Raw genomic sequence first — 55,986 nt, forward strand, 5'->3', positions numbered from 1 at the left:
TTAATTATAATATAAAAAAAAAAAAAAAAAACAATAAATAATAACGGAAAGAATTACATATACTACGATCTCTGTCACTGATAATTGAAGTAAAGATACTGAAGACTGCACAGTGCTTTCAAAGTTGAGATACAAGGATCAACCAACTTAGCAGAAAAAGGAGAAGATATAAGGGCACAGTACATGATCACTCAAAAGTCAAACTCAGAGCTACAATGAGGATACTACCTACAACTTACCAAGAAAAAGAAGAGGGTGGGGGAGACTACCTGCCAGGGATCTTGAAAGTTGCTCCATTAGTTGATGTACCAACAGCAATGTGACCAGTCTACATAAGGAACATGAGTTTAATTATGAAAACGACAAAATTACAAAAAGGCAAAAAGGCAGAAAGGATTCCAGTAAACAGCAAGTTACCTTATCTATTGTTGCCATGGAGATTGTATCATGGTTATGTAGACTTGTATGATGTGAGTTTGATGGAGGAGCTTCCAAATGATTTCTCATCGAACATGTTCCCTTAGCGAGTTCCACCACAGAAGAAACATCCTTTGGTTGGTAAGGGCCACAGCTATTTACAGGCACAACATTCTTCCAGAAATTTGGTTGGCAGCCATTCATTTTCCACTTATTCCATTTCTCCACAGAATCCGGTGAACTAAGGTTTGTGGGCCCCGGAAGACCCATAGAAATGGCAAAGTCTGAGGCCTTCTCTCCAACAAGCAGAGTGTGCTGAGTATGTTGCATCACTAATTTTGCAGCCCTAATGCCATCTTTCACATATCTCATTGCAGCAACAGCTCCAACCTCCATTGTTGTCTACTCAGAGACCGTTGGCAAAACACATTGACTGTCATTTTCAATAGACGCAGGGCAACAAATAACAATAAAGAAGAAAAATAAATAAAAAAAACAAAACAACAGACAGAAAATCAAAGTAAAAATGAAATAAGCATGAATAGTGTTACCCCATCCATGACCAGAGCATCAATTGTTGTTTCACCATTTTCATCTGGACTCCCACCAGGCCCAACTGACCAAAATCATAGCAGTACAATGGTTATTATGAATGATTTATGGATATCCAGGTGGTTACTGGTTATCCCACCCACAACACTACATTTTTTTACCATGACAGTGATAAAAACCAAAAATCAGTTAGTGGTACGTTCAAGTTGCTTCCTCTTTTTCACTGTAATAATGATGGAGTAAATCAGCGGTCAGAAACTAACCGCAATCTATTGTTGTTTCTGGATGAGTTCACAGCTCAGAATCCTTCAGGGGGATATCAAAATTCTAGTGGTTCCAAATGTTCAACAGTACCAGTAAATTAAAAAATCCAAACTCTCCCTGGATAAAATGGGAGTCTAAAACCTCAGTCATAGCTTGGGCAAAACAAAGAGAAGTGATTGCTATTTACAAACCCATATCTATCATTAGTCAAATAAACAATACTCATCACAATGAGAGCCACCACATCAGAACTAATATAGAAAACCAATTCTTTAGTCTTTACTAGATAAATCAAACATATTACACCATACTCAAATTTTATCCAACTAGGTCTCAGATTCCCACCTGTACCATCACATCTCAGATTTTCACAGGCAGAACAACCTTCCACTACGGCATCAACGGCAGAGAACCCACTGTCGACAGCCCTCCAAGCGGCTCTAACTGCCTCTAAGAAGGGCCAGGTGCTCACGACCAAAGGGTACTGCACTGAGTCTAGGGATTCATGCCCTAAGACCTGCACTAGAGATGAAAGTATTACTGACACTAAATCAACAATATATATAAAGAAAATGGATGAAAATCCATCAAGTCGACGAAGCACTGAGAGCAACTGAAGGATGAATGAGAAATCGATTATATAAGATTACGAAATTGAATTAAATTATATCAACCGAGTGCATGTCAAATGGATGAAAACCCAGCCGCAGAGACAGAAGAAAGACGATTATTTTACCAAATGTGCAATTTCAATAAAGATGATAAAAACCCAGTTGCCGACTAACTAGATTGCAGGAATTGCAGGATCAAAAAACAAGGTCGAGATTTATGAGACCCAATTGAGGAAATTGAATTTTGAGCCACTTTACCTTGGATGAAACAAAGAGCAGGAGAACTGTGATATACAAATTCTTTTGAGCCATGTGGCAAGAGAGGAACACCAGAGCGTTCCTATGCTACCATTACTGCTTCTTAGCTTTTAGTCTCTACGATCTACTGGTCTTTACTCGCAAGCTCATAGCTAACGCGTGAGCTACCCATTCATGATTCAACAGGTACAGTCACAACCAGGGTGATTGTTCCTCAAAATCAAATAATATAGATCAGAAGATGGGAATCAACAATCCGATCAATGATAAGTTTTCTGATGAGCACTTGGCTGGCGCCCAAAATTCAGTTTTCTCGGGACTTTGATCGGTTTCCTGGAAATAAGGATTGGTTGTCCGATCGATTTTGGTTGGGTAGAGGATTGGCAAATCCTGGCAAATGACGATGGTGAATGGCAATGGCAGGGGCAGGGGCAGGTGCAGGGCAAACGTTGGGTTCAGTCGAACGCAAACATGTGCATACCAGTGTGGTATGGACTCGGCCTGGCACATGCCCGACCAAGTTACCTAAACAAAAGTTAGAACTCACAAGGGAAGGAAAGAAAAGAAAAAAATAATTTAAATTTTTTTTAATTTGATGAGACATACAAACACATAAAAATTATTATGTAATTTTTTTTTTTTTTTTTTGACTTCCAAACATAGTCTAAAAACCTGATTCAAAAATCGAAAATTGGGATTAGTGAATCGGCTTCCATGACCATTCTTGATTCCGGTTAATCTGATACATTCTACCCAAAAATTGATGAGTTTTCAGATCTGAAGGCAATTGATGGTGATCAATTTGATTTTCAATTCTGTATTTTAAAGTATTGCTTAAAGTGAGACTCGTCATTAGTTTTTCATCTTTTAAAAATCTCATTCGTAATCTTTGATATTAAGGCCTTGTGATTTAGAGGACAATTTTCCTTCAGCCATGGTCGAGGAAGACCCAAACATCCGATTTAGGCAATTATCAATTTTTTTTTTGGTAAAGGGTACTATCAAGTATCAACCATGTATTATAAGAGGAGAAGGGTGCCTCTGATTTCAAATATGGTAGGCTTGTAGCCTACAAACTACACTGTTGCAATATGGTTGTCTGAAAAGGGCTCCAAAGTCAACTACTTGTTTTATTTTTTGGGGGGTGATGCATATGATGTCATCTTGGAAAGTCAAAAGATGACACTTCAAACGTGAAAATTTTTTTTGGAAAAATTACATGATTATCCACTTATGAGTTTCCTTTTACAAAATTACTCAATCTATGTTTTAGTTAACAAAAATGCATTGTTCTAGGTTTGGGCTTACAAAATTACTCAAAACAGTATTCATTTCTCAAATGTGGTGATTTTTTGAGAGTTTTAACCCCCACCTCCCTTCTTCCACCTTCTCCAATCCCCCCTTCTTCTTCTTCTTCTTCTTTCTACCCCTATTTCTGGAATGCGGGTGACTCCTTGCACTTATAAAAGAATCTCTACGAATGGGAGAGGAGCAGGTGGGAGAGTGAAGCAATTAATGACCTCTGGTTTTCTTCTATGATTGACGTCCATATGCCCAGACCATTTGATTTCAAATTCCGCAAAATTGCAGTCGAGGGAACTTTTGTTTGGGATTTGGTGGGAACTAAATCAATTCAAAGAAGAAATGCTATTGGGGAAGTTCGAAAAGTTCCTTTTGCTATGGTAGGAATGGAGGAAGAAGATGAGCCAAGGAATACATTCGATGTATTAGGGTCCTAGTTGGAGACTTGGGACTGAATATGTTGGCTTGGGATACCATTTCCAAAATCAAGGATACCCAAGGAAACTCTGGCAGAGGCAGAAATGGGATGCAAGAACTAGACATGGTGAGCGATGCCAGTTCAGGCTTGTTCGACATCAAGTCTTTTTTAGGGAAAGTTCATCTGTGTCTCACACTCTCACTCGACAGGCATCAGATGGCAAGTCAAGCTACGTGACACCAAGTGAAGCGAGCTGGAGTGTTATCACTGCTAATTAATGCTGCCAATTTCTCAACAGTATCGGATCACGAGGAGAGAAGATCAGTTTCATCATCAACTCTTAGAAGTAACAAAACCACCATGAGCAAGACAAGAACAAACTCAACCACATAAAAGCGGTTGGGAGAAGGGAGGTGGGGGTAAAACTGTCAAAAAATCTCCTCAATTGAGGGTTGAACATTGTTTTGGGTAATTTTGTAAACCCAAACTCAAAATAATGTATTTTTGCTAACTAAAACATAGATTGGGTAATTATGAAAAGGAAAACTCAAAAGTGGGTAATCATGTAATTTTCCTAATTTTTTTTTGCTGTTACCAATTTCCTGTTAACCCTGGTAGAAAATATCCTTCTAAGGTAAAAGTTTCAACCTACTTTCGAGATTCTATTTCTTTGATTGCTACTGGGGGTAGTAGGAACTTGGCTACTATCAGGATAGTAGTTGAGTTGCTTTCCCTAAGATGGGGATTGGGTCCTATATATTGTGAAGTTTCGAGACAAGAATAGGTAAATTCAAGTTTCAAGACAAGAATAGGTAAATGAAGAAAAGTTATGTTTATCCTTTCTTAGCATGTTTGATTAGCTTTTGAAGAAGGTTAGATGGGAAAGTTCCAACTTCCCCTTGGACTTCCCTCGAAATCCCATCAAATTAGATGGAATTATGAAAGACAATGTGAGAAGAATTAAAAAGAAGGATTTTGTTGGATAAAGAGTTTTTTTTTCACTTTTAAAAACCGATTCTAGGTTCATTTACCCACGTGGGAAGAGGAGTTACTCTCCTCACATGGGGATCCACCCACTATCCATGGGATCAAACCCTTCTTTGACTTGTGGTTAAAAGGAATGAATGGTGGATATAAACCCTCTTTTATATCCACTATGAATGCTCTTAATAGTTATTCTTTATAATTTTCTTTATTTTATGGAGTAAAATAGCCTAAACGCTTACAGTTAATAGTAGAAAATAAATTATCATATAGCAAAACAACAGAAAAAATAATGATATTTTATCTCTTATAACTAGATCTTATAAGTCTTCAAATAAAAAACTCATATATATATATATGTGTGTGTGTGTGGAATTCTTCGTGGCATCTTCCCGATTTTAATTAATTTCTTGGGTTATGATTAATTATAGCTGATTCTAACTAGTTCCAATCCAATTTGAATCAAAATCAATAGATTCAAATAACCCCGAGTCCAAATATTAATTTAGCTAAAAGATGTAGATATGAAGACTTGGACGACAAGCCTGTTGCCAACAATTTTTCAGACATGGTTGTAATATTTTTTTTTCTTTTTCTTTTTAAATAGTTAGCCTTAGAGAGAGTTGAATTCATGACCTTAAAATTCTTGAGGTGTTGGTCTTTCTTTGCCAACTGAGCAACCCCTTTAGGTTATCATGGTTGTAATACTTGCATAACAAGTAAAATATATTGCTTAATGTAGATTCATAATTATATTTAGAAAATATGTAGATTCTTCCATGTATTATCTTCTATTATGTATTGATATTTTTTAATTAAAAATGGGTGCTAGACAAGGAACCACAAGAGGCCAAACAAAGACCACAAGGGGCTGGCAAGGTGCCCATTTGGGCAACTTATTGCTACACTACTATTATCTATTACTATCACTTTAGGGAGAGTTGTCGCTTGTGGGGTAGGAGGGTTGAATGCACACCTCTCCTTGGACTTTCGTTAGATTTCCACCAGTTACTTGCTGCCACTACTCTTGAAATGCAGCCCCAACCCTTTACATCAATCAATCCATAAAGGGTGAAATAGCAAATGTTAACAATAAATTCATTGCTATATGATGCTTTCTAACTTTTTTTTTTTTCTAAATGTATAAACAAATTTACAAAGAGAAAAAGATCCTATCATAATATTAAATGCTTACACATACCTTCAAAATGCATTAAATAAGTACATATACGGGGTGGGGTTTCAAAATACATGGTATAAAAAAATGAGTGGATATATGTTTTTCATGCCTTCTTGAGTTTTGAAAGGCAATCATGAGCATGAAATCAACACTAGGATAGTAATCTTTTTCTTTCATATGGACCTTCCAAAGAAAAGAATTACAAAAACAAATGATAATTATTAGTAGAGAGAGGTTCCACACAAATTCAAGTGTGGAAAAGAATTTGCAAGCCACATCAATGGTCATCTTGAAAAAAAATATATATATGACATGAGGTTCTCACTTATTCAAACTAGGAAAGAAAAAATAAGAAAAAATCTTGTGAGATAAATTACACTATTACATAGTCTGAAAACTTTCTTCTTCTTCTTCTTTCTAATATCATTATTATTATTATTATTATTATTATTATTATTATTATTATTAGAAGAACTATCACTCTTTTCCCCTGAACTTTGAGGAAATATCAAGTTCCCCACGGTTTTTTCCATTAATTCACTCTTCCCCCCCCCCCCCAAAAAAATCAAAAGGTTCTATCAACAGTGACCAGGGGTTAAAAAGAGTTGTTAAGTGACTGTTCTATTTTTTTTTATTCCCAAAATACCCCCATCAATTCCAATCCCTCTTGCTGGATAGAGAAGTGGGCTCACCATATTCATTTCCTCTTCTATCCCAAAGCTAAGCTCTTCCTCCACAATCAAACCCATGTTATTGTTCTTCTCAAAAGAGACTTCACCACCTCCCGCCGCAGCCGCGATGAAGTCTCCAATCGTGACAGTCCTCCCAAGTAAACCATCTCTCTGAACCATATCTTCTTCTTCTTCAGACCCCTCTCTTGAACTGTAAACAGAGAAGCTTGGGATTGTTTCCAAAAAAGACATACTTGGCCTTCGTGAAGCTCTGCTCAGTTGCTTCGTTGTGTAATCGTCTAAATCGCAGGAGGCAGTAGCAAGTCCTTCTCAGTTGCCATCGGATCAGGCCCTTTCAAAAGCCTCTTGAGCTAGTACAATTGGGTTCATGTTCGGAGTCAGAGAAGGTCACAACAGTGTGAAATTGGAGATGAGTTGCAGGAGAAGGCACTGAAATGAGGGCACCCACCATGAGAGAACGAGATTTTCTTCAGAGTATTATCAGAGCTAGATGTGTGTTTGTTGTTGTTGTTGTTGTTGTTACTGGAGCTATTCTCAAAATCCCTGTTTGGGGTCTTGGAGGAGCAGAGCAGGGACCCAAGAATAGGGGTAGAAGAGCTTCTCAGCAACATTTTTTATAGCTTTAATGGCCGTCTCCTAGAAAATTAACCCAAATCAGAATGCTTGTAGACGTTCCTTTTAAGGAAAAACCTCTCTCTGTTGATTTGATTTCTAGAATTTTACAATTTCTGTGGTAGAGAGAGAGAGAGAGAGAGAGTTCCCATATCATGGAAGATGAAATATCTCCATCACCATCTCTAGCAACAAAGGTGACCAGCCCTCCACTATCTAGACTTGTTGACGCTTCCCTCGCCATCTCCACCAAATCCGATACCAATCCATCTAACAGATTCGCCCCTCTCATCGATCCCTCCAAGAAGAAACAACTTTCGATTTCCTCTACTACCAAGAGATCATCAAAAGATAGGCACACGAAGGTCAATGGAAGGGGCCGCTGCATCCTTATGCCCGCAATTTGTGCGGCTAGGGTTTTCCAATTGACACATGAATTGGGTCATAAATCTGATGGTGAGACCATTGAGTGGCTCTTACAGCTAGCAGAACCTTCTATCATCGCTGCCACCGGTCCGGTACAATCCCTGCTAATTTTTCAACCCTTAAAGTTTCTCTCTAAAGCAATGGCTCTACCCTTTCAGCCCCACCTTCCAAATCTGCTCCTCATTCCTGCACATTACTGCATTAGCCTTTGCCCACCATTCCCAATACTACGATGAAGGCGATGCCGGTCAGAGACTCTCACTGGCGGCGAGATGTTAGGTTTCATCATCAACAACAACATATCTTTGACTAGGGATCAGACTAGTGATGCTCTGCCTGATGTTTGAAATGATTGACTAAAGGGAAGGAGGTATTTCGGGAATTTAAAAGAAAAAAAAAAAGTCAATTAACAGATTTTTTTAACCCATAATCCCGGTAGAATCTTTTGATTTAGGAGGAGGGGAGTGAATTAATTAAAAAATCGTGGGGGAACTTGATATTTTCTGAAAGTTCAGGGAGGAGAGTGATAATTCCTCTTATTATTATTTGGAGGGATTTATTTGAATCACTGTGGTAGGAGAGCCAGCCAATACAGAGTGCAAGACTTAATACAATACGATACGATAATAGAGAGACAAAATGGAGAGAGTGCCAAGAGGAGACAAATAGGGATAAAAATCCTTTGCAATTCTGTGCAATACCCCCTCCAGAGGTTGAAAAGTGGACATTTTGGATTGAACGGCTCAAATTAGTCCTCTAGTGAAACAACCCAAAACTGTGGCTCTCCAACTTAAATCAAACCGAGTCGACTATTCCAACCCAACGGTTTGAAAATTGCCCTGCCTCTCTTCTTGATCTTCTTGATGTGTACTTCTTGAAACAATCTTCTCTTCTTGAGAAAGAGCGATGAATTCCTCACTTTTCTTCTTGAGAGAGAGAGAGAGAGAGAGAGAGAGAGAGAGCAAGGAATTGCTCTGCCTTTCTTGTTGTTACAATGTTATAAAGTTTCAAAGTATTGGAGGGGAGCTTAAGCACAAAGTTTAAAATGCCAAAACATTGGCTTCTTTGTTTGCATTGGGGTGGAAATCTTTAATCTGACAACTTAGAGATTAATCAGTTCTTGTTTGCTTCTTTGAGAGGAAAGAGGGAAAATGTTTGGCTCTCAAGATGAAGGTAACACTAATTCGTCGGACTAAAGAAGTAGCTTAGTTCCAAATAGCAACACTGGCAGATAGATCTCCAATTAGATGAAAAGGAGCCATGGTCTCTTCCACTTGAGCTTTGATTCCTTGATACTTATAGCAAAATATTACATGGTTTCAAAACCTGCAAATCAGGTTGTTTCAAAACCATCACCATTACCCTATCTCTCGGCTTCCATCTCAATTCCTTCACAATATCATATCAGAAATTAGGTATATTCAGATCTAAGATTTTCTAGGTTAGGGTTGATTTGGGTTATACAAGAAAAGCAAGATCTTCCCTTTCTTCCAGAACCCTACTTCAACCTCTCTCATTCCTTCCCCAGCCAAAAGGTATAAAAGAAAACAAAACGAAACCTCCATTAAGACGGAGCTTGTTGCTTATCGATTTTGCAAGGGTTCCAATGTTTCCCCTTCTTTGCAAACATTTCTGATTCGCTCTCTTCCTAGTTAATGTCCAAGTAATTTTCCAACTTCTGGAGACCACTATTATGGGAAAATGTTTAAAAACCCTAAACGGGAACCGATCTGTTTCTTCTTCTTCCTCTCAATCCTTTCCTTCTTGGGGTGAGTCCTAACCCCAGGAAAATGTGAGTTAGGGCAGAGAGGGAGAGACATAACAGAGAGAAGAGAGTCAAGAGAGGGAATGGATAGAAATCTCTTAGGTTTTGACTTAAAACCTGAACCGGTTGGGTTTGTATAGTCAACTCGGTTCGGTTTAAGCTGGAGAACCACGGTTTTGGGTTGTTTCACTGGAGGGTTAATTTGGGCCGTTCAATCCAGAATGTCCACGTGTCGACCTCTAGAGGAGGTATTGCACAGAATTGCATGAGATGGGAATCGCAGAGGATTTTTATCCGACAAATAGAGATAGAAAACACTAGCATAACTTACAATGCTTGCCCCAATTGACACCCCTCCCCACCCCACCCCACCCCACCCCACCTCACCTCACCTCACCTCACCTCACCATTTTTTAAAGTAATGAACTAATAATGAATTTATGTCTTACTTTGTTTCCCCCCCACCCCCCTTTTTTTTTTTTTTTTTTTTTTTTTTTTAATTTATACCAAGCAAAAATAGCCTAAAGGGACATATGTTAACAAAGAGGCAGATGGGGAAACAAGCATAAGATTTGGCATTGGCACTAAGGCACTAAGGCACTAAGGCACTAATTCACTAATTCTACCTTTCTTATTATTCTGAGAAATTTGAGATGTGAGACTATCATTTTTTTCTAGACCTTTGAACAGTATCTATTCTTCTTTGAATAAAATGAGTTACCTTATTTCTACCAAGAAAAAAAACGTGAGTTACCTTATTTTACCACATAGAGCGAATGACTGTACACATCGAAATACCTGTTACGATACCAACTTAGCATCTAAATATGAAAAATCCTTAAACGACTTTTCCTTTGAGTTATGCTAGACCTCTATTGGCTAGTTACCACCACTATATTAGAAGTGCATCTCCAATCCCTTACATCAATCCGTAAAGGGAAATAGCAAATGTTAACAATAAATTCAATTTTATACAATCTTTTCAACTTTCCTCTTTTTCGCATATGCAAATGTAGAAAGAGAGAAAGATCCCGTTGTAATATAAAATGCTTACACGTGCCCTCAAAATGCATTAAATGAGTATGTATAGGGTGGGGTTTCAAATACATGGTATAAGGTGAGTACATATGTTAACCCCCACCACCCCCCCCCCCCCCCAAAAAAAAAAAAGTGGCTACATATATGTTGTTCAGGCCTTTATGAATTTTGAAAGACAAACATCAAACCAACACTTAATTGGATAAGATCCTCTTTTGTTTTTTTTTTTGGTCATATGGTGCTTCCAAACAAAAGAATTAGCCACATGGACAAATGGTAATAATCACTAGGGAGAGGGTTCCCCACAAAAGCAAGTGTGGGGAGGAATTTGCACACGACATCAGTAATTGTCTTGAAAAAATGTGTCATCCACATTGGATTCACTTATTCAAAGTAAGAAAGAGAAAATAATAAATAATTTGTATCAGAGAGAATCACAACCTAGCATCCACCGTCTTCTTATTATAAGAAGGATTCTTTGAACGGACTTAATAGGACAGCAAGCCAATGGGGAGTGCAAAACAAAGTACTTGAACGACAATAGAGGCAAAAATGAGGGTGCCAAGAGGAGAGACATAAAGAGCACCAGTGTAACTTTGCTTCTTGTGAGAGAACCCCCTTCCCTTTTTAAAGTAACAATGAAACTAATAATGAATTTATGTGTTTTATTTTTATTTTTTATTTTTTATTTTCTCTTCTTTTCTTCTCTTTTCTTGTGCAAATATATCCGAAAGGAAGATACCCTCACAAAGTACTTTGGGAAACATACTTATGATTGGCATTGGCATTAATTTCAATTTTCCTATTATTCTTAGAAATTTGAGATGTGCTCTATCATATTTTTTTTTTCTTTTATAGAGGTTTGAATATTATCTATTTTTATTTGAATAAAATGAGTTACTTATTGTGGTACCATTAGATCTATTATCCCCCATGGAATCGAGAACAAAAGAAAGAGGAAATGAAAGGAAAGGTGTCGGTAAGGCAATCTTGAAGAATGAGACTGAAGTGATTGTCCACCCATCTGATGAAATTTAGGAAAATCAGGCTTATTCGATTAGAGATCAAAAGCTGTTCATAAGAGGTCGTCTATTGCCCGTAGTAACCGGTAGTATCAGATCAGAGTCAATCCCACATTTTGTCAATTACCAAAAAAATGGATAGTCCGTCAACATTGAATGTATCAATCATATAGTCAAACATAATGAAAAAGAGTCCCTTCAATGTTATATATATATATATATATATATAAGAGTCCTTTCTATGTTATTAGTAAAGCACTAATGCACCCCATTAAAAACAGCCTAGCTAAGTCAAAACTACGAACTCAACATCTAAATATGATTTTTTACTACGGTCTATATATGAAAAATGCAATGAACAATTACCAAAAGAAAAGGGGGGGGGGGAATCCAACCCTTTGCCGAGGCTTAGTTTAATTGTTAAGAAACGAATAAATTTTTTTTTTTTTTAATCAAACAAAACTTAGAGTGATCATTTGGAAGCGAAAGAGAAATAATATCGGATAACGAAAATTTGTTATGTAAAAAGTCATAAGGAAATCAATTTAACAATCATAATGGATAAAAGAACACTAATTGATCGTGTGGCCTTGCACATAGACATGTTGGGGATGAAATGTTAACCCCACCCTCATAAAATACGATATTACCCTGTACGTCCCCTCATTAGCCCCCATGTTAGTGCAGGCCTAACATCAGAAAAAGCCCATTTCAGGCGATCGCCAACAGATCTCTTCTGATTCCAGCTTTCTGAACCACACGATCAATGTCCGTACGAAAGTTCTCATACATTATATGCCACGTGTCGAAAATATTAGAATGAGCAAAGGAAATGCAGTACAGGAAACCGTAGGATTTAAGATACCAGAGACTGTACAGACGATCTTTCTTTAGGAAAATCCATTTTTCAAAAAAAAGGTTTTCTTGGGAAAGTCAATTTTGCCTTATTTTCTTGTTGTTTTGTTATACTTGTGAGAAAAGTCGACAGTAGACACTGCAGCTAAAAGCCATCCGGTGACCTAACGGTTAACAACTCTCCGCGAAATTCCATCACAACTGAAAAAGGAAGCTCCACAACCCAAGAAACCATCAGAGGCTTAAAACCTCCAGGGAAGCGAGGACTACATTGGGAAATAAAATATTGTTTAAGGGCAAAAACGGTAGAAAACAAAAATATACACGTAAAAGAACTACTCCCGCTGTTCCGCTTCTATAACATAAGTGTGCGTATATGCAAACAGATACACACTGCACTTTCCTCCGGCGCTACTCTGAGCTCTTCCTCTAAGCCTCCGTGCTCGCTTCGCTTCGTTCTCCTCACATTCCTCGCCGTTCACGCGGTTAGGGTTTTTGTTTCCGCTGCTGCAACTCCGAGACAGATTGGAGAGAGAAGAGACTAATTATTCTCTCTCGATCGGTCTCTCGGTGACTTAACATTAGATGGTATTTCAAGAAATCTCGGCGGCCGAAGAAGAATTACTGAGTAAAGTTATGGCTACTGCACCTGTGAAATCTCAGCCTCTGCACAATTTTCCTCTGCCGTTTTTGAAATGGGGGAAGAATCAGATGAACAATCACCGCTGCCGTAAACTCGTTGATTCTTCGCGAGATTCTCCGCCGCCGGACCACCGATCTTCGCCCTCCGAAGTGGAATCTGAAGGTGCTTCTGCTTCTATCTGCATAAAGGATTCCGAGGCCGAGAATCGGAAGTATCAGATTGGATCACGCAGTTCGAAGAATCGTTTCAGTTTCTCCTCTTGTTCTTCTGCTGCCTTAACGACGGAGAAGTCATTGAAGAATCAGACGGCGTCCGAAGCCGACGCTGCCGGAATGGAGGATTCTAAGAAAAAGCTCCTCATCCGTATCCGCACGAGTAGTAAAGAAGAGTCCCTATCGAAGAATAAAGCTGCTGCTGTTCCTGCTGAAGGTGGAGAAGTAGAGGAATCGGCGCCGATGCCGTGGAATCTGAGACCAAGGAGAGCTGTCTTTAGGGCTCCGGTTGATAACGGAGGGTCTTCGAAGAACGGAGATTCGCTAGATGACCTTCCTCCGATGCAACAGCCCGAGAATCAACCAAAATCTCTTCGTTTAAGAGGTTTTGCTGAAGCTCAGAATGTAGAGAAGAAGGAGAAGCGGCAGTTCTCGATCTCGCTTTCTCGCGAGGAGATTGAAGAGGATTTCTTCTCGTTGACTGGATCCAAGCCATCTCGGAGGCCGAGGAAGAGACCAAGGAATGTACAGAAACAAGTGGATGTAAGAAACCTCTGTTATGTCTCCCGTTTTCTTTTAGCGGATTTTCTGGCTTGATGTGCTTCATGTTGTTTTCTTTTACACTTCTGTAGATTCTTATGATTATGATTTCTCACTCAGTGCTATTGTTTTTCTGCAGAACGTTTTCCCCGGTATTTGGTTGGCTGGGATTACTGCAGATTCGTACAGAGTTCCTGATGCTACCCCTAAGGTCTGTTCTTTTCTTCCCTTTTTTGGATCATATGTTCGGTGTAGTCTGTTTGGTTAGTGTAACTGATATATGATCATCTTTCTTGCAGAGGTAGATAAGATCACTAGAGGCGAAACAGTTTTTGATTCTTGGAGTCTCCAGAAGTTGGAGGCTGATCACCTCTCTACCTTGAGACCTCTAGTGGAGGTATAATACCATATATCTGTAAAGAAGATGGAAATTCATGAAACAGCATATAAATATTGTGGTTTTTGTTTAGTTTGTAATCAGTTTGCTGAGGAGCATAGCTGTTTTCCATTTTGCTAGTAGCGTCAGATGTAAGTAACAGATGGATTAGTAGAAAGAATAATGTTGCTCTGATTGAATGCTCCAGAACTGGTAGTGCTCCATGTAATTCTCATGTTCATCAAAAGAAATTATGATTTATTGACTGATTATAATGTTTGCAGGCATCCCTACATTGTATGGGAGGCAAGAATAGCAAGTGTATGATTAGTTTGCAGACCATAAATCATTTCGGGAATGAGTTTGTGAGGGCAATGTTGCTGCCTTTCTCTGCAAGACACTTGCACCTGACTCAGCTTCACAAGCATCAAGGGGAACACCTGATGAGGTTCAAAGTATATATACATCAGGAACATGTTTCATTATCCACTTACTCTTGTTGTCAGTCAATTCATGATAATATGTGGCACATTTTCTTCATTATGTGATCACAGTGGCTGAAAAGGGTACAGCATTCTCATCTATCTTCAGTTTTTTGGATGGTTCAGAAGCATCATTATGCTTATGAAGATTTGAGAATTTATTAAGTACAAACTTTACGATCCAATTATGGGATCATTCAGTGCATGTTTTCAAATTCTGAACTGTGACTCTTGTGACATCCTTTGATTAAAAAAATTGTATGGTAAGATAACTATACAGTATTCATTTGCAATATGGCAAGAACCTTTTCACAATTATCCAACTGATCATTCTCTGATTAGAGTTTCCCAAACTTTTAGAACCTTACTATGGCTCTAAAAGTCCATACCTCACTTTGTTTCTTTATTCAAGTCTGTCATCTGCAGTTTAGTGACATCTACAGTGGCTAGATGGTAGTAGCCTTTACAACTAACCTACACCTTTATTTCCTCAGCCTGAGTGATCTCTGATAGAATATGTTATGGGTGAGTTTATGAGTATCAGGGATGGAACATCGCATTCATTATCTGCAGATTAAGGAGAATTTGTGAATCTGAATTGACACTCTTCTTTGGTTGTCCACTCTGTAGTCTCTAATGCTTAATTGCTGGAACATTCTCTTGCAAAAATGTTATTTTTTATTCCTCCCCCCCCCCCCCCCCCAGCGGCCCCATTGAATGTTCACAAGCTTATTCCAAAATCTTTCCACAGGTTTACTAGATCTTGAACTGCATCTTGATTTCTATTACCCTTTTTGAATAGTTTATAAACTTATTCCGGAATCTTTCCACTGGTTTACTAGATCTTGTACTGCATCTTGATTTCTATTACCCCTGTGAAATGTTCGTGAACTTATTCCAAAATCTTTCCACAGGTTTACTAGATGAACTGTATCTTGATTTGTATTACCTCTTTTACCATTATACCACCAAACTCACAGATTTGTTTCTCTGACATCTGATTGGAGTGATATCTAGACATCTTACCTGTTAAAATCCACATTATTCAACGCAGGCCCTTTTCTTCTACAAGAAGGCCAAGAACTTGGATATATTCTGGATTTTGAAATAACTTGATATCTGTGTCATCAATCCAATGTCAAAACATGAGCTTTTTTGGGCCCTAATGAGAAATCTATCTGTCACACCATTTGCTCTCTAATGCTTGTTACCGTATCATACCATCTCTACCACTTACCACCCAGAAGTTCTTTCCATGTTGCAACATCAATGAAATCCACATCTAATCTGTGCACCACCAAGGAGTCTTAACTGCACTGGTCGAAGATTTTGTTCCAAGAAATGGGAAGGGGACTGACTTTAGTGGAAGATTGATGGAATTAATTGAACATTAAAAGGAGTCCGCGTGGATAGCAATCATATGGAATAACATTGAATTTTTATTTGATTATTAATGAACTAACTAAATCATCTCATTTTTAATGCCCCTCATTGACACCATTGTCTAGTTAAATGCTTACAGATCAATCTTATACAGAAAAACATGCTTAAAAGTTAAAATGTTAAAGCCTTTCTTACCTGGTAAGAAAAGCTTAAGTACATTTAGTGTTCATTCAGCCATTGATACAGATCAACATTTGTTGAGAACATAGCTGTCTGTCTCAAGTTCCACATTGAGATTTCCACAAAAGATGCAATTTGTTGTCTCCTGGGTCTAATGGGTCTTGCTAGGTAATGATTGAGGTTCATATCTGTTACAGGCTACATGAGTAAAAGCAAAAACCTGATTCTGCTTCATCGGATCGCCATTTGGTGATGTCCAGACTCGGTCTAGGTAACATCAAAATTCTGATAGTATGGAGTTGTAATCCGGATTTTAGAATCAATTTTTTGCAGGTTTGACTTGCAATTTCTTGGTCTGCTTGGATCCATCATCTGTGCCGACAGGACTATTGAGCACTGTATCTGCTAATTGGGGTTGGTAACCCAACATGAATTGCACTCCACCATTCTTCTTCATCTAAAGCTGTGTCTAAACGCGACCATGGAAATTGAGTTGCTGTTAGCCTGCTCAGTTTTATTCTTTCCCCAGCGAGAGATTATTTCAGTGGTGAATGCTGATGGTGGTTATTTACTTTTTTCTTTCTGGAATGTAATTGTCATATTCTTATCTCTATTAGGAGAGATTTTATATTAGTTTGTCTTTCATGGAGGAACCATTATGTGGTTATTTTTTGGCTATCTGAGAGTTGGAATGTCAATATTTTCTTTTGATCTTTTGCCTTTCAATAACACTTTTGTCTTTAATAATGAGTTGATTAATTTCAAGCCGTAGTGTCTAGACCGAAGAAAAGCACGCATGGTCCTACGACTCCCACCCACGGTTTCAAAGAATTGGGATCGGAGTCGGCTGACCGATCTCGATTCTGGCCAACCTAGATGCGAAGAATATATCAATTCTAGGGATAGCTGCTGGGAGTGGAATCGGTTGGAAACAATCCGGATTCTGGAACCCGATTCTGTGTTTTGAATCCCTACCCTGCGATCGGTTGTTTGAAAGATATGATAATTTGACTGATATAAAGGGTGTTTTGGTAACTGTGCTGAGTTGCTGACATGGACACGCATGGACAGTATGTGCTGCCTCTTTCTTTCTTATTATGATGAGAAGGGCATCCGTGTCAATGGGGGCATGGGAGATTGGCAGTGGCTGCACCACAGTTTTTCAGTTGGGGTCAACATTTCAAAAGAGAGAGAGAGAGAGAGAGAATTCTTCCATTCTGATGTAAGGAAAATTAGACTTCTTTACGTTAAAATGAATAATGAAAAATTCCATTTTAAAGGAATTTTTTTTGTATTTTTATCTTTTAAATATAAGCAAGTGGAGACAAGAGAGAAATACAACTATACAGGTGAGAGATCCCGGTTTTAAATACCGAACCAGTTACAGAATAGAGACTGGATAAATGGAACTCCACACAATTTTCAGATCGTGGTTTTTTTTATTCTTTGTTTTCTGCCGAACATGGTTGAACCAGAAAAGGCAAGATTGGACATGTAATTGGTATGCTGTCTGGTCTTTTAAACCATAGAAAAAACAACCTACAAAAGTCAAAGCTGCACCGACATGTTTTTGTTTAGGGCTCTACGTTTGTTTTTTTGGGTAACGGATTAGGGCTTTAATTGGATAGAAGGAAGGAAAATGAAAGGTAAAATTACAAGATTATCTGCAAATGGATTTCACTTTACTAAATTATTCGTCCAATCTTTGTTTCAATTGATTTATCCAAAACAAAGATTGGTATTACAAAACTACCCAAAACAACGTCAGTCTCTCACCATGTATGTTTATTTTTACATTTTTACCCTATTCTCCCTTATCCTCTGTCCCATCTCGTCTCTTCCTCTCTAGCCCTTGTGGCTTACCTACAGGGAGACCCACTCCACCTGGCCGTTTTCCTAAAAGAGTTCTTAGATGCCATGGATAGTACTATGGGTGGACATTGGACTTCTTGAAGATGTCCTGTGACTATGCCTAAGAGATGAACATGATGTGCTCAAACTCCTATTCCTACCATGGTGTATCAATGCTCCCGCTTCTATTAAGGTACCTGTCTTTGCCCTCTTTTCTTCTATTTTGGTAATTTTTGTGCTTCCAATCCCACCCACCCATTTCAGTTTCCTTCAAAGCTAATGCTACCATGAAATTGGGATCAATAGTGATGGTGGCAGTCTAGCACTCACGATGTCAACCAACGAAAGTCACATAGCTTGGTGGGGTGGCTGTGGAGGGTGTTGCTGGTGGGCGAACTAGGCAGGTACAAATCATTTCTCTCTACTTGTCACTTCAGAGTCCCCAACCTCCTACCCCTCATCCAGGTTGAGAAACACAGCTTCTATACCCTACCCAACCCAACTCTTTCATGTCATTTTCAAAGGGAAGATGGATGCAGCGATAGCTCCCTACCCAACTCTTTCACGGCAGAAATAGGTCTTGAACAACCCCGCTGCAAATCCTTCACAAGTGATAGAGCTCGATAGTAACGAGCACGAAGCACGTGATTGTGACGCAACTGCTGTGAGGCGCCCCCTTGTTTCAAGCTCGTGTTCATAGCAGCCAGTTTTGCCATCCACCATCGTAAAAGCCACTATTACCAACTCAATTGAATAGGGCAGCCACCACATGACCCCTCATCGTTGAACCTAGCAAGAACCACAATGAAAATGCACAGGGAGCAGGTCTGAGTGATTCAGGGGCTGGAATTGCAGGGGCAGGAAAGATGTAGAGGAGCCAGGGAAGGGTGGTCTGGGCGAAGATCGTTTTCTCAAAATCAAGAGGAGGAGGAGGAGGAGGAGGAGGAGGGGGTTGCTATTGTGCTCACATAAGAAAGGTATCAACGGATGGGATCCATATTCAGAATAGGGGCAGGGCCGGGGTTGCAGGGAAGAGAGGGAGGGGAATCAAGGGTAGGCATTGATCACAGAAGGGAAGATGGAGGCAAGGGTAAAATTGTCAAATTATATATGAGGGTGAGGGTGGGATATTGTTTTGGGTAGTTTTGTAAACCCAAACCCAAAAGTGGGTAATTTTATAAACTCAAACACAATTTGGATAATTTGATAAAAGGAAACCCAAAAGTAAAGTGGGTAATCTTATAGTTTTCCCAAAAAGAAATCGAATTCATCAATACTAAAGTGAAGATTTTTACAATTACCTTACATGGCTGACCTTAGTATTAATTTCAAATGCAAAATATGTGCTTATTAAATATTTCTTTATTTTATTGTAAAATTCTTTTAATTTAAAATATAAAATTAAAAAAGTATGGAGAAGTGATTTGCACTTTTTTTTTTTTTTGTCGGCATAGTACCCTGTCAAAATACTCCCCTTGGATTTAGTTATTGGTATCGGTTTTAGTTGATATTGATATGATACGGATCGATATCAGTAAGGATCGATCTAAGTCTAAAAAATTATACAGTTTTCTCGGATCAGTCATGGTATAGGTTAGGATTTTATTTTATTTTATTTTTATTTTTTTTTAATCTAAAAAAATTGTTAGAAATTCATGAGCATAAGAGTAGTAGAAGAAGATCGCAAACATAAAGAAAAAAAGAAACGTTAATATACAACGTTGATTTCAAGAGCGTTGCCCGTGATTTCGCCATTTTCAATTTGAAGGTCTCTGTAACAAACCCCTACAACCACTCCATACCAATTTTCGAGTTCTCTTATACCCTCAGGAATGCGAACAGGTCGTTTTTTTCTTTGTTTCTTGTAAGAGCAGAGAGATATTGTTGGGGACGATGCCGGATCCGGGATCACTGGAGGGGAACTAGACAACAATGCTGGAGGTTCCGATGAAGATATCGTACTCGATACTAATGGACTTGGCGAGGGATTTAGCGAAGGATTGGGATATCGATTTAGGGAAGGTATCATATCCGTCTCAGGATTGGTTAGTATTGGTGTTTGGTCTTGGCCGATATGGTCAATTCGATACTGATATTATCAAAGGGATCAAGTACCTTGCTAGTCTGGTATAAGAAACACCAAACACAATGGAGCATCTTCAACACACAAGAAGGGGTGGAAGGGAGAGCAGTCTTTTCGTGCCCCTTAGCAATTCTACCCCAGATTGAGAGGGTTTTTTTTTTTTTTTTTTTTTAAATTTAAATCTTGCAAAACTGACTTCACTTTCATTTCCTTTCCCTTCCCTTTTTTAATTGCAAACACAAGACGGGGGGGGGGGGCTCTGCAGCACTGGGCGTGGTTCTATATCAATCACTGAGTGGTCAAAATCGAATTTCAACACGCAACTTCCCAAGTGGAGCCATGTGGTTGGCTTAATTTAATTTGATAAGGGAACAGATGGTCAAGTCGCAACAACTTTCTATAAAACTGAAAAAGTTCCCAAGGGTTCGTTTTTTTCTTATCTTAATGTTACTGTCGGAAGTTGGCTACAACATCGACCTCCTGTAAGCATTCAATAAAAGGTAAGTGCCTAACAAAGAGCCTCTTACAATAAACTCAATAACGGATAAGCACCATTTCCTCTAAATTTCACATAAATGGTTACAGAAACAAGCCTAATTGCAAAAGACTTCTTTTTGAGCCTGCATCGGGATAATGAGGATCTGGACTGTTGAGAGTACCCGGGTACAGAACTTTTTCACTTCTATTTTTAATAGAAATAATTCTATAAATTATTACAAAGAACACATGAAATCAAAGCGATAAATTACCAGATGCCATGGAGTGGAAATAGGCCAGAAGGTCAGTCATACGTTTTTTATCTTTTTAAGAATGTAGGCAACTTGTTTATCTCTTTGAGAATGTAGACAAATGAAATAGTCTAAAAGTAGGAGTAGGGATGGTTTATGTCATTTGCAATAGAAGGATAACAAAATTTTACTAATATTTCAAAAGTGTTTCTTTTGACCAGTAAGTTGATGTTCCAAAGTGTTAAAGGTAAAAACCTATGATTTGTTATCCTTGGGAGAGGGCTCCCCAAGTGATCTGCCTAGAAGGGAATCTTTATGATGTTTCTTAATATTGGCACATTGTAAGTAAGATTGGGCTCCAAATTTGTAGACATGTAGATTCCAAGTTTCTTGCTCGAATTTGAAATTTTAGTCCAATTGGAATTTCAAATGGCAAGATAAAACTTTTTAAAATTCCAAGAACTTAAGAGAGGGCACAATATGGGTCTCTGAGTAATCGCAAGGGTGCAAAGACACATACATATGTATAAATTCCATATGAGACATTTGATTGGATTAGATTCTAAAAATTGACACATGGCTAGTCTGCACTCTTTCTTTGATTCCATAATTGTCACGTCAGGATGTGGTAAAAATAAGAGTTGGAGAGGGGAGTGGGAGGTTTCCTTTTCTAGTTTTATTGTAGTTTTGTGTGATGTTTGGGAACAAGTTAAGAATCAAGATCTTTAAGCTAGGGGTAAAACAGGGCCAGGTTTCTTAAAATCCTAACCCAACCCTACGTCTTCAAAATTCTGCTCAGGCCCAACTTAATCCTATCGGGTTCATACCAACCGAATCCTGCCTTAATTGACCCTGTCAGAGTTGTGTTGGGTCGGGTTGAGATGGGTTGGGTTGACCTTGGCTTATGTAATGGTTGGATTAACCTTGATTGATTTGTTTTTGTCAGTCATATCGTATACATTAAAAAAATAAAAAAAATAAAATATTGATAGGAGCTCTAAATCTAATATAAAAATGCAAGGTTGAATTTCAGGTCGGGTTGGGCTGGGCTGAGGCCTCAATCCGAGCCCTACCCAGTTTTTCAATCCTAACCTACCCTTCGGATCAAAAAATTTGGCCCAAGCCCTGTTCGACCTCAAGGCGGGTTCGGGTTGTCACGGCCAAACTTTTACCCCTACTTTAGGCTATGTTTGGTTGCCAACATATTAAAAAAAAAAAAAACTCATACTCTTACGCCCTCCTCTGTCTCTCTCTCTCTCATATACACACACATGTTCATTTCTCTTTCTATTTTGCCACAATCTAATTTTATATTATTCTATATTTATACTAAAAAAGAAAAGAGAAAAATCTATATCTTTCCCCAATTGCTTTCCTAATTTTTGTAATTGCATTTTAGTTTCTTTATCTATAATAACTCTGTAATGATCTATTATTCATTTCTTCTTTCCTTTTTATAATTTCACATTCTATGTTCTAATACTGATAAAAATCAGAAACCAAAGAAGGAATAAAATCAAGAAACCAGAAACCTAAAGTCAAAACCCTAGAGCTTGAAGATGTTTTACTCACACAGCTTTCTTGCAAAGAGAAGTCCTTTATGGACAATTTGGATGGCAGCGCATATGCAACAGATTCAAAAACCGCAAATCATAGGCACTGATACACCTTCATCTATCGGTATGTCTTCATTTTTATTTCACTCATTCGACTCTGTTCAACTGTTTGTAAATGGGTTTAAAATTTGATCAAATTTGGGCTAAAGCCAAACTTCCCTTTGATATTTTTATTTATTTATTTTTTCCTGAAGCAATTACTTATTCTTCCTTTTCTTCAGTTTATCCCTATTCCTTACTATTTATCATTGAAAGCTGGAAGGGCATCTTGAAATTCTGATATTTTTTAAAGAATATAGAAAAAAAAATTTTCTTGGAGGGCCAAGAAGGTCGTTTTGATTTTGTATGAGTACCTTACACCGTACGGGTTAGACCCATCAAATGGGAGCTCTTTATGAGTGCAACATCTCCAATATATCTCGAGATGACGCTTTGTTGCCATCCCTTTGTGTTATTTATTGGTAGTATATTATGAGAGCATTCTACGTGTTCTTTGATTCAATGTGTATGCAATGTTTAACATGTGTTTCTTTTACTTGAGTCAATTTCTTCCTATTATTTTCTTCTGATAGTACCTTTAGATTGTATAAAGTTTCCAGAAGTCCCAATTGCGCTAAGATTGTCAGGGCACCTTCTATTGGGTGTTGGTGTTATATATTCAAAGAAGGTGGAATATCTTTAACATGACAACAATATGATATGGCAGTCAATAAATATTGTCTTTAGCTTAGGAGATGTTAATCTACCAAATGATGCAACTCATGCTCCGTTTTATGCTCAACTTGATGCTTGGAATTTGGATAATTTGTTCTCTTTTGATGGGTAATATTTTTCTGATCCTGCTATCCTATGTGTATCTTATGTTATGTTTCAACTTGTTAATTTAATGTTTGTATTTTGCTTCTCAGATCAACAGATAATCATCTCAAGAGTTGTGAAGAGATTATACTGACAGGTTTTAGTTTTAGATAATTGGTGCTTGCATTTGAGAACTACTTTTACTTTTTATTTTTTAATGTTCTATTTGAAAATATATTGAAATTGTACAATCTATGAGTAAATGTTTGGTTTTATCTTGTTTACAAATCCAATCCCCGCTGAAGGATATCCTTATAGTCATTGATACTTATAGTTTCTGATATTTTGAATGCCAAGTTATATTGTTCAACATTTGACAGGGACTTTTGCTCTTTATAAGACATTACAAGGGATATACCTCCTCCTACAAAGATTCCAAAAATTAGTCCAATGGAAGAAGAATATGTTTCTTCTATATCCTATGTTTCTTCATCCTATGATTGCATTTTTGAATTTATAGGAATAAAAAATGCAAGGCAGAAATTTACACATTGAACTTGTAAATTAGATTATTACTTTTTTTCGAGGGGCGGGGGGAGGTTGGTGGTGCAGGTTTGTGAAGGACTACTTGGGGTGGACCGGTGGTGTTAAATTTGTGTTTATCTACTTATATCAAGTCTGAATGTTAGATTGTTTTTAATTTTTAATTATTTTTTATTTCTTTAGTGATATAATGGGTGAAGCAAGAATTTGACCAAATTCCATGGTAATTAGGGAGTCACGGCTACTGGATCAGACTTCCAAGGCTCCCTACCCTATTATTGGGACCTTCGAGTAGTATGATTTTGGTATGGATTCTACTCCTCATAATCTTTTGTGTGTTTCTTAATTTTTCTGTTAATGGATATGATACATTGGCAGAATGATCGATTTTATTTACCCATATCAACATTTTGAATGCATTTATGGATGGTGTTAAAGTTGCTTTTAATGTAATATACCATGTCTGAATTGAAATCTATGCATTGATAGTTTTTTTCTTTTTCTGTTTTTTTAAATTCATAGTTCTTTTGTTGTTGGACTTCTTTTAGTTCCTATAGTTCCAAATTTCTTAGTCTACCTGTATATATAGAATAAAAATTTTAAAAAATATTGGAATTATTGTAGCTCCTTATCCCTAATTGAGAGTCCGAGGAGTCGATGGTTTCAATTACAATAGAGCATTTTCTTTTCATCCTATGCAATGTAAGTGATATCATGAAATTTACCAAAGTGTTTCCAATGATTTACTCTTCTGTGAATATCTAAATCTGAAATCGGTAAAAAATATGAATTATTTCTTTCAAATCCCTTTTGTTATTGTTGCGGATAAATAGAGATTTTTCTAATTCCCCTTCTCTCTAAGATGGATTCCAATTTTGAGATAATGGATTTAGGCAACCCATAGATTCTGGACCAGTAGATGTAGGAAGCTTGGAGAACAGAACTAAGAACCATTAACTGCTTCGCAAAAAATAAGGGCTTTCCTTTCCATAATAGAAGGCACTTTCTAATAAGATCTAACAATTAACATAGTAGTGTAATGGTGAGTAGAGAGTCTTACAGGAATTAACAGCAGCCCCAGATACTTGATCGAAAGGTACCCCAACCAAGAACTAGTCTTCTCAAGAAAAGAGGACTTGACATCATGCGAATTCCTAGACAAGATGATGAACGATTTCCTAAGATTAATATGGAGGCCAGACAAGCTAGCAATGAGACCCAAATAATGCATAATGCATAATAACATCCAAAGTGGAGTCATCTACTCTGGAGAAACTCATTAGACCGTTAGCAAAAGCAAGATGAGTTAGCTTAATGATCTTGCACTTGGGAATGGGGGTGATAAGGTTATGATCCGTGGCAGATTGAAAGCTTTTAGAAAGACCTTCCATAGCTAGGAAAAAAATACGGAGATAGAGGGCATCACTGTCTAATTCCTGCAAAAGAAGAGAAACAACCAACTAGACTGCCATTCACCAAAAAGAGAACCAGGGTAAAGCAATGCAATGAAAAATCTAGTTTATAAGAGGGAACCCATCTGGTTGAGAACTGAAATAATGAAGTCCTATCTCAGAGAATCAAAAGCCTTACAAATGTTAATCTTTATACAATCGGGGGGGGGGGGGGGGGGGGGGGGGGGTGGCCATTTCTGTCAAAATCTCTAACAATATCATGGCAAAGGAGGATGTTATCTTTGATACTTCTTCCCAGAATGAAAGCCGATAGGTTGTCTCTCACAAGGGAATTAACCGCTGTCTTCATACGGATGGCAAGAATCTTGGCAATAAACTTGTATAGGAGATTGTATAAGGATATCGGTCTAAAATCATTTATAGGGTCATCTCCCTCTTACTTGGGGATGAGGCAGAGGAAGGTATGACTGATACACTTGATCTGGCTTGGATTGAAGAAAAAGCTCTTGACAACTTTAATCAAATCCTATTTGATAATGTCCTAAGCTGAACTGAAGAAACCCATATTGAACCCATCAAGACCCGACTCTTTTTTGGCTTTGTGAGAATAAATAGCAGTTGAAATTTCCTCATTAGTGGGGATAAACCAAAGCAATTTGAGTCATGTTGTCCGGGATGAACTTGTTGGTGAGACCTTCAAGAATGGGGACAACAAAAGAAGGGAGCGGATTAAACAAGTGCATGAAATGGTTCATGGCTACTCTTTTAATCTCTTCCACTTTTGAAAATTGAATGCTATTCAAGTTGGTAAGTTTGGGAATGGAGTTGAAGTTGTTCTTGGCCTTTAAAGAACGATGGAAATAGGAGGAACTAGAATCCCCAAATTCCAGCCAATTAATTCTAGACTTTTGCCTCAAGAAGCTTTCCACTAGCCAATAAGGTAGCAAGATTGGCATATTCAATTTTCTCTTCCCTAGTCAGGGATGGGGTTCAAGTGATTAGCCTGAATCTGAATCTAAATGGAAGTGAGTCAATTCTTGCAATCAGTAACAAGATATGTTTCCAAAGGTATTAGTATTCCAAAGCTTAAGGGCTTATTTGACATTTTTTAGCTTCCTGGCTAGAGCAATAAAAGGAGATGAGTAAGCTTGAACTGGCTTAAGCCAAGCATTTTTGAACAATGAAACAGAAATCTAGGTGGGAGGACCACATGTCAAAGTATTTAAAAGGTTTAGGACAAAAGAGGTGAAAGGGTGGATAAGGAGAAAGATGGGGTTATAGTCAGAAGTGGTGGGAGGCTCAAATATAATATGAGAGGAAGGGAAACAACAAAGCCAAGCTTCATCGACCAACATCTGGTCAAGCTTGCAAGCCAATCCTGATCTTTTGTTGTTCCAAGTAAATTTCATACCAGACCAAGGAAGGTCATCAATAGTAAGGTCCTCAATGCGTTCATTGAAAACATCAATGTTTGCAGAATTCATGTGCCCCCCTCCTTGCTTTTCATGAGAATATCGGACCACGTTGAAGTCCCCATAGATAATACCCCAAGACCGAGACCCAACCTGGTTAGGAAAACTATGCAGGTCATTCCAAAGGATATCCTTATCAAGCAATGCGGTTAAGAGGCATAGATGGCTGAAAACAGGAAAGAGAAGCTACAAGCAATGTCAGAGATGGATAAATGGAGAAGCTAAGAGGTGGAATAAATGAGGGAGATAATAAGCTTGGAGGCATCCTAGAGGAAGCAAATGTGGCTATTTTGATGATGGGAGTGATTGGTGGAGAAGGACCAACTAGGGGCAATAGAGGAGGCTCCCCAAGAAAACTAAGGCTCTTTAATTTGAGGTTCCAAAAGCAACAAAAAACTGGGCGAATATCTTTAAAGAGTAGGCATATAATAGCTTGCTTCTGAGGGGATTTTGGACCCCTGAAGTTCCAGACAAGGCATTGAGACAACAAAGAATTTGTGGAGAGGGCTTCTTACGCTCCAAATAGGGGGAGCTGGCGTGAAAAGGGGGAGGCTTGGAACTACTACGTCTCCGGTAGGACAAGAGCGGCTGGATGGAATGGTGACAAAGGCCAGAGGGCTACTTATATCTGGACAAACGAGATATCTTGGAGGAACCTAGAGTCTTCTGTAAAATTTCAGGCTTATTAGGTAAGGACGAAAGGTTAAACAAAGGCAAATGGTTGGGTCCAAGGCAACGGGCGAGGAGAGGTAGTGAGCATGGGCAACATTGGTGGGTTGAGGGGCAGCCTTAAGAGAAGTGGTTTGTGCTGAGCCAGAGAGTTTAAAAGGAGGTAGGCCAGAAGAATAGGCCGAATTTGCTAAGGGAAAATAGGAAGATGGGCAAAGGTTCAGTGGGCATGTGGAATTGTTAAAAGGAAGATGGGCTAAGGATAAAGAGAGGGCAAAGGACTCCAGCCCATAAAAGAGAACGTAATGGCGATGGGTCCCACTTCCAAGTCACACGCGGCATCAGAGGAGCCGACAAAGAGGGTTCCATAACCAGAGAGGATTTCACTAAAGGATCCTCAGTTTCACCAGAAGGGGCGATATTTAGGGAGTCTTCACCAGAGGAGCAATCCTCAAAGGATGCAAGGCTAGAGGAGTCTTCGCTAAAGGAGTCATCGTCAAACAAGCCCAATGAGCTATTGACTACACAGAGATCTTCTAGAAGCATATGAGAGGGGACATCGACAGGGATAGGTCGAGGCAAAGGATCCAAATCTTCCAGATCAGACTACATAATCGAGAATCAACTTTACTAGTCAGCTAAAAGATCGACATGGACTGATGGTTGGAGAGCAAAATCAGAGTCATGGGCTCACTGAAGGTTTCACCACCTATTGAGCCTTCGACCACTCGTCGGAGGAGGAAGGAAAGGTTGTCAGTCAAAGGCCGACATTACAGAACGATCACGCTGAAAGGAGGGGCCATCATGAACTGGTAACGCCTCTTCAGTAGCGTTAGCCAAAGACCTCAGAAGGCAGGCGACAGTATCATGCCCAAAAACTTTACAGTAGAGGCAGTAGGGGACACTAGTCACAACAGATCGGTTATTGGAAGCAAAAGCATTTTCCCACCTTAAATAGAGATGGAGGAAGGGAGGGCTTCCAATGCAGAGACTTCTATGCAAATGCAAGTATAAACCAGCCTATCCTTGCAATTTGTTTGAGTGTCGGAACAGAGCAGGTTGTTAAGAATAAAGCACACCGTGCTCAAACCTTTCGAACACCAAAAGTGAAGGGGAAGACCAGGCAAGGTGAACCATAGTGGTATAGTAGAGTAATCCATATGGTTAAGAAAAATTCGATGATGCCAAGAGCATAGGAAGTCGATTTTCTCTGCATAAGCTAAGGATAACCTTCGAGGCAGTGGGTTTCATCTCCTTCATTAAAGAATTTGAACATAAAGAAACCGTGATCTAACAGGAAGGTTTCCATGATACCAGCAGGTTTCCACTGCTTCAAAAGGGAGGTTTTGACCAGGTGGCCAATAAGGGACGTTGACCATATGGAAGCTTCAAAGTCTAAGAGGCACTCAGGTCGTTTAGCAATCTAGAATTTTCCCAGCAATGTTGAAGGGACAAAATTAATGGACAGGACATCGGCAAGGGGGGGATAGAGTGCTTGAAAGGGGAACTCCATGTGTTAACCAGTAGGGGATTAGAACGAAGAAAGGAAGAGGAGGGAGGAGGGAGGAGGGAGGAGCGGAGGTGCCGGAAGTGGCGGGAGGGGTAGGGAAGAGGTGGCTCTCGACAGGGGAAAGAGCCATGAATGCCCACCACAAAGGGAGGGGGGACATCATCAGCTAAAAATCCATGGCCCAGTTGTAAGTGTGACAAGTGTTCAAATGTGTATTAAAGATTCCCCAAGAAGGTTAGGTGTATGTAATTCCTTATATCTTATTAGTGAAGTAATATAAAATTTCACCACACACAACGTTCCACTATTCTCTTCTCTCTTCTTTATCTTCTCTAACTTTTTTGCCACCCATCTGGGCCTCTCACCTGGTCTTTAGTTGGGCCTTTATCTTGCCGGAACTCCTTCACCACTGTTTGTCATCCCTAATAGTCTCTCTCTTGGCCTTCCGCCTCGCTATAGTCTTGTGGATTCTTCTTCGTCTCTCCCCCTGCCACTGCAGGGCTACCCCCGGCCTCCCACCTTGTCTCGATGGTGCTTCCCACTAGTCGCTCTCCTCTAACCTTATGCCGGACCAGCTTCTCGCCGCATCCCTTCTCCTCTCACTGGCCTTCTTCCATGCACTATCCTCTTTAGGTGACGAATCTAAAAGTGCTTCCTTATCTCTTGTTATCTCCTGCCCTAGTGTCATGACATGCCCCAATGAAGCTATTGTTCCTGCTTCATCAATTAGTTATGTTACAATTAATCTCGCTATTGTAGCCTGTGCCCCCTTCATCTTTGTTGTTCCCGCTATGGCACCTCCTTAGCCTCTACAACTATTGTCATTTTCTACTGCTGTTGCGCTCAATCATCCTCTGCCCTTCTAAGGACTTGTTGAAGCTCCCGATACCTTCTCCTCACATACCATGCCTGCCATCATCATTAAAGAAGCTCTTCCCACCTTAAGCTCGGCTATAGTCTAATCCCATGGTTACATCATTTGGCTCTACCACTCCCTAATTGCTGCCAGTGTGGCAAAATCTAACTCCAGATCATCGAAGTCCTTGCCTCCAAAAACAATCACTGCCACCTGCTCCAAAACCAAGAATCCTTCCATCCCCAAACCCCCTCTGGTCTTCACTTCACATCACATCCCCCTAGCCTTCCCCCATCAGGGAGTATCTTAGGCAAAGGAAAGGTCTTTCTCCTTCTGTCTCCCTTGAGACTTCAAATCCAAGCCCCACCCCTTCCAAATGATCCCTTAAACCATTTGGAATGTTCAAGGGTTCAACTCCTCGGCAAAGCAGTTTAACCATCAAACATTGCATTCGCTCCTCCAAAGTGAATTTCTACTGTCTATTAGAAACCAAAATTTTATAGGCTAATGCCCCGCACATCCTTGCCTCCATTGCCCCTTTTTGAGTCTTCTGGAATGTGGATAAGATTTGTGCCTCCGCTCTCTCCTCCTCTCAATCCATCCACTTTTCCATCTCTGACCCCTTTGGATCCAAATTCTGCTTCCACTATCATATATGCCTCCTCTAATAGGAATGATCTTTAGTCTGATCTTCACTCATTTGCCCCCCCCCTCACTGGGCCACTTCCCTAGGCTCTTGCTAAGGAGTTCAATGTTGTCTGACTTGCTCTAAAAAGCATACAGGAATCCTTATTGATTTTACTATTGTGAATTCCTTTACTGACTGCATTGAAGATATTGGAATGACTGATCTCCGCTAGTCTAGTGCCAAGTGAACTTGGCACAACCAAAGATCTGGTTTTAACAGAATTTCTTACAAGCTGGGTAGAACCCTGGCCAATGAATCTTGGATGACTACTTTCCCGTCCTCCTTTGTTACCTTTGATTTCCGAAGATTTCTGATCATTCCCCTATCTCCCTCCATGTATTCCCTCTCTCCTCCTTCGGTCCCAAACCTTTCAAATTCTTTAACATGTGGAGCCTTCTTCAGGATTTCCTTCCCATTGTATGTGAGGCTTGGATGTCCTGGCATTCTTCTCCCCCCTTGTTTCCCTTTGCTAGAAAGCTTCAAATGTAAAAGTAGCTCTTAAAAATTGGAATTCCTCTTCCTTTAGTGACATCTCGGGTAGAGTCTCCTCTTGTAGGGTGAGTCTTCAGGCTATTCAAATTCTCCTTTAATCTGATCTCCTCAATGCTAGCCTTGCAGGGTGAGTCTTCAGGCTATTCAAATTCTCCATTAATCTAACCTCCTTAATGCTAGCCTTGTTGAGGAAGAGAAGACAATTGCTAAGGGGCTCTCCTCCCTTCTGCCATGGAGTGTTTTCCCTCTCTCCCTCATCCAGCCAGCTTTAGAGCTGGAACTAGGCTCCCTTATATCGCCCTAGGGGCTTCTACAATCCCCCAATGGTGTCGCATGTTGCTTCAAAAAGGTCTCTCTCTAAGATCCTTTCTTCTGCTGGAAACTAACTACCGCCACCCTATTTATATTATTTTTTTTTCCCAAAAATATGTATGTGAGCTTTTTTTTTTTTTTTGGATGAATAAATAAATTTATACCCAAAGAGGAAAAATAAAATACAAGGGAAGAGGGGGGGGGAGGGGAGGCTTAAGCCAACATGGAAAAGCCAGCCCCAGGGGGAACAAAGCAAAAGCAACAAAACAAACAAAATAAGCAACCACCAGCAAAGCCAGGGGAAAACAACCAACAGCCAAAGCTAAAGCAGGAAGAGGGCTGGGGGGGCTAAGGGGTGGTGGTAGGCATAAGGTTCCAGGAGGAGATTATATGGGAGTTTTTAGGGGAGTGGGGGATCGGCCGGGAGCGAATGGAATGGAGGGAATGGATTTTGGAGGTGATATCAGAGTAGATGGCTTTCCAAATCCTATCCGGGGAGCGCGAGTTGGAAGACCATCTACGCAAGTTACGCTCCATCCAGAGATGATTGATAGTAGCGGAGAACGCTAGTTTGCTAATAGTATCACATATGGATGATCCAGTAAAAGTCATGTCAACCCAAATCCATTCTCTTACAAAATGAAGAATTGGCTTAGCTAAAGGCCAGCAGCAAGCGACAACAGAATTCCACACCAGGGAGAAGGGACAAGCAAAGAAAAGATGGGCAATGTCCTCATGGGCGAGGGGGCAAAGACAACAAGAGCGATTAACGGGGATGTGACGGTGAATGAGGAAGGATTGCATAGGAAGACAGTTGGAGAAGCATCTCCAAGTGGTAAAGCTATGTCAGGGAATATGACCTTTGAACCAGGTGAGATTACGCCAGGGGACAATAGGGCCAATAGATTTGACAAAGAACCAAGCAGAGGCAGAGGTGAGCATCCCATTAGAGGAGGGGAGCCAAGTGAATTTGTCATCTATACCACGGTGGATGGGGGGGAAGCGAGGCCCAAGGGAGAGAGGGGGGACCATCCTTGGGAGGAGATAATGGAGGAAACAAAAGAGGATATAGGGAGACCAGAGGAGTATATGACTCTAGGAGTGACAATAGAGGAAAGAATACCCGATGGGTGCCAAGAGTCCCTCCAAAGAGAAATAGACAACCCATTTCCAATGAACAGGCAGTAAGGTCAAGGGGCCTGACACTAAGAATTTTACGTCAAATCCAGGAAGCATCAGAGGGGGTAGGGAAAGTCCAAAAAGAGTTTTTGGCGAGCATATGAGAATATACCCAGTCAACCCAGATGCTCCTATACTTGGGAAGAAATCTTCCAGATGAGCTTCAGGATGCAAGCGGAGTTAACCTCCTTGATCCTTCTGATTCCCAGACCTCCCTCCGATTTTGGCAGACAAAACTTTTCCCAAGACAGAGGATGAAGGAATTTAAAGGAATCAGAACCCTTCCAGAGGAAGGAACATAAGAGGTTTTCGATAGATCTGATAGAAGAGGAAGGGAGGACAAAGATCCCTGACCAGTAGAGATGAAGGGATTCAAGGACTGATCTGATTAGAGTAAGCCCACCAGCATAGGAGAGGAGCTTACCTTTCCAGAGCTGAATCCTTTTTCTAAGAAGATCAAGCATCAAGGAACAGTGGTGGGTAGAGAGCCTGGAAGAGATAACTAGAAGGGAGCCCAATGAGAACCTAGCAATACCGAGTAGAAGGGATTGAATCTCAAAGGAGACACCAAAGAGGAAGAGACTAGATTTGAGAAGGTTAATGGAAAGACCGGAAAGGGATTCAAAGGAATGAAGGAAGGCCATTATGGAAGAAATGGAGAGAGGGTCCGCTTTGGAGAAGATTATAATGTCATCCCCAAAGGCCAAGTGGGTGAGACATAGGGATTTACACTTTGGAATGGGGGAGATGAGCTGAAGATCAGAGGCAGACTGGATGGAGCGAGATAGGACTTCAAGAGAGGGAGAATAGGAAGGGGGAAGAGGGGGCAGCCTTGGCAGATTCCATGACTCGAGGGAAAGTAGCCAGCACGGCTACCATTGACTAAGACAGAGAAACGGGGGGTAGAGATGCAGCAGCAGATCCAGTGGACAAATGAAGAAGGGAAGGACATTTACATCAGGACTTTAATAATGAAATCCCAATGGAAAGAATCAAAAGCCTTGTGGATATCAATTTTGAGAAGAGTAGATGGGTAATGATTTTTTCGATCAAACCCCGTGACAACCTCATGGCAGAGGATGATATTGTCAGCAATACTCCGACCAGCGATGAACATAGATTGATTGGGACTTACAAGAGTTAATGACCTTCTCAATCCTATTGGCTAAAATTTTAGCAACGAACTTATAGACCAGGTCGCAGAGAGAGATTAGTCTAAAGTCATTTATGGAATTCACACCTTCCTTTTTGGGATGAGGAAAGGAAGGTGTGGTTGATCTTAATGATTTGGGAGCGATTGAAGAAGAAGCTCCTGACAACACAGATGAGATAATTGCGGATGATGTTCCAGTAGGAAGAAAAGAACCCCATGCTAAAACCATCGAGACCAGGAACTTTATTAGCCTTATGAGTGAGAATGGCAGAGAGGATTTCATCATCAGAGGGGATGGAGAGAAGAGAAGGAAGGAAAGCATCGGGGAACAACTTGTTGAGGAGATGGGGGGGAATGGGAGGGGGGAACAGAGAGGTTGGGTGAAGATGCCAATGAAGTGGGAGATAGCTTCATCCTTAATGTCGACCAAGCAAAGGAGCTCGGCACCAGAGGGGGAGATGAGCTTAGGAATGGTATTGGTGTTATGCCTAGCTTTAAGGGAGCGATGGAAGAAGGCAGAGATGGAATCACACAGATCTATCCACTTGATGTGAGCTTTTTGCCTAAGAAAACTCTCTTCTTGGGCGAGAAGAGAGACAAGCTCAGAGGCGGTGGTCTTCTCATCCAAAGCTAGGATATGGTTGAGTAAATCAAGCTGAATTTTGGATTGGATGGAGAGGAGTTTGTCTCGACAGGAGGAGACACGGGAGGAGATGTTGCCGAAGGTGGAGGAGTTCCAGAGCTTGAGGGCAACCTTCACAGATTTTAGCTTTTTGGCAAAAGAAATAAGAGGAAAGGAGGGGGAATGGGGATGGACCAAGCATCACAGTAATGTCTAGAATATTGGTACACTGCATGGGACCATACACGGGATGTGTGTCGATACAAAGTGGGTATTTGATTGAATTAGACTGAAATTTGACACGTGGCTAATCTAGACCATGTCCTCTCTACACAACGGTCTGGATGGACATTATCATCTGTCCACATGGTAGAATAGATGCCTTGTGACATTTGAAAAAATAACAAACCCATGTGACAATCATAATTCGCTTTATTATTGTTGTTGTTGTTGTTGTTCGGTAAACTTAGTAGAGCTCACTAATCAGCATATGGTTAGTAATGGTAGGATGGATGAGTCCATGTAAAGAGAGGATCTTGCACCCCACTCATTGTTCAAGTTTCAGTACAATGAGTATATAATAAGGATCAGAATATGGTTCAAAGTTTTCCGAATTTCCATTTACGCATTAATGTTCATTATGGATTGAAGTTTGACCTTTAGATCCTTTATAACATAGACTCACCCAGTGTCATAGGTTTATACTTGATTTACTTTACAAAGTTAACAAGTATGAACATTATCAGGACCCTATTATTTCCTATTTCTATCTTTGTTTTTTAATTCTTTGCTTTTCTTTCAGGATATTGGATATGGCATCCAGTGATTTGGGTGCACCTACTTATCGCAAATTTGATGTTGAGGCATGGATGCCAGGTCTTGGACGGTATGGCGAGGTATGTTAAATGACAGCTCTGATAAATTTTTGTATAGATTACTGAGTTGGACAGTTCGGTGTCAGATGGTACGTACTGATAAAGTTATTATGTTATGCAATCCAGAAATGACAATGTTTTTTGGATCAAAATCCTCTGTTTTTCTCATCCCTGTTTTTCCTTGTTTTGCTATCTGCAGAACACGACACGTGGACAACAGAGGATCCAACGGTCAAGGTTGGGTGAGGATTATTACATCCGGTGCGTTGGTCTTAAAGTTGTCCACGTGTCGTGTTCTGCAAGTAGCAAAACAAGGAAAAACAGGGATGAGAAAAACAGAGGATTATTTTCCATGTTTTTTACGGTTGTGTACATGTTCACATGTGGCTTAACATTGCCTACCAGGTCAGTTTTAATGACATAATTTTATGAAAATTTTCTAATTCCTCACCATCTGTTGTTGACAGATATCAAGTGCATCAAATTGTACTGATTATCAAAGCCGGCGGTTAGGTGTAAGGTTCCGTCCATCTGACTCATCAGCCAATCCTAAGAAGGGTAAGGCTAGCCTTGCACCGACACAATTTGTGCATACACTTAATGCAACTGCATGTGCAGTCCCTCGGATTATTGTCTGCTTACTGGAGAACTTTCAGCAAGAAGACGGCTCTGTTATCATTTCTGAGCCTTTGAGACCCTTCATGGGTGGGCTTCATTGCATCAACCCCAAATCAAAATGATGATAATGCTGATGTTGGTGATGATGGTATTTATTTTCAAATTTTGGGATTGAGTTTGGAACATGATCTGGATTTTGAACCAGCCCCACTGGATGGAGGATGAGAAGGTTGGGTGGAAGAAAAGAGAATACTAAAACAAGATAATAGTGGTGGGGGTGGGGTTATGCTTTTGCATCATGTATGACCTCCAGTTGGATTGGAATAGAAAACCAAAATTCAGACTTCTTTTATACGTACAAAAGCTTTTAGAGAATTTAAATTGAGCTGCTTGGTCACCATTTTCCAAGTCTTCCTTAACTTGTAGCAGTTAGTTGATTGGGTCGGCTTTTTTTCTAGTATCGAAGTTCTGAACTTGTTGCTTCTGTACCTTGTAATCAGATCACTAACAATTGACCTCTGCCAGTTACAAATGGTCCTGCAGGATTGCCTTTGATCAAAAGGGCCTTCAATCCTATTTCTTTGCCTATGCTTCTTTTATTTTTTATTGAATATCATTTTTTTCCCCAAGAAAAGAGCGATAGATTTCGTCTTGCATAGGGCCCTCTTCTGAGAACAGTGGATATACAAAGGCATTCGGAATCTGGATCCTCTCCAACAACTGGGACACCCAGTGAGACATCCAACACCTGAGGTGTGTGTGTGTCCATGTGTCGGGGTGCGTTTCTGGGTCCTCCTATCTGCCAGATGCCTCATTGGGCGGCCCAGTTCCAGTGGTTGGAGAGGATCTGGATTCTATATTAATGGGGCAAGGTAGCACTTCAGGACATCATAAAATTATTACAGCATAGCCTGGCTTCTTAAGTTGTGACAGATAGTAAGTATATCCAACAACAGTTCCTGGCAGTGCTTAACTAGGAGCTCTCGTTGGAGGTTTTGAGTGTTTTTACAGATTGCGTTGGCAGTTTTGCTTGCATTTCCCTCTGGTATTACCTTTATATCATTCATCTGTTTTGCCCATAAGATTGCCTCCTTTAAAACAAACGCTTTAAAAAACATAATCCCATCCTCTTGCTTTAACTTTACATTAAATTTGCTTTAGTTAGTACTTTACATTGCATATGGTAAATGTATATTACTTGATTGGGTATGTATTCCTATTACTGGGCTTGATTTAGTATGATTTCTATTTCAATTTCATGGGGTGGTGATTTCGATTTTGGAAGTTGTTTGGTTTGATTATTGCACCTCATTTTAGTGAAACAGAAATTTCACGGAAATTCTGAAATAGTTGATAAAACATTGCATTCACTCAGGCTATTTAATGAGCATATGGTTATTTTGATGCGCAAAGCAGTAATTTCATGTTAAAAACAAACACCATCCTTCTTCTCTTGATTCTCACCACTCCCTTTCCTAGCCCCCCACCATCACCACCTTCTCCGAAAGAAATATAGAGACAACTATTAAATGAATTTCTTATTCTGGAAATATGTCGTAGATGCAATTACAAAAGTTTAATTTCTTAACCAAAATTCTATTTATTGATTATTTCATAATCTTGAAATAGAAATCATATCAAATTAGGTCTGACTGTTTGAGTTAAAAAGAGCTTCAGTTCTCAATTCCTTCATTTCAACATTTTTATTTTTTTGGTAAAGATCTTTCATTTTAACATAGCATGATGAATAAATGGGCAGCATCTACTGGTAGAGCAAGCGCCAAGTTTGTAGTCTATAGATCAACTCCTATCACAAGCATTCCCCTCCACTCCCTTTCCTGTCATTCCCCCCCCCCTCTTGTGTGTGAGTAAATTCCCCTTGGGCAGTTCTATAGGATGTAAAAGAAAAAAAAAGGGCCATTATAGGCATGGGTTTGGGAATTGATATGATTGTACAAAAAGGAAGGGAGAAAACACAATGCTATCAAAATCTTTGAGGACAAAAATCATCCAATTTTAATACAGTTGAGCTGTATAACAACGGCTACGATAAAAATTGGTGTCAATACCATGAACCATTTTTTTTTAGTATTATTATTATCTTATTGAGCGCGGTTGTCCAATGGTCAGCCCACTAAGCATTAGTAGGGCCAATATATATATATATATATATCATATATCATATATATACTATTACAAAAGTATGTACTCATGCTTTGTGGCTAATCTCTCTTATGTTTCTCTCTTTTTCTCTTTCTAAAATATTTTTTTAAGATTTATGTGGAAAAAATCTATATTTTAGGAGGCTTTTTTCTATCAAAATATTATTAGTTTCCTTACTAATAAAAATTCCTCGCCCTCCTCTCTCTCACTTTCCTTCTTCTTCTTTTTTTTTTTCTGTTTAAAATATCGTTTATGACTTCTCTATTTTCCACCGTTTCATACTCTCTCCCTTCCCTCTCTCTCTCTCTCTCTCTCTCTCTCTCTCTCTCTCTCTCTCTCTCTCTCTTGCAATAAGCTTTTCCCTCCATTCTCACTTTCCTCTCTTTTCTTATTTAAAAACCTAATTTAATTTTTATTTAAAAAGAAAATCTGAAATTTGGACATACGCTAAGAGACTAAACTTCCGATATTATTTCCAATTATTCTCTTTCTTTATCAAAGCATCTAAAGAGGAAAAGAGTTTGAGAAAGGAAGAGAAAAAGAAGGAATGGACGTGAGAGGGTATGAGAAGAAAGAAAAGAGGTGAAAAAAGAAACTAAAATTTTTAAAAGTATTTAATTATTAAAAAAAATACAAAGAGGGTTTTTTTTTTTTACCACGCCCTTCTCTCTCTCTCTCTCTCTCTCTATGAAATATCCTCTCACTCTAAATAAAATTCTTCCGAAAAAAAAAGAAAAAATTTAATCTCCTTATTTGTCTCAATGCCAATTTCAAGTTTATGTTTGACCAAAAGGGTTATGCTCGTGGTCCATGTTCTTCTGAATGTGGCCATGATAATCTCTCCTCCCACCCGCCCCTCAATCCCTTTTTGATGGTTTACCACATGATTGATTTGTTTCTACTCAAACTTGTAGCTTTCGGAATTTTGATGCATTGTTCCAGCCACAGCAACACCCTCCTCGTGATTCACATGATACCTTCTTTCTAAAAGGTCAATTTTCCTTGACATTTTTTTGGGTAATTTAGTTATGTTCTGTCCAATCATTAGTCTTCCGGCTCTTGTATTTTCAGTTCCTTCCACTACTAGGGAGCTGCCTGAAGCTTATGTTGAGATGGCGTGTTAAAGATGGTGGCTATGGGTCCAAAGGGTACGCTTTTTCATATTTTGGCACACCATTAACCATTCAGTTCTCCTGATAGCTAGAAGCATTCTTTTCTGTATAGATATGGATATGATTGGAAAAGAGAAGCAGCAAATAAAAACCTATTAAGGATCCATAGTTTCCTCGAGGATGCTAACTTGCTTGCACGAACAGGTAAATTGCACTTGATCTCTTTGTGCTATTTTTACTATTATCAAAGAAAACGCTGGTGATGTTTCGACTTTCCTTTACTTTCAGAACTAAAGTCACCCCCCTATACTTGATATTTAGTTGTGATTGAGATGTGAATCTGAAGTCCCCCCCCCCCCCCCCCCCTTCCTTTCTTTTTTACTTTCATAACCTCAAAACTGGTTATGGATGAGCCTTATATGTCTGAACTCTTTATGTTTTATCTTTTTCTGCAATGAATTTTACTGGATTTTGTTAAGCGCAGAAATCTTTCACACCCAAAAATGTACTTCTCAATTGATCTTGTTTTCCTAAATGTAGCTATAGATCGAACTCATCTTGCAAAGTTCCACCAGATTGAAGGTGTATCTGACAATCTTTGGGTCTTTAATGTTTATTCAGGTCTGGTATGTGATCGGGGCCTTACTCTTGGTGACCTGATTGGAGTGTTGCATGTTTTCTTTTCCCGTCTGGGTAAGTGTCTTGCATTCTTTTGTCATATCATCCTCTGTCATGTCCTACAATTCACAATGACTCTTTTCTGCGGTTTATAGGACCACCTGTGGTGTCTTGGACATTTTGTGGATTTATTTTTGTTACTTCTGTTTCTGTATCAAAGATGTGGAGTTATACAGGGGGCTATTTTCATAGCTGTGAAGTAGCATTCAACATTAGGAAAATATCTAATTAGAAAACTAAGCCCATCTCATGTGTTCAGGTATGTCGAAGCTGCATTTCAAACCTGCTTACGATCCATATACGGAGCCTAGCATGGAAATCTTCAGGTAATAAAATCATGTTTTGATGCATGTGGAACCTGTGGTGCATGCACTCGATGTAATTAGCAACATTCAATACTTATCGTGCATACTTTTGAGTTTAATAGAGTGTTTGTTTTCGGATTTATTCTATTTGGGCTGGTGATCGATCAACCTGGACAAGCTTGTTGGAGATGGGGATAATAATTTGCTCTTTCAATCCAATTTTTCATGACGATCCCAATGCTACCCCATTAATTTCCCTTGAAAAAGGAAAAATTAATGTTGGGATAGTATCTCAAAATTGGGTATACTTATCTAATTTGTATCTAATTTAAGAAAATGTTTTTGCAGCTACAATGGCATACTAGCCAAGGGTGTTTTCTCGTGGTAAATATATTGTTTTACTACCTACTCTTTTTGTTTACATTTGCCAGTTATGGACAATTGCCTTTATTTTATTTTATTATCATCATTGTGGTTACTAATGATTTAAAACTCTGGAACCAAAATCAATTCAGACTCCACCAACCCCAAGTTGACTTGGCTATCTCGGCTAATCATGGCTGAGTTTGGGATAAACATATGGTAGCAGACCTGGAAGCCAATATTTGTAGGGGTTCAGGTATCATAACTTGGGATTAGGCTTGACATGCTCTCTCTCTTTGTCTCTCTCTCTACCTTAGAATAGGATTTAACCATTGATTTCTAAAAAAAAAATGTTGTAATTGTTTATCATTATTTGAAATTTAAAATTAACATATATAACCATCTTAAATTACTAATTGCTTCAATGGTTATCAACGACTCCATTGCCAACCCTTAGAGCAGCCGCAACCATGGCCGGAAAGCAACCAAAGGTAAAGGGAATTGTCTTGTCAAGATGGCCGTAGGTTACAATTAATATCGGTGTGCTTTCCCTATCTCTCTATCTTATTCTCTTTTTTCTTTGTTTACCACAATTCTGTGAATAAACGATTGGAGTATTTCATCATTATTCAGTCAAAATGGTTTCCACAGGCAAGACATGACTAGAACAGCAATGCAGCCCTGCAAGGATGCTATCTCTTCCAATTCAATTCCTGATTTTCGAAGAGGTATTTGTATTTGGGTTATTTTACTAGTATGCAATTGTCCTTCTTTTTTTTTTTTTTTTTTTTGAAAATTTAGTATGAGATTGCAATTTTGGTTCCTTCATAATTGAAAGTTTCATTGTCATAGCCTATATTTCACTTTACTCATGTTATTTGACTTATTTTTATTTACTCAGTTCTCATCACTGAAGATCTACAGCTAATGCAATCAATGAGATAACCTGCAAATCCAAAACAGAGAGAGAGAGAGAGAGAGAGAGAGAGAGAGAGTAGCAACTTTCATATCTAATTTACAATAGATGGATTTCAATCAAAAATTTTAGGATGTGGAGGAGAGTTTAGTGAGCCAATGATTTGTTATAGAGTTTTTAATACTAAAAAGTATTTCAGTATGGCCTTTTTAATAAAGTCAAATGTAACTTTTTCCTTTTTCTTCTATCTTACAACTTGAGTTTGTATCTTAAGACTTCTATATTCTTCGCCCAATCTGCATGCTAGATGCTTCCCAAGTTTTCAATTTTGTTGATGTTAGCGTGTTATTATAATTGAACATTTTCTTTAATATCAAATGTTCGGTATTCCCATAAATTCATTAGAGGTTTTCTATTTTTATAACCTAGAACAATGATTTTTATTAGCAATCATCAATCCTACATCTTCAAAATTATTGGAGAATCATCTTTAAATTTAGCCTTGTCATTGTTTACTGTCAAAATGTTCTTATGTTAGTAAATGTCCTTGATGCAGATTAATTACCAAAATAGGCTTGTTTTATTAGGAATAAGCCTAAGGTTGGGTTCCATACATGTTAGGCCTTTAATCCTATATGGTTTAAGTGTAATAGACCACTTTTATTGGTCTAAAATGGGAGCTCTAAAATTGAGTACGGGATTACTAGTTAGTTTCCTTTTTAGTTGGGCTTGATTTGATTTATATTAGTTTCCTTAGGAGTCAAGTTATTAATTGAATCAAGTCATTAGTAGTTAGTTTCCTTTTTCAACTAGTTTCTAATTTCAGTTTTTAGTAACTATTGTATTAGGAGAATATTTGGTTTCCTTTTTGAGGAACCTTCTATTTTGTAATTCCCTTCCCCCATTAACATTATAAATAAATAAGAGGAGGCTCCTAAAAGCCTAGAATGATTTTGATAAAAAAAAATAATGGTTGTTGCTATTGTCTTCTTCATGAAGAGTTGTCTTGTGTTTGATCAAAGCTGAAGGAATTGGTGTTTGATCCAATTGACTCCTTGCGGCGTGAAGTCCAGGAGGGTTCTACAAGTATCTTCTTATTGCTCTTTTAGTTATTCTCAAGCTTGTTTTATAGATCTTTTACAGTTCATAAGACAGGTATGTTATTTTTTAAATCTGCCCAGAAAATCTCTTTTTTCTGCACAATCGGTTCCTGGAACCTGTAGCAGTTTTAGTTCTTTGTTGGGGCTACAGTTTTGATCGAGGCTTTTCTAGCATCCAAGGAGAACTCGGCCTAAGTTAGGGCTGGTTCTAACCAGCCGTTTGGAAGTTCCATAAAATCTTTGTTTTTTCGTCTTTTAGTGATCTGTTTTGGACTGAACTGAGATCGATTGATCTGGGTTGATTCCTGCTGTGATTTTCAGATTCTGAATCATTAATTACCAATTGTTTGACACTATTTTGAACTGTTATCAGTCCTTGATTGATCTTTACCCATCCGGTACTGTTCAGTTATAGAATTATTGGGTTTTTTGAGATCGATAGCTGTTGTTTGCTTTTGTTCTGTTGGTCTGATTCAATTGGTTATTTTGGTGGAAAGTTGGTTGTTCTCTAGTTTATAATTTCTTACAGTTTTGGGACTGGTTTAGTTGTCAAATCCATTCCTACATTAAGTGGTATCAGAGCACAACCAGATTTCCAAACCAAACCAGTCCCAAAACTACACCCAAAGGTATAAAACAATAAGATACTTGTAGAACCCTCCTGGAGTTCACGCCGCAAGGAGTCAATTGGATCAAACACCAATTCCTTCAACTTTGATCAAACACAAGACAACTCTTCATGAAGAAGACAATAGCAACAACCATTATTTTTTTTATCAAAATCATTCTAGGCTTTTAAGAGCCTCCTCTTCTTTATTTATAATATTAATGGGGGGAGGGAATTACAAAATAGAAGGTTCCTCAAAAAGGAAACCAAATATTCTCCTAAAACAATAGTTACTAAAAATTAAAATTAGAAACTAACTGAAATTAGAAACTAGTTGAAAAATGAAACTAACTACTAATAACTTGATTCAATTAATAACTTGACTCCTAAGGAAACTAATATAAATCAAATCAAGCCCAACTAAAAAGGAAACTAATGAAAATGGAAACTAACTAGTAATCCCGTACTCAATCTTAGAGCCCCCTTTTAGACCCATAAAAGTGGTCTATTACACTCAAAACACATGGGATCAAAGGCCTAACATGTATGGAACCCAACCTTAGGTTTAATCCTAATAAAACAAACCTATTTTGGTAATTAATCTGCATCAACTTCATGTAGGAATGGATTTGACAACCAAACCAGTCCCAAAACTGCAGGATATTATAAACCAGAGAACAACCAGATTTCTACCAAAATAACCAATTAAATCAGACCAACAGAACAAAGCAAACAGCAGCTATCGATCTCAAAAAACCCAGTAATTCTATGACTGAACAGTACCGGATGGGCAGAGATCAATCAAGGACTGATAACAGTTCAAAATAGTGTCAAACAATTGGTAATTAATGATTCAGAATCTGAAAATCACAGCAGGAATCAACCTAGATCAATCGATCTCAGTTCAGTCCAAAACAAATCACTAAAAGACGAAAAAATAGAGATTTTATAGAACTTCCAAACGGCTGGTCAGAACCAGCCCTAACTTAGGCCGAGTTCTCCTTGGATGCTAGAAAAGCCTCGATCAAAATTGTAGCCCCAACAGAGAACTAAAACTGCTACAGGTTCCAGGAACCGATTATGTAGAAAAAAGAGATTTTCTGGGCAGATTCAAAAAATAACATACCTGTCTTATGAACTGTAAAAGATCTATGAAACAAGCTTGAGAATAACTAAAAGAGCAATAAGAAGATACTTATAGAACCCTCCTGGACTTCACGCCGTAAGGAGTCAATTGGATCAAACACTAATTCCTTCAGCCTTGATCAAACACAAGACGACTCTTCATGAAGAAGATAATAGCAACAACCATTATTTTTTTTATCAAAATCATTATAGGCTTTTAGGAGCCTCCTCTTCTTTATTTATATTGTTAATGGGGGGAGGGAATTACAAAATAAAAGGTTCCTCAAAAAGGAAACCAAATGTTCTCCTAATACAATAGTTACTAAAAACTGAAATTAGAAACTAACTGAAATTAAAAACTAATTGAAAAAGGAAACTAACTACTAATGACTTGATTCAATTAATAACTTGACTCCTAAGGAAACTACTATAAATCAAATCCAGCCCAACTAAGAAGGAAACTAATGAAAATGAAAACTAACTAGTAATCCCGTACTCAATCTTAGAGCCCCCATTTTAGATCCATAAAAGTGATCTATTACACTCAAAACACATGGGATCAAAGGCCTAACATGTATGGAACCCAACCTTAGGCTTATTCCTAATAAAATAAGCCTATTTTGGTAATTAATCTGCATAAAGTCTCCCCATCTTGAAAAAATTCGTCCTCGAATTTTGCAGTGATGAGGGGGAAACAACATGTGAGTAGTAGCTTTTACCATTCCCAAACAAAATTCTGGTTGCTTGTAAACTTATGGAATGTAGTCTTCAAGGCGTGGAGCTTTTTCTTTGAAAAACCATGATGGCATAACAAACTCTGTATGTTCGACCTTTGCATCGATACCAATTGTGAATGTTGTATGCATAGAGTCATCAACGTTGGTAACCTTCTCATCAAGGATTGGAGGAACAATCTCTTCCTTCTCATCATGAGTCTCAAAGACTTGTTGTGGAGTTTTTTCAATTACTACCTCATCTTCCAAGGCTTCAGCCTCGTATACTATGCTCTCTTTAATGTAGAACTCTTCAGTGGAATCTTCTATCTCTTGACCTTCTGTCTTTGAAGCTTCAAGAACTATCTCTTCAATATGAACCTTGACTTCAAGTTCTTTTGGTTGAATAGAGATATCTTCACTTCACCCAGAGGAGCTTTGTCTCTTGGGGGTGCTGAAGTGTTAGGTTTAGTGGCTGGAAAATTTTTCTTGACCTCCACAGCTTGATAATGAAACCTTCTACCTGGTTGTGCTATAAGTTCCTCTGCTCGAAGAGCCTTGTCAAAGCAATCTCTCACTGTATACACATTAGCAACACCAATTCTTCTATTAATTTTAGCTCGCAATCCTAGTCAAAACTGAGAAATTAATTGCCTCTCATTCTTCCTAATGCCTGTGCAAGAATAAAGTGCATCAAACTTATTCATATACTCCACCACAGTCATATTTCCCTGACGAAGAGAGTTCAGCTGGTCTTGTATACAAGCTCTGAAATTACGTGGCAAGTACTTATCAGATAGTTCTTGCTTCATCTCTGCCCATGTAATAGGTTCTCCACCACAGTCCTCCAGTTCATACTCATAGTTTCTCCACCACTCACGGGCAGCCTCAACTAGCTTGGCACGAGCTAGTTTCATCTTCAGTTCCTCAGGTAACTCATAATAGTCAAAATAATCGTCTAGTGCGACTACCCAATCATAGAACAATTGGGGGTCATATCTCCCATCAAACTCCTTCATATCGAGGTTGACCTTCTGTGAATCTCCAGAATACCTCTGTTGCACGGGACGCTCAGTCTCAAAATATCCTCTTACATGCTCTTCAAAAGTAGGTTGTACTATCGGAACCCTTTGTGGTGCTCTCATATTAGGGTTTGCTCTCCTGTTAGTCAACTGAGCAACTACATTCAATGGGGTTTCTACTTCGGGTGTTGTATGTGAATTGCTAGTAGGCGGTTGTGGTGAGATCTCTTCATTCAATAACTTGGCATCCAATTCAGCCTTCAATTCAGTTTTCCATTTTTGTAGAAACTCCATAATAGAAGCTAGGGTGGGGGTGTTGTTCTCAGTCATGCTCTGATACCACTTAATGTAGGAATGGATTTGACAACCAAACCAGTCCCAAAACTGTAGGAAATTATAAACCAGAGAACAACCAGTTTTCCACCAAAATAACCAATTAAATCAGACCAATAGAACAAAGCAAACAGCAGCTATCGATCTCAAAAAACCCAGTAATTCTATGACTAAATAGTACCGGATGGGCGGAGATCAATCAAGGACTGATAACAGTTCAAAATAGTGTCAAACAATTGGTAATTAATGATTCAGAATCTGAAAATCACAGCAGGAATCAACCCAGATCAATCGATCTCAATTTAGTCTAAAACAGATCACTAAAAGACGAAAAAATAAAGATTTTATAGAACTTCCAAACGGCTGGTCAGAACCAGCCCTAACTTAAGCCGAGTTCTCCTTGGATGCTAGAAAATCCTCGATCAAAACTGTAGCCTCAACAGAGAACTAAAACTGCTACAGGTTCTAGGAACCTATTGTGCAGAAAAAAGAGATTTTCTGGGCAGATTCAAAAAATAACATACCTGTCTTATGAACAGTAGCAGATCTATGAAACAAGCTTGAGAATAACTAAAAGAGTAATAAGAAGATACTTGTAGAACCCTCCTGGACTTCACGCCGCAAGGAGTCAATTGGATCAAACACCAATTCCTTCAGCTTTGATCAAACATAAGACAACTCTTCATGAAGAAGACAATAACAACAGCCATTATTTTTTTTATCAAAATCATTCTAGGCTTTTAAGAGCCTCCTCTTCTTTATTTATAATGTTAATGGGGGGAGGGAATTACAAAATAGAAGGTTCCTCAAAAAGAAAACCAAATATTCTCCTAATACAATAGTTACTAAAAACTGAAATTAGAAACTAGTTAAAAAGGAAACTAACTACTAATGACTTGATTTAATTAATAACTTAACTCCTAAGGAAACTACTATAAATCAAATCAAGCCCAACTAAAAAGGAAACTAATGAAAATGAAAACTAACTAGTAATCCCGTACTCAATCTTAGAGCCCCCTTTTTAGACCCATAAAAGTGGTCTATTACACTCAAAACACATGGGATCAAAGGCCTAACATGTATGGAACCCAACCTTAGGCTTATTCCTAATAAAACAAGCCTATTTCGGTAATTAATCTGCATCAGTCCTTTTCTGCAAGATCAATTGACGATGCTTTACATTGGATTAGCCGATTTGGTGAGTTATAGGCCTTGAATGTGAGTTGGTGTGGGGTACTGTCCCTTTCGTTGGAGCTGTATGGATTGTCATCTAAGTTTAAATATACAGACCTTTAGCAACACCATTGTATTGAATATGCCTCTTTTCAAATTAGATATACTCTGCCTTTGTCTTTAAAATACTTTCGGATTTCATGGATTATGCACAAAACTTCATTCACTTGTTGTTTGCAAATTCTATTAACGTGGATATGATTCTTGTTCAGTTATATTGTTAATATTATTAAATTATCATATACGTTCATCTCTTTTTTAATTTGAGTTTGGCACCATAAAATCTCTATAATGTACTATTTTTCATCAACGAATCTACTGATTAGACTTAAAGGCTATTACTATGTAGAGGGGAAGCCATGGTGGAGCTTAGATTTGTGGCTATTGGAAGTATCACTTTTGTTACAAGGGTTCCTGTTCCTGAATATCCTCTTCCGAGTTCCAGGACCTAATCAAGAATGGCCATCTTTGATGAGTGTTAGGAGCCAACTGGTGTGTTGGTACTTGTTAAGTACTCTAAAATTAATCATGCTTCAAATGGATCTTTCTTCCACCTTGAGGTAAAATTTAGTGAAATGAAATTCAAGAGAAAGCAAGTTCTGTTAACCTCTTTTTTAGGAACCTCATACGAGGAAGCAAAACTTTGTTATTGATACAAATAATAGGGTCCTTGCTTATTGTTTGGGTAGTTGGCATAGGTGCCACATCGTCTAGGTAAACCAAGGTGGTCAAGGGGAACCTAAGCATAACTTTGGTATTTATACAGTAATAGTGGCTGCTTATTGATTGGGTAGTTGGCATAGTTGTCACAACCTCTAGGCAAGCCAAGGTGGTCAAGGAGGGTCAAGAACTTAGGCGCCTTGTCCCAGAAAAGCCGCCTGGATGCCTAGATGATGCCTTAACAACTGTGGTAGTTGGATGACCTCATCTTGCAGGTATGGAAAAGAAATCTTGGTACACTTGAAGGACAATGTTTTGTATTTGAATGAACTGATCATGGGTTTGAGGTGTGAAGCATCATCTGTTTGTACAACAGCTTTGATTTTGACTGTTTATACAAATTTGTTCTTTCCTCCCTTGTTCCTATTTCATGCCTTGAAATTCTTGGAATCTCTTATCAGAAAAGAATTCTTCCAAAAGAGTGAAAATTTTTATTTATTTAAAGGGAAGGAAAATCTAAAAGGAAAAAAAATAATCCAGAAAAGTCCTAAAGTATGACCTTTTATATTTGGCTCTCTGTTTGAATAACTTGAATGCATTCTATTTGTTGCTGCCAAAAAACCCCGCTAGTTGAACCTACACAAACACAGACGACGGAGGCCCGGAACTTTGTCCGGGGTTAGTCCTCCGACGCTCAAGTCAGGGTCAGCCGCACAGTTCAATAAGGGAGTAATGGTGAGGGTATCAGAGCTTACCTCTTCCCTTCCTCTTGGCCTCCTTATATGCTTCTTCGGGGCTAGGGTTTCCTCTTGCCTTCTGGGGTCCACCTTGTGGGGAATATTCCCCTCATGCAAACGACGTGACAGAGCGTGATAGAGTCTTCGTACTCCTTACCTGACGGGCGACACGTGTCCCGATGGGCGACGCGTGTCCTCACCCTACTGAGCCGTATGATTTGGCTATATCAGGAGCCCCCTTACTCCCACTATGAGTCTCTTCCTGTGGGAGTAACCAAATTTTTTGTAATTGTAATTTTTCCCTCTTTTTCCTACCTTTGGCATTATTCCTTCGGCTTTAGTTCTGCTTGCAACCGAGAGCTTCAGTCAGCCGATGTGAAGACCTTGGGTCAGTTCAGCTCGGCCTTGTCCGAGACACCGACCAAGGCAAGGACCTTCGGTCAGTTCAGCTCGGCCTTAGCATGAGCACCGTCCGAGGCAAGGACCTTCGGTCAGTTCGGCTCGGCCTTGTACGAGATCCCGACCGAGGTAAGCACCTTTGGTCATTTTGGCTCGGCCTTAGCTTGAGCCTCGACCGAGGCAAGGACTTTCGGTTAGTTCGGGTCGGCCTTAGCTTGAGCCCTCGACAGAGGCAAGGACCTAGGTCAGTTCGGCTCGGCCTTAGCCTGAGCACCGTCCGAGGTAAGGTGAGGACCTTCGGTCAGGTCCGTCGGCTTTGGCCGAACTCCCAACCGAGGTGAGGACCTTCGGTCAAGTCCGTTCGGCTTTGGCCGACTCCCGACCAAGGTGAGGACCTTCGGACAGGTCCGTTCGGCTTTGGCCGAACTCTCAACCGAGGTAAAGTGCTTCGGTCAGGTCCATTTCGGCTTTAGCCGAACTCCCCATCCGAGGCAAGGGCCTTCGGTCAGTTCGGCTCAGCCTTAGCATGAGCCCCGACCGAGGCAAGGACCTTCGGTCAGTTCGGCTCGGCCTTAGCCTGAGCACCGTCTGAGGTAAGCACCTTCGGTCAGTTCGGCTCAGCCTTAGCTTGAGCCTCGACTGAGGCAAGGACCTTCGGTCAGTTCGGCTCGACCTTAGCCTGAGCACCGTCCGAGGTAAGGACCTTTGGTCGGGTCCGTTCAGCTTTGGCCGACCCCCGACCAAGGTAAGGACCTTCGGTCAGGTCCGTTCGGCTTTGGCCGAACTCCCAACCGAGGTAAATTCCTTCGGTCAGGTCTGTTTCGGCTTTGGCCGACCCCCGACAAAGGTGAGGACCTTCGGTCAGGTCCGTCGGCTTTGGCCGAACTCCCAACCGAGGTGAGGACCTTCGGTCAAGTCCGTTCGGCTTTGGCCGACTCCCGACCAAGGTGAGGACCTTCGGACTGGTCCGTTCGGCTTTGGCCGAACTCCCAACCGAGGTAAAGTCCTTCGGTCAGGTCTGTTTTGGCTTTGGCCGAACTCCCCATCAGAGGCAAGGGCCTTCGGTCAGTTCTGCTCGACCTTAGCATGAGCCCCGACCGAGGCAAGGACCTTCGGTCAGTTCGGCTCGGCCTTAGCCTGAGCACCGTCCGAGGTCCTTCCTTTGGTCGGGTCCGTTCAGCTTTGGCCGACCCCCGACCAAGGTGAGGACCTTCGGTCAGGTCCGTTCGGCTTTTGCCGACCCCCGACAAAGGTGAGGACCTTCGGTCAGGTCCGTCGGCTTTGGCCGAACTCCCAACCGAGGTGAGGACCTTCGGTCAAATCCGTTCAGCTTTGGCCGACTCCCGACCAGGGTGAGGACCTTCGGACAGGTTCGTTCGGCTTTGGCCGAACTCCCAACCGAGGTAAAGTCCTTCGGTCAGGTCTGTTTCGGCTTTGGCCGAACTCCCCATCCGAGGAAGGTCCTTCGGTCAGTTCGGCTCGGCCTTAGCTTGAGCCCCGACTGAGGCAAGGACTTTCGGTCAGTTCGGCTCGGCCTTAGCCTGAGCACCGTCCGAGGTAAGGACCTTTGGTCGGGTCCGTTCAGCTTTGGCCGACCCCCGACCAAGGTGAGGACCTTCGGTCAGGTCCGTCGGCTTTGGCCGAACTCCCAACCGAGGTGAGGACCTTCGGTCAAGTCCGTTCGGCTTTGGCCGACTCCCGACCAAGGTGAGGACCTTCGGACAGGTCCATTCGGCTTTGGCCGAACTCCCAACCGAGGTAAAGTCCTTCGGTCAGGTCTGTTTCGGCTTTGGCCGAACTCCCCATACGAGGCAAGGGCCTTCGGTCAGTTCGGCTCGGCCTTAGCATGAGCCCCCAACCGAGGCAAGGACATTCGGTCAGTTCGGCTCGGCCTTAGCCTGAGCACCGACCGAGGCAAGTACCTTCGGTCAGTTCGGCTCGGCCTTAGCCTGAGCACCGTCTGAGGTAAGCACCTTCGGTCAGTTCGGCTCGGCCTTAGCTTGAGCCCCGACTGAGGCAAGGACCTTCGGTCAGTTCGTCTCTGCCTTAGCCTGAGCACCGTCCGAGGTAAGGACCTTTGGTCGGGTCCGTTCAGCTTTGGCCGACCCCCGACCAAGGTGAGGACCTTCGGTCAGGTCCGTCGGCTTTGGCCGAACTCCCAACCGAGGTGAGGACCTTCGGTCAAGTCCGTTCGGCTTTGGTCGACTCCCGACCAAGGTGAGGACCTTCAGACAGGTCCGTTCGGCTTTGGCCGAACTCCCAACCGAGGTGAGGACCTTCGGTCAAGTCCATTCGGCTTTGGCCGACTCCCGACCAAGGTGAGGACCTTCGGACAGGTTCGTTCGGCTTTGGCCGAACTCCCAACCGAGGTAAAGTCCTTCGGTTAGGTCTGTTTCGGCTTTGGCCGAACTCCCCATCCGAGGCAAGGGCCTTCGGTCAGTTCGGCTCGGCCTTAGCATGAGCCCCCAACCGAGGCAAGGACATTCGGTCAGTTCGGCTCAGCCTTAGCCTGAGCACCGACCGAGGCAAGTACCTTCGGTCAGTTCGGCTCGGCCTTAGCTTGAGCTCCGACCGAGGCAAGGACCTTCGGTCAGTTCGGCTCGGCCTTAGCATGAGCCCCCGGCCGAGGCAAGCACCTTCGATCACTTCGGCTCGGCCTTAAATTGAGCCCCGACAGAGGCAAGGACCTTCGGTCAGTTCGGCTCGGCCTTAGCCTGAACACCGTCCGAGGTAAGCACCTCGGTCAGTTCGGCTCGGCCTTAAATTGAGCCCCGACTGAGGCAAGGACCTTCGGTCAGTTTGGCTCGGCTTTAGCCTGAGCATCGTCCGAGGTAAGCACCTTCGGTCAGTTCGGCTCGGCCTTAGCCTGAGCACCGTCCGAGGTAAGGACCTTTGATCGGGTCCGTTCAGCTTTGGCCGACCCCCGACCATGGTGAGGACCTTCGGTCAGGTCCGTTCGGCTTTGGCCGAACTCCCAACCGAGGTAAAGACCTTCAGTCAGGTCTATTCGGCTTTGGCCGAACTCCCAACCGAGGTGAGGACCTTCGTCTGTATTCATTTGGCAGAGTAAAGGTCACCAAACAGGAGAGTTCTTCTTAATTGCCGTAAACCAGCTTTCATAATTTCCATGAATAAGATCCTCCAGGGTATAGGATGAGGAATTACAACTTAAAAGTGCGTAAGAGCAAAAATTACAAAATGCGAGTGTGCTTGCTACTCTTGTACGAGGCTTGGTTCTGCTCCATCGGCTTGAAGGGTTTCTTCCATCTGGATGTACTTATCGCATCGAGCTCTCAACTCGGCCAGGTTCCTCGGTGTACGCTTCGCCAAAGACCTTTTCAGCTCCTTATCCTTGACGCCTCCCAGCAGGGCTGTGAACTCCTCTTTTGGGTCTAGACCTCTGATCGTGACCTTCTCTTGTTGGAAGCGCTTCATGTAGTTTCGCAGTGATTCTCCTTCATGTTGCTTGATGTTGGTCAAGTTCAACGTGGTCTTCTGAAGGGGTTGGCTATTGGAGAATCCCTTCACGAAGAAGTAGCCTAGATCGCTGAAGCTGTGGATCGACTTCGTCGGTAGACGGTTGTACCATAGCCTTGCCGCTCCTCTGAATGTTAATGGTAGGGCGCGACACATAATATTTTCCGAGACTCGATGGAACTGCATGGCGACCTTGAAGCCTTCCAGATGATCGACGGGGTCCCCAGACCCGTCATAAGTGTCATACTTGGGTAGGCGAAAGCCGATCGGGAGCGGATCCCTCATGACCTCATCAGCTAGAGCCGTGTCATTAGTGAGGTCTGGCTCGTGGGTTCCCGTCTGATCTTCTACCACCTTCTTGATCTCGTCTTTCAGTTCTAGGATCATCCGCCTCAACCCCGAGTCCTCATACCTCTCATTGTCTCCTCGGTGCCGATCCCCATCTGGATCTCTGGCGGCACGCTGCGTCCTACCTCGGGGTGAGGGACTTTCCCTCACTGCTCGGTTTCGAAGGTTATAACCAGATCTTATAGATCCTGTACTGCTCCGATCCTCGTCTCGAGCCCTCTCAGGCTGGATGTGGGGGCCTGGCGGTGCTCCGCCGGTCCTCTGAGAGACAGCTTTGGAGACCTCCCTCATCGTCTCGACCATCCGGTCATACTTGTTCTGGAGGGCTTCGAATTGCTCCCTCGTCACGTATTCTTGCGCTTCGGGAGAGGGCGGAGGATCACTACCTTCGCGTACTGAATATCCGCCTGAGCGCGGGTACCTTATGGATACTTCCCGGTCGTCATTGCCCCTTTCTCGTCCTATCTCCGCCGAGGGAGGAAGCCCCCCTAAAGGTTCTTCCCCCATGTCCATGTTGGACGCCGCTCTCGTCCTCTTGCGGTTGTAGGTTCTCCCCACCATTACCGTCGTTCCCACGGACGGCGCCAATCTGTTGCTGCCAAAAAACCCCGCTAGTTGAACCTACACAAACACAGACGACGGAGGCCCGGAACTTTGTCCGGGGTTAGTCCTCCGACGCTCAAGTCAGGGTCGGCCGCACAGTTCAATAAGGGAGTAATGGTGAGGGTATCAGAGCTTACCTCTTCCCTTCCTCTTGGCCTCCTTATATGCTTCTTCGGGGCTAGGGTTTCCTCTTGCCTTCTGGGGTCCACCTTGTGGGGAATATTCCCCTCATGCAAACGACGTGACAGAGGGTGATAGAGTCTTCGTACTCCCTACCTGGCGGGCGACACGTGTCCCGATGGGCGACGCGTGTCCTCACCCTACTGAGCCGTATGATTTGGCTATATCACTATTGATTTTCATTTTATTCTCTTATGATTTAGCTTTACTGGGCGAAGTATGGGACAAGGGCTATACTGTAGCATTTTCTTTTTATCCTTTTGATTCTTTGTTATTGTACAATGTTGATTTAAGTATGTAGCTTCCTTTAAGGTTGTATGTCAATAAATTTGATGCAGTAGCGCTTCCGTGGATCGGCACAAACCTATTTGGAAGCCTAGCTTGGGACGAGCAGGGTCCAAATCAGGTTTTGGTCCAGTAGGATATTTAGGCTTTAAATTTCATTGATATTGTAATGTTTTATTTTATTTTCTGTTTTATTTTGAGGTGTGGAAGCTAAATCCGTTCTGTTAGATCAACTAATGCTAATGACCTCAGCAGTCCCTCACACTTGCACATTGTGACTGCTGTTTGCACTCCATCATGAACCATATAGAAGAAACCTCGAGTTTTAGCCCCTCCAAAGATTACAGTTGAGAATGCTCAAACAAGTTGCTTCTGTAATGGCAACGCCTTCAGTAAATAGAGGAAATCTGAAGTTTGTAAACCAACAACCTGATTATGAGTTTGTTCTCTCTTGGTGTTAGGCATTGTAGGCTTGAGTTTTTGTATAAATGTGAATGATAAGAATCTACATTTGGTTCAGTTTTTTTCTTTTCTTTGAGCTTCTAGGATGCTGCCTCTTCCGATGGGATTGTCAAAGGTGGAGAGGTGTCCTGATATTGCTAATTTTGTAATAGTTGTGGTCTAGGAATTTCCAGACAAACTATTTGTACAATTTTTTTCTTTATTTTCATTATTAATATATTCTTTGCTAATTTTTAGCAAAAATAAAATAAAATTTACATTTCAAACTTGACCATTCCTCCATGTGATTTCAATTATGTGTCAATAATCTTATCAAAATGGGCTGCTCAATAAACTTATAGGGGTGGCCCAAATATTTGGCTGTATAGTCAATGGAAATATCCATGTTGGGTCAAGCTAGAGATAAATCATTTGTTTTCTGGTAAAAGTTAACATCTGCAGAGGAAGATTCTTTTTGCTTTTTTTTTTTTTTTTTTTTTTTTTTTTTAGGAAAATCTACGGAAGAAATTACCTCTTACAAATTACAATAATTTCCCTCAATATAAGATTGCATCTTGGCAACTTAATCTTGTCATAAAGGGTATAGCTTAGAAACCACCAAGTTTTATTATTGTCTTACTAGACACCATATATTTGTCTATTGAGGGGACGAAAGATAGAAAAAAATAGCCCAGGTTTTTATTTAGTACTGCTAAATTGTTGGGCACACTTCCATGGTCCCAAAATGTACATTTTCATGACAATATTTTATGGATTGAGTTTCCTTTAAGGCCACCTAATCCATTCACTGTGGCCTATCGTATCAGCAGCGTACGATGGTGGGGGGAGTAATAGGAGATGATGGGGATCACATCTGGACCATCCCATCATTCATCCACCATCGAAGGAAAATTTTCTACGTATTTTATTTTACCCTCATCAATTGGTTCATAAATAAGAACAATGGCCTTAACAAGATTGAGGAAAACAAGAAACTCCATGGAAAGAGTAACTAAACTACTCTATGACTAGGAATTATCTAATAAATTACTACTCTAATTAGAAAACTATCATCAAATATATCACTTCACATCACCACCCTATTCTATCACATTTATTAACAAACAAGATATCGGCGGCATACTCAACTTTTTCCCATTTTCATTACATTACTTCAACCACATTCTTTAGCAATACTTTTGAATCCCCAAACCATCTCTCTCTCTCTCTCTCTCTCTCTCTCTCTCTCTCTCTCTCTCTCTCTCTCTCTCACACACACACACACACACACACACACAATTAAACAATGAGTTTAAAAAAAAAGCGCAATCGTCTCGCACTATTTGAAATTTTATGAATTAAATTTAATTATTATTTAAATTATGAAATTGTTTCAATACATATTATAAATTACTAAAATGCATTTAGTTTCATAATATTTTTTTTTTTGTGAATTTTCCAACCTCATAACATACATTGTGATAAGGAATCTGAACC

At 40.3% G+C, this 55,986-nt stretch overlaps 2 protein-coding genes and 1 long non-coding RNA gene across 9 annotated transcripts; 2 read left to right on the plus strand and 1 right to left on the minus strand.

Annotated features, from left to right (window-relative positions):
* Positions 1-269: 269 nt before the first annotated feature.
* Positions 270-2,602, minus strand: LOC122081415 (probable isoaspartyl peptidase/L-asparaginase 3; the record flags this gene model as incomplete). The annotated part of the gene is given in 5 exon segments (XM_042648536.1): positions 270-328; positions 418-819; positions 969-1,033; positions 1,579-1,750; positions 2,103-2,602. Coding segments are annotated over 5 exon segments (752 nt in total), but the record flags the coding sequence as incomplete, so codon positions are not given.
* A 10,145-nt stretch (positions 2,603-12,747) lies between these two features.
* Positions 12,748-16,925, plus strand: LOC122082753. Of its 7 annotated transcripts, none has more exons than XR_006141397.1 (5): positions 12,748-13,794; positions 13,931-14,002; positions 14,091-14,733; positions 16,410-16,483; positions 16,597-16,925. XR_006141397.1 is itself a non-coding variant. In XM_042650517.1 (3 exons), the coding sequence occupies exons 1-3, from the start codon at positions 12,982-12,984 to the stop codon at positions 14,094-14,096; spliced, it is 891 nt and encodes a 296-aa protein (XP_042506451.1). In that variant the 5' UTR covers positions 12,748-12,981; the 3' UTR covers positions 14,097-16,925. The 7 variants fall into 7 exon arrangements, 1 of the variants encoding a protein (XP_042506451.1); XR_006141398.1 differs by having other exon boundaries at positions 14,091-14,622; XR_006141394.1 differs by having other exon boundaries at positions 14,091-16,483.
* A 5,510-nt stretch (positions 16,926-22,435) lies between these two features.
* On the plus strand, positions 22,436-35,796 carry LOC122080932. Its single transcript, XR_006140960.1, has 5 exons — positions 22,436-22,554; positions 23,399-23,445; positions 24,063-24,136; positions 34,999-35,092; positions 35,539-35,796. It is a non-coding gene; the product is annotated as an uncharacterized LOC122080932 (long non-coding RNA).
* The last annotated feature ends 20,190 nt before the right edge of the window (positions 35,797-55,986 follow it).

This window comes from Macadamia integrifolia, chromosome 6, assembly GCF_013358625.1.
Source record: "Macadamia integrifolia cultivar HAES 741 chromosome 6, SCU_Mint_v3, whole genome shotgun sequence".
In the NCBI taxonomy this organism is placed as follows: domain Eukaryota; kingdom Viridiplantae; phylum Streptophyta; class Magnoliopsida; order Proteales; family Proteaceae; genus Macadamia; species Macadamia integrifolia.

Bases quoted from the DNA above. Each gene is read 5' to 3' on its own strand.
- LOC122082753 (XM_042650517.1), top strand. From the start codon at position 12,982: ATGGTATTTCAAGAAATCTCGGCGGCCGAAGAAGAATTACTGAGTAAA. The intron at 13,795-13,930 runs GTAAGAAACCTC...GTTTTTCTGCAG, and splicing joins ATGTACAGAAACAAGTGGAT to AACGTTTTCCCCGGTATTTG.